Here is a 50,642-nt window from a genome sequence, read left to right as displayed (position 1 = left end):
CCCAGTTCCCTTCTCCCACCCGTCCTCCCCTACCACCACCACCCCAACTAAAACCCTATCTATCACATATCCTTTCTGCTTCCCCTGGATGGTAAGGCCTTCCATAGGGTATCATCAGAGTCTTTTGTATCTTTTGGGATAGGGCCTAGGCCCACCCCCATGTGTCTTGGCTCAGAGAGTATTCCTCTATATGGAATGGGCTCCCAAAGTCCACACATATGCCTAGCCTAGTTTTGAATGCTCAGCAATCCTTTGCCTCAGCCTCCAGAGTGCTAAGAGTAGGGTAGCTGTGATTTGTATTTTCTTAATGACATGAGGTGTTAAGAATCCTTTTTTCTTTCTTTCTTTCTTTTTTGCCAAGAAATCACTCTCTATTAACTGATCAGATACAAAAATACCATAGGCTACACCTTAAGTTGGTCTCTCTTATCAGCCTGTTTGTCTGGTCTTCCCTGTTGCCAGCATCTCTACTTCCACAAAAATGAGTGGTCTTTTTCTTCATTCTACTGTGTGGAGGAGAGAAGAATTTCCTGGATAACTTCAGGAAGTTATTCACCTCCTTGAAGCATTTTCCAACTGCATAGGTCTCATTAATCAGATCCTCCATGCTGATGATGCCATATTTACCAAGAGTTTGAGCAATCACAGCAATCTGTGCAATTTGCTTCTTACTGATTTTACCATAGCTGCACTTGTAAATGAGCCTATTTGCTGACTTCAGATTGGGGTACCCCTATGCAGTGTTGTGTGACAAGATTTCTCCTGGGGAAGATTCAACACACACACATATCTACTCAGCCTGGAGAGGGAGCCCATGACGGACCAAAGTACAGATGCCAACCACCAAAGTCCAGTTTTGTGAACCAATGAGTTTTGTTAGGGTTACTTACAGGAATATGGGTGTCTTGGGGTTTCTGTGGCTGTGAAGATACACCATGAGCGTGACAAATCTTACAAAGGAAGGCATTCAATTGGCCCCTACTTATATTCAGAGTTTTAGTCCTGTATCATTATCATGGGAAGCATGGTGGCATGTAGGCAAGCATGATGATAGAGAGGTAGCTGGGAGTTCTACATCCAGATTGGCAGGCAGCAAGAAGAGACTGAGACACTGAGCCTGGCTTGAGCACTTGAAACCTCAAAGCCCATGCCCAGTGACACACGTCTTCCAACACGGCCACACTTCCTCCAAGGCCACATCTTAATAGTGCCACTCCCTGGTGACCAAGCATTGAAACCTATGAACCTATGTGGGCCATTCTTTTTCAAATCACTAAAGTGTGGTTTCTTGCAGGAGTAGAACTTACTCAAAAATAGCTGTATCACCAAAGCCCACCCACACCTGTGAGCATGAGTGACAGCTCACAGAAGCTGGGAACATGGGGAATACTGCAGGTAACTCAACAGGCTGGAAAGTGTCCTTTCCAAGTGACTCCAGTCTAAACTCTTCCAGGCAGCTTTCAGGTTTCTTCTTCATCCAGGCCTAGTCTCAGAGTCTTCTTTGCAGTTTGGCTTGCCTGATAGGAACTCTCAGTTTTTATTGCTTACTCTGGCAGGAAAGGGCCTAGTGAATCTGGCCAGTTTCAGGAACTTCCTGAAACTATTTTGAATTGTTTACACTTCTGTTTGAAGGTGCTTCCCTGAGGGATGGAATGTTTCAGTATGGAGGAAACTGTAACATAGCAAATGTAACAATATTTGGCCTGTTAACTGAAGCCTTGCTGAGCTTAACAGAGGTGCAATTGAAACTCTAGCACAAGCAGAGAAGCTGCAGTACTTTGTGTCTTACACCAGTGTTACCTCAGATTCTGATCCAATGTCAGAATGAATCAGACATGAAATGTATGCAACACACTAACCCACTGAGCTGGCTGACTTAGTTCACTGCCCAATGGAGTGCCCCACTGTTGCCTGGAAGTCTTGGGGTGACTACCACCCAGTGTTGCTAGCCCAGAAAACACCAATGTCAGTTCTGCGGGTACATAGAAGTTTCCAGCTTTTCTTGCCATCCCAGCCATTCAGAGCTCAGTCCTGCACATCTGCCTATAGATTCCTTGTGACAGTGCTTTGCTTTTTCATAGATAAGTTTCCTCCTGGCCTTTTGAAACATCTTTAGGCCAAACTTTTTCCAAAGATGCTTCGCCTTCAACTCTACAAAGTGTCTTCACTTTTTCTTAAGAAACCTTCTGTCCCTTCTCTGGTGCAGCCTGCAGCCAGGTTCCAGGCAGAAAAAGAGCTGTTAGGGATCTTTTCATGTGGACTTGCACAGCTGTGCTGCTTGCTGTGCCTTCTCTTTGACTACCCCACTGTGCAGTAGGGCAGGTGTGCCTTGACTTAGACTTACAATAGAGCATCACTCCCATAAACCCATTGTAAGATGAGAATCTCGTCAACTGAAAATGCATGCAACGCACTAACCCACTGAGCTGGCTGACTTAGTTCACTGCCCACTGGAGTGCCCCATTGTTTCCTAGAAGTCTTGGGGTGACTATTACCCAGTGTTGCTGGCCCAGGAAAAGACAAAAGTTCAGAAAGTGAAGTGTGATTGCCTGTCACTTTCACATGATTAGAAAGTCAAAATGTCACACCAAGCCATCAGAAGTCCTGACCGTCTGCATTTGTAAGGGAGTGGAAGAAGTCAAGTTAAAAATTCAAGCATTTGGTGGACAGAGGGTGTGGCTCAGTGATAGTGTACTTGCTTAGCATGCAGAAGATTTTGGGTTCACACCTCAGAACTGCAAGAAAAAATCTAAAAAATTTAATTGTCCATTTTTTATTTATTTGTATTTTAGGTACATTTGGTCTTTTGCTTGCATCCATGACTGTGTGAGGGTGTCAGATACCCTGGAACAGGAGTTATAGACAGTTGTGACCTGCCATGTGGGTGTTGGGAATTGAACCAGAGTCCTCTGGAAGAGCAATCAGTGCTCTTAACTGCTGAGCCATCTCTCCAGCCCCCTAATTGGTCATTTTTGCAGATAGTAGATTTAGTGCATTCTTTAGTAGAGATGTTAGTGTTTAAATAGTGCTTCATTTGTTTGTGTGTGCTCATGTGTGGGGGGGTGCACATGTATACACACACACACACACACACACACACACACACACACACACACACATATATATATATATATATATATATATATATATATATATATATGCCTTATCTCTAGGTGAAAGCCAGAGGACAACCTCAGGTGTGGTTCATCAGGAGCTTTCACCTGGCTTTTGTTGTTGTTTTTCGAGACAGGGTTTCTCTGTGTACCTTTGGAGCTTATCCTGGCACTGATTCTGTAGACCAGTCTGACCTTGAACTCACAGAGATCCGACTGCCTCTGCCTCCCAAGTACTGGGATTAAAGGCATGAGCTACCAACACCCAGCGCTTTCACCTGTTTTGAGGAAGGCTTTTTCACTGGAACTGGAGCCCACTGATTAGACCAGGCTAGCTGACCAGTGAGCTCCAGGGATCTTCCCCTTTCTGCCAGTCTAGCACTGCAATTACAAATGCAGTCCACCATGCCCAGCTTTTTACACATGTTCTGGAGACCAAGCTCAGATCCTTGTTCTCCCCATACCCTTCATATATATAGGAATATATATCCTGGCACATTAAGGCAGGGTCTCAGGGTCAGTATGGTCTAAGTGACAATGCTTGAAACTTGTCATTCTCCAGTGTTGGGATCACAGGCATGCACCTCCTCCAGGCTCTAAATACTACTTCACTAAAATTGTCTTCTCTGAGCCGGGAGTTGGTGGCGCACGCCTTTAATCCCAGCACTCGGGAGGCAGAGGCAGGTGGATCTCTGTGTGTTCGAGGCCAGCCTGGTCTACAAGAGCTAGTTCCAGGACAGCCTCCAAAGCCACAGAGAAACCCTGTCTCGAAAACAAACAAACAAACAAAAAAATGTCTTTTCTACACTTCTCCTTAGAAAAGGTTTTCAGAATTGACTCAATTTTCTGTTCATTGGTGATCCGAATGATGAAAAAACATAAAATTCCAGCAGATGGCGCCAAGGTCCACCTTTTTGCCACCCTCCTGCAATCCCAGAACCACCTTCGAGAAACAAAGATTTCTTCACCCTTATAGCCCCAACTACAGGCTGTGCCACAGAAGACAATTTTAGTAAAATGGTCTAAGAAAAAAGCCACAAAAGTTGCAGTCCTCCTAAGAAATATAACAAGTTGGGTAGCCCTGTAGAGGGGCCTCCCATCCACCACCTGCTTTGCTCCCACAGTGAAAACAGGCCAAACCTTTTGGAGCTAGGACCCTAGGACAGGACACTTAAGCTGGCTTTACCAGACTGTGGCAACTGAAGTGTGTGTCCCCAAACCACCCCCATCCCCCCACCCCCGCCCCAATGCTCCCTTGTTCCATTAGGTAGGTCCATAGCTCTGCTCCAAACTTCCACCAGGATCCAGATGAAGAGATAGGAAAGGCCCTGCAACAGGCCAGGTTTAAAGTGCTCCCCAAGTCGAGGAGCAGAGGGCTGATAATCAAGGGAACCAGAAACTGAGACAGCTAGATGTCATCTTCCAATGTCTCCTGAATATATTGCTACCTCCGTGTAAAAACTGAAAACTTAGGTGGATCCTGGCTTTCAGGAAAATTAATGTCCAGAGGAAACCTGTGAGCCAAATGTACTCACTTTGGCCTTCAGTAATAGTGTCCGTAGTTCCCAGTCAGCCTTGAAATACTCAGTGGAGAAACGGGCAACCTCTGTAAGCAGGATTGCTTACCCCCTGTGCAGAGCTGAAGACCAAACATTTACAGCCCCCTGTGACATCCCTCCTCAGTACACACCATGGAAGTCAGGATGGGCAGCACATTTTTCCCGTGTTTGGGCTCAAGGTCAAGCTCTTTGATATTCTCTGAATTTACCTAGCAGCAGCAGACCACTGAAGTGGGTCTTTGAAGGTACTGCTCAGAATCTGGTTCCAGCTGGAGATATGTTTGTCTGGCCTGCTGTTGTAGAATGCTATTCTCTGGCCATAACATAGCCATTGCATTCTTGAAACCACAGCAGGTGTGATTACCCACAGGCCCCCCAAACAAAATTGACCCACCATTAACATTCCATCCTGGAGTGAAGGTGAGAGGATGTGCTCACATGGCCCCACACCTCCCACACGGTGAGTAGTTACCTTGCTGGGAGGGAGAGACATTCTTCAGTGGTCTAGTCTCTTGTAAGTTGCTCACACTACTGTCAGTAACCTTTCACCCATCCTCCTCCAAGTAGCCCTAATGAAACTCATTGGTTCACCAAGCTAGACTTTCATGGAAGAATTTCTTCCATCTGTTGCTGATGGCCTATTGGGATAATAGGCATTTGTTTGTCTTCAAGGCTAAGTTCAGAAAACACCAGCCAAGATGTGAGCAAGTTGCAAGCTCCTGCCCTGACATAAAGGGCTTTTCAGGTCGCTGTGCTTCCCAACCCCCATGGACTGCTCCCTTTGAACCCTGAAGCACAGTGAGCTTCTGTTGGGTACTTTTTGTCAGTCACAAGAAGAAAAACTAACACTACCCCAAGGTAACAGGGTGTCTGAAACCTGTTGCATGATAAGGAGGCCTCCTCCTGAATCCATGTTTGATGGGAAATACACAAATACACAGCATGGTTCCTTTTTTTTTTTTTTTTAAAGACAGGACCAGTATAACATTTACACAATGGAGTACTACTCAGAAGAAAAAAAAACAATGGAATCTTGAAATTTGCAGGAAAATGGATGGAACTAGAAGAAACCATTCTGAGCGAGGTAACCCAATCACAGAAAGACAAACATGATATGTACTCACTCATATGTGGATTTTAGACATAGAGTAAAGGATTGCCAGCCTACAATCCACACTGCCAGAGAAACTAGTAAACAAGGAGGACCCTAAGAGAGACATACATGGTCCCCTGGAGAAGGGAAAAGGGTCAAGATCCCCTAAGAAAATTGAGAGCATGGGAAGAGGGGGGAAGGAGCCAGGAGAATGAGAAGGGAAGAAGAGGAGGGATGCAGAGGTCATGAGGGAGCAGAAAGGTTGAGTCATGTGAAGAATAGAAGAAAGGATATGTGATTTTAGTTTTAGTGGGGGGGGGAGGACGGGAGGGAGAAGGGAACTAGGATTGTCATGTAAAACAATCTTGTTTCTAATTCAAATTTAAAAATGATTAAAAAAAAAAAAAAAAAAGACAGGACCAGTATAGCTCTGACTGTCCTGGAATTCACTATGTAGATCAGGCCGGTCTTGAACTCATAGAGGTCTGCCTGTCTCTGCCTCCCAAGGGCTGGGATTATGGGTGTGAGCCACTATGCCTGGCAATACATAATTCTTATTTGTTTATTTGTCCATTAATTTGCTAATGTTTAGCAGTATTTCCCATATGTTAGACCCTGTGTTAGTGGGGGGCCCAGGGCAATTTGGTACACAACTGCTGCTTGGCTACACTGATGTCATGCCAACGCTTAGTGGAGACCATCCAGAAAGTAGGCCTGAAGTTTCAGTTTACTCTGGGGGAACACCTGACTCCAGGAGAGACCACAAGCTGGGACCATCTGGGCACCACCCAGGAACAGACCATCCAAGGGGAAAGTACCTGTCATTCCAAAGGAAATTCCTAGCGTTCCAACTATTGTAGATAGGATCACCTGATGTCCCTTAGCCTAACACACACCCATCCCCTTTCACCAAGACACCCCTGGACAATGTCAGCCAATCAAGGGTCCTGAACCTTAAAAATCTCTCATCCCAACCTCTGCTATAATAAAACCCTACCCCACTCATGCTGGGATCTCCCTGTTCTCTAACACTGCATCAGGCAGATGGAGAGTCTAAGCTCAAGCTTGAAAAAAAGCTCTTTGCTTTTGCATATGAGTTCAGACTCCATGGTGGTTTTTTGGTGACCCCAAGATCTGAGCATAACAGTTATCTGGTCAATCCTAAAGGCGAGAGGAGAAAGAGCCTTCAGAGCTGCACAGGCACAGACAGACGTATGTGAGAAGCCAAGATGCCGAGCACTGAATGTAAGCCCAGGCCCCTGGCCCCTCTCCCTAGTACCCTAGATTGTCTCTTGGGAGACTCAGAAGATGTAAATCAAGTGATCCAGCATAAAGGCTCCCACTTAAATGGGAGTATCTACTTCAGTACGACCACCCCAAACACCCAGAGCACATCAAAGATCCTGCTTTGATTTGTTGGACCTATGCAAATCAGTTAAGGTTTATCCTAATCTCAGACCCACTCCTGAGAACTCGCCTTTAGAAGCTGTGCTGGGAATTGGGTCCCTGTACGCCGGTACTATATTATGTTTTTAGAGCATACAGAGGGAAGGAAAGACTTCTCTGGGAAGGAAAACTGACCAAACATTTCACCTTCTCCTATCAAGTTTGGCAAGAATGACTATATTCCTTTCCTGTTGTTCAGCAGGCATTTTACACCTCATGCAGCTCTAACTGCAGCCCTTCACATTTCAGGTGCTCATAAGCACATATAGCTGTGGTCTCCAGTTGGACACAGCCCAGGACCAGAGAGGTATCTGATGACTTGCCAAGGTCCCTAAGAGAAAGAGGAGGATCAAGTTATACCTGGAGTTTCCAAGGGGATTTAATCTCTGGGGTTGATGATGTCTCATAGGTAGAAGTGGACACAAGAATGAAAAGTCCCCATGTCCTGGCCTATTCATGTGTGCCGTCACCTCAAAGATAGCATAGCTATCCCCACTGTGTAGTGAGCGCTGGGTTACAGATGAGCACCAGCACCCATGGAACCAGGTGCATGTGGTGCCAGGCTTGAGGTTTCCTAATCCCACACCCTCAGCATCTGCCATCTGCCTGCACAGGGATGGGAGACAGCAAGAGACTGCAAGTTTGTCATGTTACTCCAGTTCATGTGAAGACTGGAGAAGGGTGACCACCCTGGGCCAGAGGTTGCTTTCCCTAACAGGTGACTCCTGAGCCAACCAAGAGGGTGAGACCAAGGATATAATGGCAGATTAGGAGAGCTGACTGAAGAGGTGCTGGGGACAGTCTTTGGAGGCCTTCCGGCAGCACTAAGTGGCTTCAACAACATTCAGGGCATTCACACAGTACTGAGAAGGCTGGGTCTCAGGGTGCTGGGAGTCAAAGCAACTCATTGGTGGGAGGGTATTCCCCTATAGATGGGCTGTATGTGCTAACGACAAGCAAGGGACCCAGCCCAGGAGTTGAAAGCAATTGTACATTTCTTTTGCAAATATATTTGAATTGCAAATATAACCAAATTTAATGACTCTGGAGCTCAGGGCCTGGCTTTGGCCAGAAAGAGCTCAAGACTTGATGTTGACATAAAGAGGGAAGGAGGTGCCAGGCTGTGACGGCATATACCTTTAATCTAAACACTGGGAAGGCAGGCGTGAGTGGAGCTCTGTGAGTTTGAGGCCAGCCAAGTCTACATAGTGAATGGCAGGCTTGCCAGGGCAACATAGTGAGACCCTGTCTTTAAAAAGTCAGGGGGAGAGAAGGAGAGACAGGAAAGGGGGGAGGGAAAGGGAAGAAGAGAAAGGAAAACAGAGGGAAGAGGAGTGATTGAAGAATAGTAAAGAATAGGGAAGGGGTAGGAGAGGAAGAGGGAAGAGAGGAGAGAAGGAGGGAGAGAGCAGGCAAATGTGTGTGTGTGAGAGAGAGGGACAGAGAGAAGACAGATGTGTGTGTGAGAGAAGATAGATGATAGATTAGACAGACAGACAGACAGACAGGTGATATAGATAAATCGAGATGAGGAGAGAGTGAGGAAAGGGGCCTCCTTCACAGATGACTATGGTTCCATCTAATCCACTGATTAGATTTATTTAGCCAAGATAGTTAATTCAAGTTGGCTGTGACTTCCAGGGTAGCCTACCCTGGAGACCCCAGGGAGGCCCACAGGATGCCATCCCACTGAGCTATGGGTCAAGGCCACCATCCTACACCCTAAGTATAATATTGTAGGATCTGCCTACATCCCCTTCATGCAACATTGGAGTCATAACAGGAAGAAAGAACAAGATTTACAAACTAGGAAACTGAGGTCAAGCATCACTAAACTGGCCCTAGGGAGACGGCCAGACACCACAGGGCACTTTAGGCAGTGTTTTTCAGTGACTCATTGTTAGACGCAGTGCATTTGGGGCCACCCTTGCTCTCCATGGCTGTGTGTCTTTGGGGGTCACTTCTAACCTCTCGGAGTCTCCTCTAACCACTCATGTCAGGGAGAACAGAATGATGAATACAGGACATAATAAGAGATTGATTTATTTGCTTATTTGTTTAATATTCATTGAGGCTGTTTAACTCCAGCTCCCTACCCCCTATATTGCTCACCTTGACTTTGCAACCTTTGACCTCAGAGTAATTCTGGTTTGTGTTACTCTTGGGGAGAATAGACGTAGAAGACAGTCAGAGACCTTGGCTCCAAGACCTTCCAGTGCCCTTGGTTCAACATGCTGTAGGCTATTGTTTTCTGAGCCCCAACAAAGGCACATGGTTATAATCCTTTGTCTTCTGATACCATCTGCTCTGACTTATCATACTCACAACTAACCATTGAGCCAATGCCCGCCCACCTTCTCTCCTTCCTTTCTTCCTCTTCTTCCTCCTTCTCCCCCCACCCTCTTGGTCCTCAAAGTGAAACCCAGGGCTTTACACATGCTAGGCAAGTGCCCTACCACTAAGCTATATCCTTAAGGTCTTAACCATTCAACACAGACTGGCCCAGAACTCATCCTGTAATCCAGGCTGGCCTTGGATTGAAGCCACCCTCCTATCTTAGCCTTCTGTGTATTAGGATTGCTTGTGTGAGCCACCACATGGGTGTTGTGAATCAAACCCTAGTCCTCTACAAAAGCAACAAGTGTTCTTAACCACTGAGCCATCTCTCTAGGACTCTCATTAAAAATTTAAAAAGGCTTTTAAACATGTGTGTATTTTCTGCCTGCCTTGAGTTATAACCATCCCATAGTCTCAGAACTGGCCATGGTGCCCAGTGTCTCCCCGCCCCCAACCCACACCTGTAATGGCCACTGGTTCCGCTCACACAGGTCTCATGGTGCGCACAGAGATGGTTTTCCTGGTCTAACACCTGATCCCTTACAGCCTGCTGTTGTGGGGTCAAGAGCCATGGAGACAGAACCCAGACCAGAGCAGCTTCCCATAACTACAATGCCCTTGCTAAATGATCACCAGGAGCTGTCCTTATCCAAGCAGAACAGAGCTGGCTGCTGCTGGTTCCAGCCCCCCACCTCCCTATCCACCTCATGGGGAGGAACAGAGTCCAGCATCTAGTTGTACATTAAAGGACAGCAGGCCAGTCCCTAGGGAAGTGGGGACAGTGGGGGAACTACCACTTGGAAAACTGCCAGCTCTAGGGCCACAGGAACAGGCACAGTCTCATCCAGGCTTAGTAGAGCTTGTGATTACCAACAGGCCGCACTGCAGTAGCCAGGCTCAGACCTAGACACAGGGTGTGCTAGGCCAGTTCTGCCCTCTGGGAGCTGGATATCGTTGTGGGGAGGCCTCTGACCCCTCAGAGGCTCCTCTAACTACCTATGAGCCAGAAGAACAAGAGTTAAGTAAGGGGGTAAAGGAAACACTGTAACAAATTTCATTCTTAAGACCTGAAAAATAACTGGTTTTAACTGAGCGAGGTGGTGTAATCCTGGTACTTAGGAGGTAGAAGTGAGAGAATCAGGAGTTCAAGGTCATCTTTGGGGCTGCATAGTGAGGCCCTGCCTCAACAAAACAGAGAACCCTCACAAACAGCAGTTGGTATACCTGCCACCCCAGCACTTGGAAGCCGAGGCCCGAGGGTCATGAGTTCTAGGACAGCCTGGCCCACACACGGAGATTTTCTGAAAAAAGAAAATGGTTTTAGTTCGCTTGCTTGCTTGTTCAGTTTTCCTGTCATTATTTCATTCTATGCCCGACCTTTCCCAGTTCTGACAGCCTGGGGCACTGCTGGCTCACCACCAGTCTGCCCTACCAGACATCTCTGCCACTGTTCTCTTCAAACCCTTCCTGTCTTCCTCCTGTGTGTGTGTGTGTGTGTGTGTGTGTGTGTGTGTGTGTGTGTGTGTGTGCACTCATGCGTGCACTCACACTCATGTGAAGGCCATGTGTATGTGCAGATCAGAAGCTGATGAAAGGTATTGTCCCCAATTGCCCTAAACCTTTCTTGAGACAGTCTCTCACTAAAGCTAAAGATCGTCTATTAGGCTAGACTGGCTGGTCTGTAAACGCCTAAGATCCACCTGTCTTAAGATCCACAGATCTGTAATTACTACCATGTTGGGCTTGTTACATGGGCACCTGGGATCAAACTCAGGTCCTCAAGCTTGTATGGCAAGTTGTTTATGGACTGAGCTATCTCTCCGGTCCCCACATTCTTCATCCATTAACACTGCTTCCTGCTTATCCTTGAAGCCTCCCTGCCTCTCACTCCATCCCTGGGACACCCAGCCCTGAAGCTGGGACTTAGAGTGCCAGCCCTCAAGTGACTGCCCATGTCACAGCAATTGTGTCCTAACTAAGGTATCTTAGTTAGGGTTTCATCGCTGCGAAAGGATACCATATACCACGGCAATCTTAAGAAGGAAAACATTTAATTGGGGTGGCTGGTTTACAGCTCAGAGGTTTAGTCCACCCACTATCATCATGGTGGGAACACCATGCTCATGCAGGCAGACATGATGCTTGAGAAGGAGCTCAGAGTTCTACATTTTGACGCACAGGCAACAGGAAATGGTCTGAGACACCAGGCAGTATCTTGAGCATATAGGAGACCTCAAAGCCTGCTTCCTCGGTGACACATTTCCTCCAATAAGGCTATACCTACTCCAACAAGCCACACCTCTCTTTGGGGGCCATGTTCTTTCAAACCACCACAAGCAGCTTTGCCACAATAGAGAGCCAGATAGGAGGAACACAGACCTGGATCCACTCATAACCACTAATGCAACAAAAGCTTGAAGCTCTCAATCTCCCCACTGAAGTGTATGCATCCCACTGTGACTCTCCTAATAACTGGTAGTGTCAGGAGGTAAATTGTTTTCCATTTTTTCCTTTATAGCTCTTAGTTTGGGTGGATCCCATAACATAAAAGAGATCAACAAGAGGAAAATGAAGAAGTGCCCTATTGGTTAGCCATCCCAGACCCATGGAAGCTACCCAGAGAACTGAATAAACTTCATTGCCTCTAAAATCAAGAAGGAGTATATGGGAACCTCTGGGTTGGGGACCACTCAGTGTGGGGAGTTACCCAGAAAAAGTATACAAGCAGGGCTGAGATTTGCTGGCAGAATTAAGTGGGACCCTCCTCTGACGAGACTTCTCCTAGTGACTTAATCACCTCTCCTGTCAATTGATGTTCTCAAGAATGGGACTTTGTTTCTAGACCCAAATGCTCCTTCCAGAAGTGACTTGCACGGGCTAACCCCATGTTTGAAGTTTGCTTGATATTCCTTATTCCATGAGATGTATCTAGGTGATGTAATCTGTGTACCTGGGATCCTGTACCGTGGGCACACATATCCAGGATCCATCATTTTCATAGATGCTGAGGTTCACTGGAGTGGAGAGTTGGGGTTCTCACAGGCTTGCAACAAGCCAGAGTCATCTACTTCTTGTTACTCCCTTGTGCATCCCACTGCTTCCAGAAGTTTTTCTGACTCAGCATGTACTCCATTCACCCACAGGGGCATACAGTAAGCTGCCTCTTGCTCCCTACATAGTGAGGGACTCTTGCTTGACCCTTAGAGCTAATGTCCCAGCAGCCGAGCCATGGTGAGGTGGCATCCTGTATTAAAGGTCACCACTGAAGCCACAGGGTGATTTTTGTATTCCTTTTTTCCTGGTTCATGAGACAGACCCTCAAATAGTCCAGGCTGGCCTCAAACTTGCTGTGCAGTTGAGGCTGTCACCTCCTGAGTACTGAGATCACAGGCCTTCATTGTTATAGCTAGATTGGCTTTGAATCCTTATTTGGGCAGATGGGGATGCTGGTCACTCATCCCTTGACCCCCAAATTGCCTCCTAACTCCTAAACATCCACTTCTCTTGGACAAAGCCCAGTGGCTTCCTAGGTGCCTTCTTCCCCAGTCTGACAACTTCTTTGATTGAATTCCTTATGGACAATAACCATGCTATTCTTTTTGGAATGGGATCCCTCATCATGTACCTGTCTTGAGGGTACAACCAGCAAGCCCTTCCTTCAGGATGGAGCACTGTATTCTTGAGAATACCTGAGAGTTTGTTGGAGGTTCTAGCAGGGAACACAGCTACTCATGCACCCTTGGCCAATGACTAGTCCTCCTTGTGGTGAAGGTCATCCACTTTGACTGAGTGTGTCACTCTGGAGTGGATACATTTGGAGTAGTTGGGAAGAAAGAGACACGGTCATCCAGATTGTTAGCATTGATCCTGGCAATCTATGTGGGTGCCAGGTGCTGCAGCCAGATGGACTTTATATCTTGAGTTTTTGCTGTAGTCTGGAAGGGTCAGTTCATTCTGAGGGCATCTGTCCCGTCCAGGGCCTGTGTTGGTCAAATTCCACCCTTGGAGCTCTGGGATGGAGTATGTTCCCCTCACAGGGCCACAGGCTTGCCTTGTTCTCCTCCTCTTCCTTCCCTGTCCTGCAGATGAAGGATGCTGGGCACTCCCTGGCCTGTGGGCTGGGAGGTCACTCTCCTTCAAAAGCACAAAGCCTTCACTGTGCTTTGTACCAGATTAAAATGCAAATGGTGTCCTGGGTGTGACCAGTCCCTAGGCCCCAGAGCTGGCCTGCACTTGTTTTTTCCTTGAGGTGGCCTTGTTTTCTCTTTCAGAGGGCCAAACCATGAGGGGCTCTTACATATGTGAGTATGTGAGCATGGCTATAGGCTGGTTTATGAATATCAACTGTAATATGTGAGCATGGCTATAAGCCGGCTTTTGAGTATCATCAGCCCAAAGGCTGTGACACTCATCTCTGCCCAAGGTAACCAGGGATGCCCTGAAAGCTTAGGGATTAGAATTGAAGACAAAGTAAAGTAAAGCTCACTGAAGTTCCCCATACTTAACTGAGTGTGATGGTGCATACCTGTGAATCCAGCACTTCAGAGGCTGAGGCAGGAGGGTTGTGCTTTTTTAGGCCAAACTAGGCTCAGGAAGTTAAGGCAGGAGGATTACCCTGAGCTTAAGGCAGCCTGGGCTGTTTAATAGTGAGTTTCAGACCACCTCATAGGAATTCTTTTGCCTTAGCCTCCAGAGAACTGAAATTGTAGGCATGAGCCTGCAGGCCGTATGTCCCCTGCAGTCTCTCTCCCAGAAGGCACATAGGCTGGGCCAGACCAGGCCATGTGCCACGGAGCTTGCCTATTTACCCTTGAAAACCTCTAAGGATGATGGCACTCACTTTGTCTTATGGATTTAAAGCCTCTCCCACCATGTTGTCTATGATGTGCTAACTCTCCTGGTATTCTGGGAACTAAAGGGCCCATCTCTCTTCCTTTAGGACCCTGTTATGCTATTCATGGAAGCTATCTCTCCTACTCTGTCCACCTGAGGGTCACATTGTGACTCCCTATGGCCATGTTCTTATAACTCCCCTGTAAAGGGTAATGTCTCACGTTCCTTTTCTAAAATGCCTTTCATATTTTATCTAACAGGGTCTACCTGGAGGAACTAGGTCAGTGGTGGGGGCACTTTGGAGGTGATAACTTCGTCTCTAGTTCCTTCCTGTTCCTCTCTCTGCTTCACACCTGTCATGAGGTAAAGAATCCTCCCTACCACTGCACACTCTCACTCAAGTGCTTAGGACAAGAAACAATGAGCTAGAGCCTCTGTAAGTTGCTCTTGAAGGTATTTCAGTCACAGCTGCACCAAAAGGAACTAATATGGCTGTGTTCAGCAGCACAAAAGTCTATACACATGGCTACAAGATAAAGAGAATGGCACTTCTCAATCTACCTGTCAACTTCCCATTTCTGTTCTTTCATCTCTGGCTCTCCTAGCGTGAGAATATTGGGAGCTGTGGCAAACACCATGACCAAAGGCAACTTGGGGAAGAAAGGGCTTATTTCATCATACACTTCCAGGTCACAGTCTATTATTGAGGGAATTCAGGGCAAGAATTCAAGGAAGGAGCTTGAATCAAAAAGGACAGAGGAACGTTGCTTGCTGGCTGCTGGCTTGCTTTCTGGATTGCTTCCAGGCTCATGTTCAACTAGCTTTCTTATACAGCCTAGGCCCTTCTATTTTGGGATAGAACCACCTAAAATGACTGGGCCCTTTTACTCAATTATCATTGAAGACAATCGCTCACAGACAATGCCACAGGCCATTCTGATCTGAGAGTTCCCTCCTCCCAGGTAACTCTAGTTTGTGTCAAGTTGACAGTAGAAACTAACTCATACAGGGCTCAAAATGTATTTCTCTATTTGGAGGATTCTGGCACAGTTCTCTGGAAATAGATACTGGCTCTCTCAGACTCCTCATGAAAGTGGGTTGAAGAAACACTAGCTATGATGACATGGATGGCTCTGATTACTGTGGTGTGGTGATGACTGTGATGGCTATGATGATACTGGTGACTTTGATGCCTGTAGTGGCTGACTATGATGGCTATGATGTTGGTAATTACTATGATGACTGTGATGGCTGTTATGGCTATGATGGCTGTGATGAATATGATGATGGGTCATTATGATGACTGTAGTGGCTATGATGGCTGTGGTGGCTATGATTGCTGTTATGGCTATGATGGTCATGATAGCTATGATGACTGTTATGACTGTGAAGGTTGTAATGGCTATGATGGTTGTGATGGCTATGATGGTTGTGATGGCTATGATGACTGTGATGACTGTGACAGTTGTGATGGCTATGATGACTGTGATGGTTATGTTGATTGTGATGGCTATGATGACTGTGATGGCTATGATAACTGGTGGTTATTGTTAGATCTCCCCGAAAGGGAAGATCCTCACTCAAGTCTTGGGATGACGAGACCCCCCAAGAACTCACGAGAGACTGTCCTTGCTGCAATCACACGAGGTTTATTGACAGGAGCCAGCGCGCTGGGGCCAAGACTCACATCCCATGCAGGGGTAGAGGAGTTTCGACCCCGAATGGCTGGGGATAGGGGTTTTGTAAAGGAAGAAACCACAACCCAAAATACCAAGAATACCAGTGAAGGGTCCCGAGGGAAATCACAAGGGGAAACTCCCTATTCCTTAAGATTATTTGTAAGATTCTAATCTAACTTTTTATGGCTCGCCTTTTCCTGGAACAGAGTTGCTGAACCAGCTAGCCACCCTATATCCTAGGCCTTATTTTGTCTGCTGAGGTGGTCTTCTTTATCCTGGCCTTTCAGTTATGATGACTGTGGTGGTTATGATGACTGTGATGTCTGTTATGGTTGTGATGGCTATGATGATTGTGATGGCTATGATGGTTGTGGTGGCTATGATGACTGTGATGGCTATGATGTTTGTGGTGTCTATCATGACTGTGATGGCTATGATAACTGGTGGTTATGATGACTGGTGGTTATGATGACTGTGATGGCTGTTATGGTTGTGATGGCTATGATGATTGTTATGGCTATGAAGATTGTTATGGTTATGATGGCTGTGATAGCTATGATGATTATGAGGCTATGATGGTTGTGATGGCTAGGATTATGATGATGGGATATGTTGGTGATGATTTTGGTGATTTAGAAGGCTATGATGATGGTATTGGCTGTGAAGAACATAACATGATAAAAGACTCAGAGACTGATATTGGAATTCAAGCTTCAAGCTGAAGAGCAGAGAAACAAAGCAGCCTGCCACTAGCTCTTACTTCTAGCTCAGGTTGAAAGGGCTGGTCCACAAACTCTTCACTAAGCCTCAGACTGCTGCCTCTTTTCAGCATGGCTGGAGAGAATCCTGAGACTGAGCCCACTGAAGACCCTGCTCTCTCTTTAGTGCTAGGATTAAAGGTGCGTGATACCAAGTGCTGAGGTCATCTTTGTATGAGCTATTTCTCTTAACACTGGACCAGTTTCATGTAGTCAGTGCAGCCTTGAACTAACAGAGATCCGTCTTACCTCTTAGTCCTGAGTCCTGGGATTAAAGGTGTGTACCTAGCTTCTATGGCTTGTGGATAACTTTGCTTTCTGAATCCTCAGGCAAGCTTTAATAAATCATAAATAATATATCACCACAGATGAGATATTGACTATGATGTTGGCAGTGATGATTATGATTATGATGCCAGTGATGACTGTGAAGACTGTGATGACTACAATGATGGTGATGGCTCTGATGACTGATGACTTAGATGACAGTGAGGGCTATGATGATGGTAATGGTTATCATGACAGTATTGACTATGGTGAAGACTATGATGACCATCGATTCTATGATGACAGTGTTTGCTCTGATGATAGTGATGATCAAGGGTTGTGCTTATGTGCTAAGTGAAGGTGGTGAGTAGATGGCATCCAACCATGAAAATATGCCTTCCTACTAATGGCACATCCAAGGGCAAACACTCACAGGCTAAGACTCTCATGAAGATTCCCCTTGCTAAGGGACCTGATAGCGAGAAAGGGAGGACTGGGGTTGTGGCTCAAAGTTAGAGCACTTTCCTAGTACTCACCAGACTTTGGGTTTTATCCAAAACACATAAAATAAAAAGGAAATGGAGATTACACAATGTGCCTTAAAGTGAGGAGTCACTAACACCATCTCTAGTTTTAGGATCATCTACATAACAAGGACTCTAACTTCTGCTTTATTTTTTCCCTGCCACATCGTAGGCATGTTTCTATCTGTTTGAAGTAATCATACTTTTCCATTTGTTTTCTTTTACTGTTTTTTACAGGACCAACTAGTGATAGGCATCTTAATAAAAGCAACCATCTGTGTTAGTTACTTTTCTAGCTGCTGTGGAAAAATACCTAATGAAAACAATTTAAGGAGGGGTTTGCTTTGACACACAGTTTGAGCATCTAGACTATCACAGTGGAGAAGGCATGGCAGAAGGTGTGTGAAACATTCAGCCACATTGCATCCATAGTCAAGAAGAAGAAGAAGTAGACAAATGATGGTGTTCAGCTTGCTTTCTCCCTTTTATACAGCCTATGCCTCCAGATCATAGAATGGTGCCATCCACATTTAGGATGAGTCTTCCCAACTCAGTTAACTCAATTTAGTACCTTTTTCACATACACACCTGGAAGTGTGTTGTTTAAGTAACTGTAGATCCTGTCAAGTCGACAATTAATATTAAGCATCACCCCATGCCTAGCTGTTGTTGGCATTCTTTTGAATATGTGGTGTAGACGGATTGTTCCTCTCTCAGTTAATTTGTCCTTCATCTGTAATAGCAGAAGTATGACTTTCAGAACTGTACAATGTGGTGATATACTATTTATGATTTATTAAAGCTTGCCTGATGGTACAGAAAGCAAAGTCAGCCACAAGCTATAGAGGTCAGGCAGTGGTGGCACACACCTTTAATCCCAGGTCTCAGGATTAATAGGTAAATGGGTCTCTGTTAGTTCAAGGCCACACTGACTACACAAAATTGATCCAGTCCTAAAGAAACAGCTCATACAAGGGTGATCTCAGCACCTGGGATCACACACCTTTAATCCCAGCACCAGGGAGAAGGAGACAGGAGCAACACGGCTAGGCAGAGAAAGAAATAAAAGGAGGAGGAGACAGGAACTGAGAGCCTTTTGCTTCTGAGGATTTGTGGAGACAGGATTGCCATTTCAGCTAGGAAGAGGTAAGAGCTAGTGGGTTGGCTGCTTTGCTTCTCTGATCTTCAGCTTGAAGCTTGAACCCCAATATCTGTCTCTGGATCTTTTATTTTTCATGTTACAGTACAGCACCATACAGAATGAACAATATCTCTCAGCCTCTTCTGTAGCTAGCTTACTAAGGCAATCAAATTCTAATGAGTAGAAATCAGATGCACGTACACATACTTTCTGGGATGGCTCCGTAAACAAGACAGGTCAAATGCTCTTCAGTCTTCATTCTTTCTGATGCTTGCATTGGCTGTGGACGTAATAGTTGGAGAGCAAACATCCACCTTGGATCAAGATGTCATCTTGCAGAGTATGGGACAAATTTTAAAGGTTGGTTTCTAAGGACAAATTATATTCCTTCTGTATAATAAAAAAGGGAGGCTTGTTTTTACAGTGTGCCAAGAGAATCAATGGTAAACAAGACAATGTTTCTATCCCAAGGAAATTTACACAGATGTCAAGATGATTGACAATTAGAAAGGGATGTCCTGGAAAGATGCAGAGCATTCAGCCTAAGTGGCTAACACACAATAAATGTGGTTTATTAAGTACATTGGTGCTCCAGTAGTTAGAGGCAGGGTGGTCTTGAGCTCAAAGCCCAGTGAGTTCCAGGATAGCCTGAGCTACAAATTGAGACCCTGTCTTGAAAAACAGTTTCTGGAGGAAATGACCCCATACAGAGGGTGAAAGGATTGGGCCAGAGATGGAGGAAGGCATGAAAGAGTTGTCTTGCTCAGGGTGTGGGCAGGTGTTGGTACTGTTCACCCTTCCTCGGTCAGTAAGTGAGGGGATATCCATCCTAAGAAGGCACAGGTGCAGTTCAGGGGACTCAAGCTTGAGAACAGGATCATTAGAAAGCTAGATGCAGCTGTTCTGTGTTGAACCCACTGAAGGGGATCAAGTCAGAAGCAGGCAGACCAGCTGTGCACCTGCAGGGAAAGATTAGAATCAGATAAGGAACTCTACTCCGAAGGCATGTTGACCTTGTTTAGTAGAAAGAGTGTGTAAATAGGAATTTTGAGGAAAAGCCAGCTTCACCTGGCTACTTAGCTAAAAGAGCATGCAATTAGGAACAAATTTGAATATTAATCAAAAATCAGAAAGGGAATCAGGAGAAATGATTGGAAAATCTGCTCTTTCTGCTTATCCTCACTGCTCCCCTCGCTATGCCTGCACACAGGCAACTTGGTTTCTTGAGAGCTCAGAATTCACCACCCCCGACATTACCACTATAAAGGTAGTGTGGCACAGGGTTGGGTATAAACCGAGTCAACTTCATCAGAGATGAGAGAATCTCTGAGCATCAGCGAGCAAGGACAGGGTATCTGGGTGGATCAGATTGCACTTGTCTCTCCTAACCCTTGGTGCTCCTCTGCTCTGAGGACAAGAGCGCTGCCACACTATTGCGTGCAGTTGTTAGGTGTTCCGGGAGAACACTGCAGCTAGGTCTAAAGTAGTAGCTACCAGCACAGGCCGGAAAGAAATTCCAGCCATTTGGCCATTTGCATTTAAAGTTCAGCAGCGCCGCAGAAACTGGCCAGCTTGTGGTCACAATTTTATTTTTAAAGGCGGGTGACTGCGTGGGTGTATGGGGGAAAGGAACTTGCAAAGTGGCTTGGTTTTTAAATAAAAGAGTGAACTGCAAAACCAGGCATCAGCAGAAAACGAGAGGTCAAGAGCGCAAACACACCCCCAACGAAACACCAGCATCAGACTCCCACATCTGGAGTCTGGTGGTGGAGTCAGGGGCGTGTAGTTTGCGAGTGAGAGAGGGGATGCCCAGGTCGGGCGCACAGATCTCATGTTACCAGACGGCGAGAGAATTTAAAGAGATGCACTCATTAGGGGTGCGTGGAATAAGGGGCGCACAGTGTGGGGGCACACGGATCGCGGATACTCCCCAGCGCCATCGATGGCATCTTGGGGAGAACGCAACGACCCCACACACGGATGTTACCCCGTCTCATCTCCAGCCGCGGAATAATGGGGAGAGCAAGGGTCGGGGGCACACATGTTTCTCCAACCTCAGCCCTGGGGTCCTGAAAGGCGTGTGGACGCAGGTTAGGAGGCGCAGTGCACCGGCATGCGGATCACCCCTAGTCTTGGCTGTGGATAAGCACAGTCACAAGGGTACTTGGCACGCGGGCGCCAATCCGGCTTCAGCTCTAAGGCCGCTGTCCCCGGGGCGCGCGCGTCAGGGACGCGCAGGGCCGGGATGGGCGGGCCGGGTGCGGGCGCGCGCTCCTGGGGGCGCGGCGCTGCCAATCTCAGACAAAGGCCGCCCAGCGGATCATGTGGTGCGGCGGGAGGAAGTGCGGCTTGTTTTCCCGACTGGGCTCTGGAGCGGCGGGTGCGGCGCGATGCGCGGATACCCGGGAGTGGACGGCTGCGAGCCCCGATGAAGCCGGAGCGGCCCCAGCCCGATGGAGGCGCCTCCGTGGGAGCCGGTGCGCAATGACTCGCTGCCGCCCACGCTGAGCCCGGCTGTACCGCCCTATGTGAAGCTCGGCCTCACCGCGGTCTACACCGCCTTCTACGCGCTCCTCTTCGTGTTCATCTACGCGCAGCTCTGGCTGGTGCTGCGCTACCGCCACAAGCGGCTCAGCTACCAGAGTGTCTTCCTCTTCCTCTGCCTCTTCTGGGCCTCGCTGCGTACTGTGCTCTTCTCCTTTTACTTCCGAGACTTCGTGGCGGCCAACTCGTTTAGCCCCTTCGTCTTCTGGCTACTCTACTGCTTCCCCGTGTGTCTGCAATTCTTCACCCTCACGCTCATGAACTTATACTTCACGCAGGTGAGTCCCGAGAGACGCTCACCTGCCTGCTGGAGTCACCCTCCATCCGCTGGGTGGGGACAGGTCTCGGCCGCAGGTGGAGAGGGTGGAAGTGAGGCGCGGGTCCTGGGACTATCCTATCCTTGGGCCCTATTTGCAGGTGACCCCACTCTGTTCCCAAAAGTAAGGAGGACCCACCGAGTACCCGGAGTGCTCTGTGCACATCGTATTCAGTGGTGATGCAAGGGGTTCCTGAACTACCTGGCTCCCTTACTCATCTTAAGACATCTACCCTTAGCTTGGAAGGCCATCTGTGTGTTGGCCCCATTTCCGGACCAGACACTGCCTGTTAGGAGTAATGGTGGGGCGGGCTTGGTTTTGATGAGATATTTTGAACCTTTGGGATTAGGATCCATACTGTACTGTGAATTAGTAACTCATTCCACAGGATTGCTTCACCAGGGCAGTCTGGTGGCACACCCAGCTCCCCAGCTGCAGGAGGTTTTTTGGCTTGCTGTCTGAGCTCATCGGAGAAGCCCCAAGAAAAAAGCCATAAAATTGAACCTGTGCTCTTTTTACAGGCTCACCAGCTTCATTTTATGAGGCCTGTAGTTAATAAGCTAAAGGATTGCACGAGGGCGCCTGTGGTTGTGTCTTTAATGAAAGGACAGTGATTGCAGGAGGCTTCACAAATACCAAGTCAAGCAGTTCACAAAGGTGTACTGACACTGCGACGTTATCCTTGCCTTCTCCAGTTTCCACTAGCTTTCCAGACACTAAAATGTCCATTTTCACTAGTACTCTGCCCGGGGTGGGGTGGGGTGGGGTGGGGGGAGCTCTAACTGTGTCACCTGATGGGGGCGATTGAAGTGTCTTCTCCTTGGCAGAAGCCGGTGCAAGCAGGCATCTGTGCCTTTGAACAGTATTTGTTTTTCAAAAGAAAATGTTTTGATGAAAAGAAAAGTGTCACTGGTGCCTTGAATAATGGGTCTGGCTACCTAGGGGCAGAATTGTCCTTGTATAATAGAAACCCCTGACTGAAAATTTGGAAGGAATATTTTTGACTAACAAATACCAGATATGTTTGTGCAACAAGTACTGAAATCCTAGTACTTGTTGAGTGGAGGCAGGAGGATCAGGAGTTCTAAGCCAGCCTCAGCTACGTAGCAAGTTTGGGGCCACCCTGAGGTATATGAGACACTGTAGGAAGTCTAAAGGAAACTAAAAGAGGAAAGATACCAGACATATTAGGTGTGGTGGTTCAGACCTGTAATCTTAGAACTTGGGTAGTTAAGCCAGGAAGATTGCTATGAGTTCCAGCCTGAGCTACAGGATGGGACCCTGTAAGCCCCCCATCAGATGTAATATTTAGTGGAGTATTATGAACATATATTGATATTTAATAATATATATGTTGGGTCTCTGCTTGGAGCCTTCTTAGTGGTCCTGTGGGTCAGCATATTTTCAAGTACAGGGGTATTGGGCGTGGCTTTAAACTCTGAAAACCAGTCCAGGCCATCAGTTTCATGACACACAGGTTTTGTAATTGGATAAAAATGGGGGTGGTTCCTGCAAGATGCAAATGTAAGGTAAAGTGGTGTCACCTGGAAAACCGTGTCTCAGATGGCGATCTTATCTCTGGTCCCTTTTGAGTATTCCCTGGCTCTCTGGCAGTCACATGCCAAGCCGGATTAGGGGCTGGCCAGCGCATTTTCTGCACCATCTGCTGGTTGTTGAGTAAATGCTGAGCAAGGGAAAAAGTGAACAGGCACACAGAGCCACTGGGCAGGCGGCCCCAAGCCACTCTCCTTGTTTCCTTTATGTCTGTCCCCCAGGTGGGAGGACACATACAATAGCAAGGGACATTTTGTCTGAGGACTCAAAGTAGCTGGCAGGAGAAGGTGGCACCACAGTGAAGACATTCCTAACTTCCTGAAAAGAATTTTGGTCTTTCTGGAGAGTTAGGAAGTTGGCTCTTGGACTCCAGACTGCTGTGCCATCACTTGTTGGAAATGTCTCTCCAATGATCACTCTGCCTGAGCTCACTCATCACAGACCATGTAAATCCAAGTGTTGGGGAGGGCGGTGACTACCAAGTAAAAAGTATATGCTGGCTGGGCCCAGTGCTGCATTTGAGACTAGCCTAGACTGCATAGTGAGACTTCTCATTGCCTCCTAAAAATACTCAAATCCATTTGAGGTGATAAGATGTAAACACACACACACACACACACACACACACACGTCAGTCATAACTTAAGGGACTGAAAAGAGCGAGGGCTAGGAGACTTGCACAGTGCAATGCCTACATCCCCAGGGATAGGAGTTCTGAGGCAGAAGACTGGGTAGAAGAGAGCTAGAAGGCCTAGGGGTTGGAAATGATCAAGAAGGGAGTCTGGAGGTAGAAGAAGCTGCCTTCTGTTGTCACATCCTTAGGCCTGGCATCCTCATGTTACTTAGCCTTTCTTGTAACCCATCAACTGTTCCTTTTCCCCAGAAAGAGGAGGCATTACCATAAAGTCATCGTCCTCTGTGGAACGACCCCGCCCCTGGAATGCCCCACGGTATTTTTGTTGAACACAAAGCGGTTTGGAGAAGGGTGTGTCCTTCTCTCTCAGCCTGTTGCTCTCCTTGAGGGCCTGGCAGGGGAGCAGCACCTTGCCTGGTAACTCAACCTGTCTGCCCTGGTTTTGCTCTGGTTCTGCCTCTGTAGGTGACTGCCTTGTCTGCAGGTGGGCTTCAGCTTCCTTCTGACCCACTTTCTGATTCTTTTGCATGAAGCCTTAGAGGTAGAAGGATCACCTATACTGCTTTGCCACACACACGTTGGACTGGACATCTACTAGTGTCTTCTGGATCCCCCATTTGGGCTCTTTTCCCTTACCAGACAGGAGTAGCCCCCCCCCACCCCACCACTCGCATGTGCATGTGCAGAAAATTGAGACAGGAGCAGGATCCTGGTAGGGTAAGCTGTTCCAGAACTCTCTTAGCAAGCCACTTGACTCTGACATTTGTCCCCATTAAGCCACACATTCTCAGATCAGCGGGTGCCTGTTGAGGCTCTTCAGCGACCTGGAAGAAGGACCTCTCATGCCAGTAGGCTCATGAGACTCTCCATCTCAGCCTCACCTGATGAAGCTGGCTTGGTCTCCTAACTGGAAGAAAGCTATATGTAGTGTGAATCCCTGAATATCTGAGCTCTGTTTGATAGACCTGTTCCTCTACTGACCCCTCAACACTGTTTTCATTTTGTTTTTTTATTTTTGTTGTTTTGAGAAAGGATCATACCAGGTTGCACAGCAGTAGCCACTCTTAGGCACTCCCGATGCTGGTGCCTTCCGTCTCAGTCCCTGCCTTTCATGGTCACACAAATAGACTTCATGATAGGGACAGAGCCCTATCATGAGTTGGTGTCATTGTGTGGATGAGTTCAGTGACCCATACCAGGGTGTATGTGACAGCATTCACTGTCCTCAGGCTCACCTCCCAGGCTCCATCCCTGTCCCATGTCTGTTAGATGTTCCTCCTGCTAGCTGCTCATCTCTGAGCCCAGCATGGGAGTGAGCTGAAGCAGGGCAGGCACATGAGGCACTGAGCAGGTGAGCACTGTCCCATGCAGCACTCTGTAGCACCGCCCTGCCAGGATCTGGGGTTTGGCAAAAATCCAATCTTGTGTCCATTTCCTTCAGCCCTTCCTGGTCACCTTGAATTTCCTTGTGAAAAGGAAGCCACTTCTAGATTGGAAGTCCAAGTGGCCAGGGCTCTTAAAACAGAAAAATATCTGCACCAGCAGCTCAAGTAGTGCCTATGGGCACTAGAAGTTCAGGATCCTAGTTCATTCTTCACCTGAGGTTGAAGTCTTTACCTGGGACGGATGAGTAAAGCCTAGTAGTTTCTTCACCAAGGTGCCTATTCCTCAGGCTTCATGGGGAAGATAGTAAGAAATGAGGGGGCGCGGGTGCTGGCCAGGACTTTCAGGCCTGTGAGCCACATGTGGTCTCTGTTACATATCCCTTTCCCCCTTTCTTCTGTTTTTAAATGATCCTTTATAAAGGCAAAAAAAAAAAATCCTTAGCACATAGATTTTAACAATAGCCTTCAGGATGGACTTGGTCTGGGGACTGTAGTTGGCTAACCCTGGGGTTAGGCCAAACCTGTTGGTTTTCCTAGCTCTCACTCCATCTTTAGTCTGTGGTGTTTGCTGAAGCAAGCCCTACAGGCAAATCACAAGCAGGCCTTGGCTTTGCTCATCAGAGTATCACTCATTCAGTGCCAACATGTTTACTACCTCTTAGTACAGCTCCAGGAGGGACCACACTTCCAACATACAGATAGGTTCTTGAGAGCAGATCACACCCAACCTGTAGCTTCCATTAAGCAGTCACCCCTTCCTTGTCCCAGCAGCCTCGGGCAGCCACCACCATTCTTTCTATCTAGACATTACATTCCAAAGGCATCACACAGCATGTGACCATCTGTCTAGCTTCTCTCAGTCTATTTTGTATTTGTTGTTCATTTCACAGTGCTGGGGATTGAACTTAGGGCCTCCTGTATGGCATATAAATGCTCTCTTTAAGCTATAGTCTCAGTCCTGTTTACTTTTTATTTTGAGGCAGGGTCTCACTAGGTTGCCTGGGCTGTCTTGAACTTACTCTGTTGTTCAGGCCGGTCAGCATGGCTCTCATCTTCCCAAGTAGCTAGAATGACAGGCCTGTACTACTAGGTAAAGCTGCCTTTCTACTTGGAATGAGCCATCCTTTATGCCTTTCCTTGTTTCTTAAATGATGTGGGCTTGTCCCTTCCCTCCTTTAAAATCCTACTGAGTAGCTGGGCCTGTTGGCACAGGCCTGTCAACCCTGCTACACAAAAGCCTGTGGTGGGAGGGTCAACATTCTAAGGCCTACTTGGGCTGCACAATGATCTCAGGGCTAGCCTGGGCAGCCTGGTAAGTCATTGTCTTCAAATAAAAATGTCAAGAGGAGGTTGGGTTATGGCTCAATGGAAGAGCACTTGCTTAGTATACTCAAGGCCCCAAGTTCCATCCCCAGAGTGAGAAAAGCCTCAGCCTGGTCGCTTCCCCTTCAGAAGTTCCCATAGCTATTCATTCATTGTACAACACGAGGAACGCCATCCAACAGCACATGACCCACAAGGTCATGGGTTCCTGGGAAAGTCTATAAACCTTCACATTTGCCTTATTTCTGAAGTAGAAAATTACTCTTTAGGGGGAAACCTGGTGTTTTTGCTACCAACTTGTTTTGTAGCTTTAGCATAATTTGCTTTCCAGGAAGGAATCCTGTGGTAAGATATGGTGTGTCGCTGGTGCGGGCTGGCCAAGTAACACTCCTTTGTGGAACCCTTGGACTTGACTAACTAGTTCCTTCTGTGGGAGAAACACATCCTCCCTATTGCCTGGTTTTCTCTGTTGAGCATCACTACTATTGAACTGAAGCTGTGATCAGGGCTCACAGTGAGAATATGATCATAGTGCCCTGTCAGCTATGGCCCTGTCACTCCTGGGACTGAGAAGAGATCCTGTGAGAGGGGCTGTCCTCAGTTGTCAGTCTGTATGCCAAGGCAGGTGGACAGTGCCTCCCCAGTCAGCTTGGGATGGGCAGTAACAGGAGGACAGGGCGGTGGGTACCTCAGACTGAAGCTGTCCTTGAGGCTGCTAGGTCACCCCTGCCTCTTCATTGGACAGGAAGAAGGAGGGCCAGTGAAGCATGGGTCCTTAAAGGAGGCTGCAGTGATGCTTGTGGGCACCCAAGGGCAGAGCGTCCAAACACCCTAGGATAGTACCAGATGAATGTCTGTGCCATCACAGTTATATGATGGATGCGGAGCCTGAGCAGTTCAGCTGCCTGTTCCTGGGACGGACCAGACTCTCTGGATCTGGTCCTCAGCAGACAAGAACAGAGAGAAGCAAGGGTATCATTGAGCAGCATTTGGTGTGTCCTTGGGTTCAACTTGAAGAACTTCCCACAGGAGGATGGCCCTGAACTCACTGTGTAGCTCATGCTGGCCGCAAACTCATAATCTTCCCATCTCAGACCTCCTAAGACTGGAATTACAGACATGTACCACCACATCTAGCTTCTAATTGCCCTTGACTACACTTAAGAGTGATAGGGGATGATTTCGTCTTGTGGGACCATGTGTAGAGTATAGCCTCTGTAGGCCAGTCAGCTCCACTACATGGACACAGGGATAGGTGAGGGGATAAAGACTCTCTGTGCATGAATATGGAATATTTTGAAATAAAATGTTGAGGAGGATGGGGATATAGCTCAATGGTAGTGCTCTTTTGTAGCATATGTGAGAACCAAGATGGGGGGGTGTATGAGGGTTAGATGTGGTGGTATAGGCCTGTCATCCCAGCTACTCTGGAGCTGGGCAGAAAGATCTGGAGTTCATAGCCTGTCTGGTCTTGAGACTAAGCTCAAAGCCAGCCTAAGTACCTTACTGAGACCATCTCAAAATAAAAATGGAAAAGAGTATAAGGGATGTGGTAATTCACTGGTAAAAATGCAAGCCTCTCTATTCTTAACATGCCCAGCCCAGTTCGCATACATACATTTACAAATCTGTGTGTGCATAGCCCACATGGCCTGCAGAGGGTGAAGGGATTGTGCTCTGTTCCCTAAGCCTGTCTTTTTCTATGGGAAAACATTTCATGAGGTTGGGTACGGAACTGGGGACTCAATATTTTGGAAGGATTTTGAAAGGTTTCTGTAGAAGAATTCTTTTTGGTGGTAGTGGGTGATTTGCAAACAGAATCACAATATACAGCCCCAGGCAAGGCTCAAACTCGAAGTGATCCTCCTGCTTCAGCCTTCCAAATGCTGGGATTACAGGCAGGCCTGTACCCATATCCTGAAAACAATGGAGGAATTCCAAATCAAGTATAAGTTAGGAAGCATTGTGGATTCCATAGTTGTGCAGTTATGTCTCTGTGAATAGCAGGTTTGCAAAGGGCACTGTCACACATGAAAAGGTAGGCAGTGTGGGATATTTCTACCAAGACCAACTAGTGTGACATTAGTGAAAGTGAATGTCAATGCCAGCTTGAAGTAGTGGTTGAAAATATAGGTTATCGGGAGTTCAAAGGGTGTGAGCCAATCTGTGACATCAACAGCCTGTGATTTACTAGGGAAGAGAGGCAGAGGTCAGCCATTTCTCAAAAGAACTGCGTCACTCTCAGGGTCCTGTCATCTAGAAGAGTGTGGTGAAGGACCCTGGGGTTCCTGAGGGATTTTAAGGTTACCTGTAGTTGGAGGGTAGTGAAGAAACCAGTTCAGGAAACCATGCAGGTCCCACCATGTAGGACCAGCACATTCCCATCTGCAGCCTCTTAAGGCTGAAACTCAGATGTCCAGCCATCACTATAGAGAAGTCACCGAGTGCCATCCAAGCCCTGTGAAACCCTGCGCGGTTCTGCTAGGACAGACCAGACACTGATAAGACTTTATTACTGTCTTTTCTGCTCCTTCCCTTTCCTCTTATTGGAGATTGAACCCAAGTCCCTTTGGATGTGAGGCAAGCATCCTGTCATTTTTTCCTGTTCATTTTCAGTCAGGTCCTCACCCAGTTGATCAGGCTGGCCCTGGACTCTAACTCTGTAGCGTAGGCAGACCTTGAACTTGGATCTTCTCTCAGCTTCCTAAGTGGCCTGCATCAGTGCCCAGCTCCGGTAGAACTTAAAAAAGCTGAGGAACTGGATGTGGTAGTGTGGGCCCAAGAGAACCTTCAGGCCAGCCTGTGACACTGACACCTGCTCCCCACCAAATGATACCAAAAAGCTGATGAAGTGAAGCTAAAACTAAAAGGAATTTGCAGGCTCCTTTGCTCTTCTTTGAAAAGGGTGGAAGTGACAGGCCTATGTGACCCAAGGTGACAGGCCTATGGAGTCTCTAATGAGACTGGTATCCTCCCCCTCCTTCAGGTCACTCCTGCTGCCTCTCTCTCCCCACAGTGGGGGAATCCCCTGAAAACCCTGGCCCCAGGGTTGGGAGGGGAAGGAGGAAATGCCCAGTTCCTGATCCAGCTTCTCGGAGTATCTGGGAGCCTGTCTTAGTCAGTGTTCTACTGCTGTGAAGAGACACATGGCTAAGGCAACGCTTACTTAAAAAAGCATTTAATTGGGGGCTGGCTTACAGTTTCAGAAGTTAGCCCATTATCACCATGGCAGGAAGCATGACAGCATACTGGCAAGCATGTTGCTGGGGAAAATAGCTAAGAATTCCACATCCTGATTCTCAGGCAGCAGGATTTGAGAGAGAGAGAGAGAGAGAGAGAGAGAGAGAGAGAGAGAGAGAGAGAGAGAGAGAGTTAGTTCCACTTCCTGGTTAATTAACATTCAAATATACGAATCTTTGGGGCCACTTTTCTTTTTTTCAAAATCATTTTTATTACTTTTTTTACTATTTAAAACACATTTGTAATTTGCAATGTATTTTGATCATTCTTCCACTCCCCCAAGTCCTTCTCCTTCTAGATCCTTTCTCCATCTCTACCCAACCAACTTTTAAGTTCCTTCTCTCAAAAAACAAAAAACTTAAGAAACCAACACAATCAAGAAAGCAAAATAAAACACCACCTAAAAAGAAATAAAACAAAACACCAAACTGCAACCAAATAAAAGCATGCAAAAAACTGTGGAGTCCATTATATGTTGGTCAACTACTCCTGAACATGAGGCCTGGAGTGGTTAATATGCCCAGTGTTACTACATTGAGAGAACGAATTTTCCCTCTCATAGCAGGTATAAGTGACAGCTTAGTTGTTAACTTTACCCTAGTGGCTAGGTATTCACTCACTCACTCACTCACTCACTCACTCACTCACTCACTCACTCAAAGTATAACAAAGTAAAATATAATAAAACAAAAAAAACTATCAAAACCAAAAACTATTACATCAAAGCTGGACAACACAGACCAATAGAAAAAAACAAGCCCAAAAGAAGGCATAAGAATCAGGGAACCACTCGTTTACACACTCAGGAATCCCATAAAAACACTAAACTAGGCCCTGTGCTTGCTAATCAGACTGTGTGAGTTCATATGATCTTTAATCATGTTGATTTAGAGGGCCTTGTTTTCTTGGTGCCCTTCATTCCCTCTGGCTCTTATACTCTTTCTGGTCCTCTGCCATAGGGTTTCCTGAGCTCTGAAGGGAGGGACTTGATAGAGACATTTCATTTAGGGCTGAGTGTTCCAAGATCTCTCCCTCTTTTTATCATGTCTGGCTGTGAGTTTCTACATTTGTTCCCAGCTGCTGCAAGAGGAAGTTTCTCTGATGGCTGAACAAGGCACTAATCTATGAGTACAGCAGAATGTCATTAGGAGTCATTTTTATCACCACATTTTTTTAGACCAGTATTATTTATTTGGTTTTTACCCTAGGTTTCCTGAGCTATCTAGAAGTCCCAGCTTCTTGGTCACCCAAGCTGTGTTAGGGTATGGGTTCCATCTCATGGAGTTGGCTTTAAAGGTCAGATGAGTTATTGGCTGGTTACTCACACAAGCTTTGTGCCACCGTTCCCCTACATGTTGTGCAGGTAGTACAGTGTTGAAGATAAAGGGTTTGTGACTGACTTGGTGTTTACATTTATCTTTTGGTAGTGTGCAGAGGACTTGCCTATAACAAAGATGCTAGAATGCAGGGAATGAAGGCTCTATGTAGGCACCAGCTGGACATCTCCATGTTCAATTAATTGTCTGAGCGTTGTCTTCAGCAATGGGGCTTTGCTGTTAGTTTGTGGAGAGCAACCAATAACAAACTATAGTCTTGGTAACAGCCTGAGTTGTTTGGGGATTCCCATGGGGTCCCTTTGGCCAACAACTCAATTAGATGTAACCCAGTCTTGGTACTGGAAGCTTTTTTGGTGACTCTGTTTCCTTATGGGGGTCATTCTTATGCAAAGCACCCCAGGTGGTGGCCTGTCTACTCCATCCCTTTGCTAGGCACCTGCCTCTGTCCTGCTGAGGTCTTCCAGTCTTAAAATTTTAACAAGGGCCTCACAGCCTCGAATGACCTCTGCCTTACATGTCACATGCATCCATTTTTAAAGGGTGATTATGTCCAGATTTGACTCATGGCTCCCATTTCCCTCTGCCTGCGGTTCTGGGTGTGCACTTCCCCTCAGGCCCTCCCCAGCTGCCGGGCCCAGTGGCCACAGTCGGTTCATAATGTCTCACCTCCCAGCACACATGACAACCCTCCTTGTCCCCATAGTTTAGCAGACTGACCTTGACTGCTGAGTAGGCCGTTCCTGGACTCCTCTCTGTTCCTCTTTGCAATTAAAAAAAAAAAAAAAAACAACCAAAAAACTAAAGGATAATTTATACCCTACATGATCCCCCTTTTAAAGGGGCACTGTATTTAGAGTTGTACAACTCTCACCGCAATCACTTGTCACCCCAAAAGGAAACCTTGTGTTTATTAGTGGTCACTTTCTCCCCCCTTTCAGCCTAGACAGCCACCCATCTACAGCACCACAGTGATTTGCCCATCAACGTGTCTTTTCAGTGCCTGCACTGAAACCTTCCATGGCTGTAACCTGGGCATGTACACTCCCAATCCAGAGTCTCACGGGCTGTGCCAGGGCTCCAGGAGGCTCCCCATGCTCACAGCTCACACTTCCATACCCTCATACTTCACACCTTCTCAGATTTCCTACCATCTCCACTCCCCCCCCCCCCCCCCGTCTTCACACCTCACACCTCACCCCACATCTGTGTCTTCACACCTTTCCCCCAATGCTTTGTACCTTCTGCCTCCCTACACCCTGTCAGATCCCACAGACCCACAAATCCAAGCACCTGTCTTCTATATCTTCACAGCTTTTAGCTCTTCACACTTTCCCAGGTCTCCTTACACTCCCTACTTCTCAACCTCACACCCCCCCACACTTCTCTGTCACCTCCCTTTCTTTCTTCATCCCTCCTCACATTTTACACCTTTCTTTATCTCCTTATACTTTCTATACTCACGTCTTGACACTGTCCCATACTTTATACCAGTTCCTACAACCCCTCACACTTCCCTCATCTCCTCAGACCTTCCCTCATCTCCTCAGACCTTCCCTCATCTCCTCAGACCTTCCCTCATCTCCTCAGACCTTCCCTCATCTCCTCAGACCTTCCTGTACCTCACACCTCTCCACACTTTCCCTCATCTCCTAAGACCTTCCCTCACCTCAGAGCTTCTTGTACCTCACATCTCCTCATGTTCTCAGACCCTCCTATACTTTACATCTCTCCACACTCTCCTTTGATAACCCCTGGTCTTGCACCCTCCAACCTGTAACATCTCCCTACACCTCCCCTCATCTCCTAGAGCTCCCTGTACTTCACATCTTATACCAGTTCCTCACCTTACACATCACATCTCTCTACACCCATTCAATGCCTCCCTTTAGCTCACACCTACCACACCCTCAGATCTCCTCACACTTACCCACTTCTCCTCAGACTTTCCTGCACCCCACACTTCCCTGTTTCTCCTCAGACCTTTGCACACTTCACACTTCCCTACTTCTCAGACCTTTGCACCGCCTATGTCCTCACTTCCTCTCAGACTTTCCTGCCCCTCACGTCTCTCTACACCTCATTACCTGCCCTCATGCCTGGCTAATCTCGTGTCTCCTTCATCTCACACTTTCTTATACTTCTTCTCTTCCCTCTTCTCTTTCTTCACTGGTGCTTGTTTAGGGACACGCCTGTCTGTCCCCAGGTCAGGAACCAGCTTTTCCTTTCCATGAGGCCAACCCGACCGCCTGATGCCCACCCCCTGTGAGTCCTTTGACTGGCCCATTAGAATTATTTCCTTAATCTCCTGTTGAATTCGCCCTTAACCTTAGATGGTGGGGGCGTCTTCTTCCTTTACCTCCTATGATCTGACTTTGTATCCATCAGCATATCTGTGCTGTCAGAAGCTCTGTAAACTGCAACAGAGTGATTAATCTTTGTTTGCCTCCCCTACAGGAGTTTCCTCTGCTTCCAGCTGAGTTCCGTCCAGTCAGTAGGAGTCAGTGCAGGCTCATGGAGATGGGTAGTGGGATAAGAGGTCCCAAAGACCAAGAGGTCATGTGAGGCTGAGTTTTCCTCAATCTTTAATGAAGCCCCTGCAGACAGAGTGGGTGCACAAGACAGCCTGGACTTACCATTACTATTTTACAACTCAGGTCAGATGCATATGTCTTTCAATTCACAAGGACAAAATTATGTTCAAAATATATTGATGTATGTATTGATATATAAAATATCAAATATCCATTCTCACGTCACTTATATTATTTCAGTTTCAGTTGTCAGGAATTTCTGTAAACTTTAGGGAACTGAAGTTTAAAGATGAAGGAAGAGTTCTGAGCGAGCAGAGCTTAAGGAGCCTGGCTGAATTCAGACAAGACGTGGGTGGAGCTTTTTGTTTTGACCTTGATTTGTTGGCTTGGGAGGATCATGGTGGTGTCCTATCATCTGGAATGACTCCTTCCCTTCAGGCAGGAATAAGACCTTAATGGTGAGGTGAGTTAGGGTTGGTAGGTTAGTGCCATCTTTGGTGTGGCAGGTGAGGGGTGGGGCTAGGGTTGGTAGGTTAGTGCCATCTTTGGTGTGGCAGGTGAGGGGTGGGGCTAGGGTTGGTAGGTTAGTGCCGTCTTTGGTAGTGGCAGGTGAGGGGGAGGGCTTTCCTACTTAATGCATTACTTCAATTCACATCCGGGGCTAAAACTTGGATGTCATTTTAATCTTGCTCTTCCTAATTATTGTTGGCATCATTGTTGGTATTGTTACTCCTTCTCAGGCTGCTGTGAACATCCCGTCTGTACTGCAGGGCAGTGGTCCCCTGTGTCTGTTCCCTGAGCAGCCATTAGGAAGACTGAGTGATTAAATAAGTATGGAAAAGTGCTGTGCAGCGTGTTTCTTTTGGAGACTGGTGTTATAGCAGTCTTTTAAAGGCTCTGGGAATTCCTGTAGGGGAGTGTTTCCTGGGCCCCCAGGATAGATCAGTAGGTAAAGATATTGCTGTCAAGACTGATGGCCTGAGTTTGATACCTGGGACCCACATGGCGGACTCAAAGTTGTCCTTTGACCCCCACCTGCATGCATGGCACATCCTTGCCCATATACATGCACACGCAAATAATATAAAATAAGCATTTTTCTAATGTTTCTAAATGTATTTGCTCATATGTATTTGCCCATTTCCAATACTGTTATTGATTACCGGTTCTGCTGGAACAGCATAAAGGCTCCATCTCAGAGCCAATTCTCACAGGTGTGGTTGCTGTGCTGAAGCAAGTGAATCTGTCCAAGGCTTGTGTGCTGGACATGGGAACCCTGTCCTTTATGTGGGACTGAGAAAGGATTTTCCTGGGCCTTGGCTAAGGTCATTGGGTCCCACCTGACTCCATTCAGTGTGCCCTTCGTGGAAAGAGGGCAGGAGAGCTGTGGGGCCAGGGACTTCCTGAAGGAAAAAAAAATGTTTCCTTATTTATAAGGTGCATAGTTGGTAGGGCTCAACTACCCGTGGGACTTTGGGGCTGTTTTGTCTCTCTTAAGTGAAGACATCATTCTGCAGGTTCTAGAGAAAACATTTGCAACATTGGCCAAGGCTGGAAGTGAGCTGGGATCCCACAGGAGCCCTGGGTTCATCCGCTTAGAGTCTCTCTCATGTCTTCCTGTGCTAGGCCACACCTGCAACACTGCTGAGAGCAGAGATGATTTGGTGACCCAGTCTGAGGCTGAGTCCACAGCCTATAAGTCAGTGTCCCCACTAGCTGCAGTTACAGGCTTTTTTATAGTTCTTTATATCCGGACCCTTTTTCTTCAGTGGGACTGTAAGCCATTGAAGGGAGGGCTGGTCTTTGCCTTCTCTTTGCTGATAGCATTGTGCACGGAGCTGAGCTAATTGGATAGGGCTACTCAGTTGTGCCCTAGCTGGCAATGGACCTCCGGAGGCACCATGGGCAGGGATGGGTAGTCTCCCAGTAAAGCCTTTAGAGCGTTAGGAACTTGTAGATGGTGAGTTAAAGAAAGTTACATGCACATCATCAAATGGAATGATATATTTCTATTATAAGACCATATGCCCTTTTTTGTATGTGACAGTCTTGCCTTGGCTGGCCTTGAACTTTTGAATCTCCTGAGTGGGGATGGTGGGCATATACCATCATACCTGCCTCAAAAAAACTCCTTAAAAAATAATGTAGTTTCTGTCTTTTCTTCATTGGCTACTTTAACAAAGTCTCTTGTTTTTTTGTTTGTTTGTTTGTTTTGTTTTCCCCCAGTACTGGGAACCTAGCCCAGGACCTTGCACAAACTTGATTAAGGCACGTAATTGAGGGCACTTAGTTTACATTTTGAGACAAGGTTCCACTGAGTTTCTGAGCTGACCTTAAACTCACTTTGTAGGCTAGGCAGTCTTTGAACCTGGTACACTCTGTACCTCAGCCTCCTGAGGACTGCTTCTCAGTGTCAGGAAAAGTACCTGGTGCCTGCTAAACACTTTGTGCCCCAACCTTCCATGTTTTTCTGTCATTGCAGGTGATTTTCAAAGCCAAGTCAAAATATTCTCCAGAATTACTCAAGTATCGGTAAGTACCCTGGAATGTTGCTTCTCAGACGAAGGTGAAAGTGTATATGCACCCTGTTTTATCAGCTGGAGTGTGCACATTTACACCTCTTAACACAAAACAACCTTGCAGTGGTCCTGTTTGCCTAATAGAATGCTCTCCTTGTTCATGAAAGCCTGCACATTGATAGGATTTACTGGAGTCCTGTGGAACAGTGTACACACACACACACACACACACACACACACACAACCAGGTTTGCCTTGCACTCTCTGTCCTCTTTCCTCAGCTTCCTTCTGGCTGGCTTTGCAGGTATGCACTGTCATGCTTGCTTCAAACACTATTTAAAATGTAGCTTTTGTTCGAGTGCTAGCCAACGTGAAGGAAGCCTTGAGTTTAACCCCCCAGTACCATAAAAACCAGATGTGGTGCACATCTATGATCTTTGCACTCTGAAGGAGGAAGCAGAAAGATCCGAAGTCCAGAGTCATCTCAGCTAGATACCAAGTTTGAGGCTTTTCTGGTTTATTCTAGGAGCCCAGAAGAGGGACATGGTCTGGAGGGACTCCTTGAGTGACATGTCCAGTTTATGGGAAATGGTGACAGTTGCAGGTTCCTCCTCCATGGTCTGTGGCCTTCCCTGCATCGTCAGAGAAGTCAGTCATATTTGTGTCAGGTGTGATGGTACACGCTTGTAATCAAAGTGCTTGGGATACTGAGGGAGAAGCCTGTGTTTGAGGCTTTCCTCCCTGTGCTGTGTAGTGGATTTTGAGCTAATCTGGGCTAATGGGACCCTATTTCATCAAAGGCCAGAAATAATGATCAAGTTTGGCTATGGGGACATAGTAATAAAGGGCCTCAGGGAGGGCTGGGTCACACTGCATTGTTTGTGGGCTTGTCCCAAAGCACTCCTCCACTCCTCACAAAACACTGGACAAGTGAATTATCGTGTCACCACAAAAATGTTCACAGATTTCACTTAAATACAGTTGGCCTTCCACATCCATGGATTCAACCATCAATGGCTCAAAAATACTCAGAGATAGGCTGATTCAATGGCTAGGTGGGGGAAACGTGTTTGTTGTCAAGCCCGATGACCTGAGTACTGTCTCCAGAACCCACATGTAGCAAGTGTAAAGAGAACTGGCTACCATAAGTTGTCCAATTTCCATATGTACTGTGGCATTTGTACCCACATACATAAATACTATACACCACACACACACACACACACACACACACACTACTCCCACCCCCTGCAAACAAAACAAAACCCTCAAAAAGTTCAGTACTGAACATATACAGATATTTTCTTGTCAGTTATTTACACAGCCTTTATATTATATTGGGCATCCTGCATGACACAGACTTGATTTAGGTTATACAGGAGAATATGTATAGTCTCAATGCAAATAATCCATTTCATGTAAAATTTGTCCAGGCATCCTTGGATTTTGGTATCTTTGGTGTCCTAGAACCAATCCCCTACAGAAACTGAGAGATGACTGTGTGTATATGTAATGAGGATTTTACAGACAATATTTATTCAACACTCAATTTATTTAAATGCTTTTGATTAAGTGCATGGGTGCATACGTGCGTGTGTGTGTGTGTGTGTGTGTGTGTGTGTGTGTGTGTGTGTGTGTGTATGAGTGTGTGCATGTGTGCACATGAGTGCATGAGAGAGAGCGAGAGAGAGAGAATGTGTGTGAGTGTTCACATTTATGAGGATGAGAGAGAGAGAGAGAGAGAGAGAGAGAGAGAGAGAGAGAGAGAGAGAGAGAATGTGTGTGAGTGTTCACGTTTATGAGGATGCCCAAGGAGACTGGAGGTGTTGGATCCTCCGGAGCTGCAGTTCTATGGATTTGTGAGCTGCTTCCTGTGGGTGTGGGGATTGAACTCAGGTCTTCTGGATGATGTACACTGTCATAACCACAGAGCCATCTCTTTGGCCCCCAGAAGAGTTACTTTTTTATTCCGAGTTTTTATCCAAGAAACAAGTTCAGAAAATTGTGCATGGCTTGAGAGTCCTTGCCTAACACTGACTGTCCTATAGTTTGTCTGTTCTGACTTCTGTCACTGCTGTTGCATAGTTCTCTGTGTGTTTCCATCACACTGTTGAAATGGAACTTTGATCCACTGAGATGCTGGGATGTTGGAGCCAGGAGATGTGGTAGCTGCTCTTCTTCTGCAAAAGTTTAAAAATTAGAAAAGAAAGAAACCATGAGATGGAACATGAACTAGGAGATACATTAACTATAGAGTTATTACAGGGGGGAGGGGGAGAGCAGGAGAGACGAGAGAGAGAGAGAGAGAGAGAGAGAGAGAGAGAGAGAGAGAGAGAGAGAGAGAGAGAGACAGAGACAGAGACAGAGACAGAGAGAGACAGACACACAGAGAGACAGAGAGAGAGAGAGAGAGAGAGAGAGAGAGAGAGAGAGAGAGAGAGAGGGAAAGTAAGAGAGACAGGGAGAGTGAGAGAGCAAAGAGAGAGGAAGCCAAGAGCAGAGCAGAGAGTAAGAAGAATTAGTGGTCGACCACCAGAAACAGAGGTGTTGTGTGGCCATGTCATGGTTATGTCACTCATTACTGGACTGGAGTTGCATAAGGACTCTATGCATGTGCAAGCTTCCCCTTTTAAACGTGTACCTCCACGTTCTCTCTCACCTTGCCCCTTCCTTCTTCCTCTTTGCTCTCCCCCCTTTCTCTCCCTTTGTCTCTTCCCCCACCCCTGTGATAAACTCTATGGTTAATGTACTCTCTATGGTTCATGTTCCATCTCCATCTCCCACCTTTCTAATTTTTAAATTTAAACAAAAGAACAACATTGCTTTTGCAGAACAACAACAGTATCCTTAATCTCAAAATTGCGAATACCCTCAACACCAAAACACCTGAACGTGCATATGAAACGAGTGATTGTTTTCTTGTTATTTACATTTGGGATCGAACTGTTCCTAAGACACCTCATTCTAATGTTACAGTCCCAGTTTTTTTATAACACCTTAATTTTTATAGTGAGTTAATTGTGTTTGGGATTAAACCAGGGCTTTGCATAGTCACAAGCCTCTTGGATGAGGGACACTTGGTTTGTAGTGAGTAGAAAGCTGTCTTACGGTAACAAACCAGCTCGTCTGTGCTTTGCACTGTAATCTCCCAGGCAAGTACTAACCAGGTTGATCCTGCTTAGTGTTTGTGGTTTCTGAATTAGTGGTGCTTAATCCATGTTGACACATGGAAAGAAATGAAAACTACTGACGCTGCCGCCTCTTGCAGCCCCTGCTACCTCCCAGGACCTGCAGTGATGAATGCCGTTGACGTTCTGTGTCTGCCACACAGAGCATCTGAATGTTTGCATTCTGACCTCTTCTTTAATATTTTGGTGGGGTAGAGGTGGGGATCTGAGATGGTGGTTCAGCCCCCCAGTGCCAGGGTTGAGCCCCAATCACATACTTCCGGTATGTTGGGATCTCATTTCCCTGGGCCACATGCCTTGTCCCTCCTTCCAGGGTGTTCACACACACTCTGAGCTCCTAGTCATTAGAACTGGTGACCATATGACTTTCCATTGTCATCAAATGGGCCAGAGTTGCGTATGGCTCTGGGTACAGGGCTGTGAGGGAGGCATCTACAGTCTGCTTGGAAAGGTGTCCTTTGTGCATGGCAAATTGTCTTCAAGAGGATGTTGTATTTTGGGAGGCAGAGGGAGCCAGGTTCAGGTATCTCATGCAGGGCTTTGGGCCGGAGTCCTTCCTCCTGAGGCAGGGTTTTATGTATTCCAGGCTGGCCTCCAACCTATTATAGTATCACGGAAGATGACTGGGAACTTCTGATCCTCTCCTGCTTCCACATCTCAAGTGCCGGGTTGACAGGCATGCAACACCTCTCTCAGCTAACACAGCACTGGGAATCAAACCCAGGGCCTCATACATGCCAGGCAAGCATGCCAGCAGCTGAACTACATCCCCAGCCCCCTTAGTCCTTCTCAAAACATACACAGCAGTGGCAGGAACCCCACTTGCTTGGTGTGAGCACAGCCAGGCCTCAGGCTCTGGACCTTGTATAGCAGGAGGCAGGCAATGAGTTGATTCTTCATCTCTTTGGCTGTAAGCTGTGAGAAGCCTGTGGAATTGAAGGAAAACAGAGAAAAGGGAGTGTGCATGTCTGTAGGTATGGGCACATCAGAGTCAGCAAAGGTCTCTGTAGTAGCTACTGAGCTGAGTGAGCTACAGGCTGTACTGGAAGCTAAAGAGAAAAAGGCCTTGTGGGATCGTGGCTTCTAACAGATACTGAGATTACAAACATAGGCATCGTGCACCAGTTTAGTGTATGTGTGTGTTGTGGGGGCGGGGGTACGTACATGTATGCACTTATGCACTCAGAGGCCAGAGGATGACACTGACATTTTATGTCCAGCTCTATCCTTATCCTTGTTCAGTGAGGTAGTCTCTCACTGAATCTGAAACTAGGCTGCCAGCCGACAATTCCCATCTGTCATCCTACCCAGTCACTGGGGTTACAGGTGTGTATAGCCATGCCCATTTTGTGTATGTTCTGGGGATTTGAACTAATGATTACCTGCTGAGCCAAGCCCTCACACGGGTACATTTTTGAGTCACACGATTTCACTCCTCTTTGCACGTCCACCACATAGGCCTGCCAGAAAGAGACCATAACGTGGGGCGGACTGTGAGGGGAACCTGAGGTTGAGGAGTCTGCATTACCTGTGTGCTGGTCTGGCACATGTGCGGCTCTGAACAACTGTAAGATGAAACTGCTAGTGAAACAAACGGTTTAGGGCTTGGGCTCTGTAGTTTGATAAGACTTAGCAAGGGTGTGCGGTGCCCTGGGTTCAATCCCTACTACCACGAAAGAAAAATAAGAAAAAAGAGGGCAATTTTTTTTTTTTTACCCATTTAGCATTTATTAGTTGCTGTGGTAGATTTGTATTGTGGTTTTCTTGCAGCATTCGAGCTCAAATCCAGGTCTCTGTGCTAGGCAAGTACTCTGCACTTAGCTATGTTCCCAACCCTAGCAGTGGCAGAGTTTTTTGTTTTGTTGTGTTTAGCCTTTCTTCATTTTATGTATGAGTGTTTTGACTGAATATATGTGTGTGTACACCTCATGTGTGCCTGGTTCCAGTAGAAGCCAGAAGGTTGCTCTTAGGGCTGGAGTTACAAACGGTTGTGAGCCATCACATGAGTTTTGGGAATTGAGCCCAGGACCTCTGGCAGAGCATCCAGTGCTTTTAATTGCTGAGCCATGTCTCTAGCCCCTGTGGCAGGTTTTTACTCATAGAGAGCACTCTCTGTGGCTGCTGAACTTGGCCCAGGAAGGGGGATACAACACATATGCAAATGAATATACAGCTGACCTGTAGCATTTGTGAGGGAGAGATTCTATGACCTAGAATGTGTAGTTATTAGGAAGTAATAGACCCTGGTGTGTCTCGTCTTCCCCAGGCTACCTCTCTATCTGGCCTCACTTTTCATTAGCCTTGTTTTCCTGCTGGTGAATCTGACCTGCGCTGTGCTGGTGAAGACGGGAACCTGGGAAAGGAAGGTGATCGTCTCTGTGAGAGTGGCCATCAATGACACACTCTTCGTGCTGTGTGCCATCTCTCTCTCCATCTGCCTCTACAAAATCTCCAAGATGTCCCTGGCCAACATCTACCTGGAGTCAAAGGTAAGGTGGGAACATGGTCAAGTTCTTTATTCTGAAAATGGCTTCATAGTTTGCACCTAAGTCAGGATCCTGCTCAGCCTGTGGTTCACTGAACTTCATGTGAACTTTTATTTCTGGGTGGCTTTAGTGTATGTTAGGTATGTAGTCTCTGGAAAAGTTAAGTCTGGTTTAGGACTACATCTATTTAAGTGTTAACTTATTTTTGTGGTGCTGGAGACCAAACCCAGAGCCTGTGTGTGCCAGGCAAGCATCCACCACTGAGTTGCAGCCCTGCACATTTGAAAAATTTTTATATGGAGATGAGGTCTTTGTAAATTGTCCAGGCTAGCCTCAAACTTGTGATCCTCCCACCTTAGGCTTCCAAGGAATGTGCCATTAGGCCTGGCTGAACCCACATCTTAACTGTCTAGTAGGATAGCTGGACCAACAACACTGATAGCAAGCATGAGTCTAGTGTTGACTGTGTCCTTGGCCCCTTGATAAACACCTTTTTGGGGATGGGTAATGGGATCAAACTCAAGGCCTCCTCGTGTATATTAGGCAAAATCTGTACCACTCAGCTCTATCCCAGCCTTTAAAATAACCGACAATAGCAACTATTTTAAGACAGGATCTCACTAAGTTGCCTAGGCTAGCTTTGAACTCACTGCTACCCTGGCTGGACTTGTGATCCTCCTGGCTTCAGCCACCACTGCTAAAGCTGGGATTATGGGCTTACACCTCCAGGCCTGACCTGACGAGCATTTTTAGTGGCTGAGCTAATAATGTCAGCCTCCCATTTCAATGGGAGTAGGTAATGTTAAATCCCTACTTATTGGTAAGGAAACTGAGACATTCACAGAGAGGTCAGGAAGCATGTCCTAGGTCAGTGAATGAGGGCCAGGGTTCACAGCCTTCCAATACCTGTTGTGCCTCTGTGGTGACTCATCCACCCTCTCCTTGGTGGTAGGAATGTTCCCAGCTCTTGCTCCTGGATAGCCAGGGGGACTGGCCCCTCACCTCCATCCTTACCCTCATCACTCCTCTGGCTGTCAATTGTCAGGAGACTGTGATTTCCCCAGTGTCTGCACTTCTGAATGCAGAGCCTGTTACAACGTGACAGACCTGCTATTGCCTTCCTCTGGGACTCTTCTGGCCTGAGTATGCATTTAGCCTGAAAACTGCAAGGCAGCTGGGCTTCCACTGTGTGGTCTTTAAAAGTTGTCAGTAGATGAAAATCTCTGCCGCTAGCCCTCACAGGGCACCGAATGATTCAGTTGGACTCATGAAAATCCTACACATTAGCTGGCCCAATTCTTTCATTTGTAAATTTTGATGACTTTTACACTTAATTTTTGCCATAAAGTTCATCATCTTACCTTTAATACATGAGCTGTACATAAAAGTTTGAAAAGTAAAAGCCATTTTTAGAAGGAAGGATTAAGCTGTCAGATATTAGCTGACCCCAGTGACAAAATGAATGACCCTTTGATGGAATTCTGACTCCTCAGTGCAGGATGTAAGTCAGCGCTGCTTTCCTGTGTCCTGGTAACTAGCTGGGGGTCCTTTAACTGATGCAGAAACTGATAAAGCATCATAAAGACTTATCCCAAGTCACAGATACTTGAGTGACCCCATCCGGAGGCCAAGCAGGAAGACTGTGCTCCCAGCCTAGAAGGTTCTAGACTTTGAACAAGGCCATATGCATCCTGGCTGGGGCTTGTAGGCTGTGCAAGGCACTCAGCCAGGATCTTGTTACTGAACAACAGGACTTAAAAGATCTGATGAGCCTTTTGACATTCTGGCTCTTAAGATCAAGGCCTTGTGGGCTGGGGTGATGCCTCAGCCAGTAAAGTGCAAACATAAGGACCTGGCTCTGATTCCTCCAGAAACCACATTAAGAGTTCAACATCACTTGTTCATAATCCCAGTGCTCAGCAGAGGAGACAGGGGATGAGCAAACCCCAGGTAGTGAGACCCTTTCTCAAAGACAGGGTGGAGTGTAACCAAGGAAGACACACACACCCAAAGGCCTTGGGAAAAAGGCCCATTCCCAGATGAAGGAAACAGAAATCTGAGAAGAAGGGGTACAGATGTAGCAAGGCCTGGGTGGAATGCTCTGGTAGAAATGGCTACCTGCCAAGGCTCTCGATTATCAAGGTTTCCTGGGTGACACCAGGGGAAGGAACAGGCTGGTGCATCTGCAATGCCCATTCCTGTTGGCTTTGTCTTCCAGGGCTCATCAGTATGTCAGGTAACTGCTATCGGTGTCACCGTCATCTTGCTCTACACCTCTCGGGCCTGCTACAACCTGTTCATCTTGTCATTTTCTCAGATGAAGAATGTCCACTCCTTTGATTATGACTGGTACAATGTATCAGATCAGGTCAGTGGGGACATGACAAGGTGTTGCCTGCACAGGGACCAGATCAGTGGGATGTGGTAAGATGCTGCATCGGTGGGCAACAGGTTGGTGGGCAAGGTATTGCTTCAGTGGGGACCAGGTTAGTAGGATGCAGTGAGTGCTCCCTGTTTCTGCTCTTGCACAGTGAATGCTGCTGGGTGTACAGAAGGAAACAGGTATCTTCCCCGCCCCGTGGGAGTTGATGCCCACTGATGTGCAGACACAGATAAACCTGTGTGGTGGAGAAATGAACCCCTCTAATAGGACTCTATTGGATTGCTTTCCAATACTCCATAGTGTTATCAGGAAAAACAGCAAATGCCCAAAAGCATGCAAGTCTAGGTATAAAATCCCACCAGTGCACACAGATGGAGCTGACCTAAGACAGTGAGATAAAAATAAAATGACCTCACTGAGCTAAATCCACAGTGGTTAGTTACATGCATAGTGTCCCTGGAAAAGATGAAACAATGGCTGTAACCTAGCAACCTTGGCCAAGCCTGTCCCACAGGTGCAGCAGGGAGAAAGCTGGGCAAGGATGCTCAAGTCCATGTGCCATTTGAGGAAAACCAGACATAAGATTCCTAGATCTTAAGCAGTGGCCAGTGATAGAGATGTTCGTCATACAGTACACATAAGGTTTTCAAGAGCAGACCAGCAGCACTGGTACAGACATGTTAAAACCATCACCACTGCCCACTTGACCTTTTCATCTTTCCAAACTGAACCTTCGTCAAGCAACAGATTTGGTTTTAACAAGTTACTTCCATTTTTTCTTTCAATCAAGAGCCTAATACCGCCATGTCTGGGGTGTGATGGTTTTGCAATGCTTGTTTTTGGTGGTTTCAATCTTCTGTGCCTTCTTGGGGAAGGGAGACAGCACTGAGCTGAGCCATGGCAGTCTAAGAGAAGTAGGAGACATGAGTGCCATCACCCTGGGGAGGAACGAGGCAGCTTTTGGCTTGACTTACTAGAGGAGCTTGAGGACCAGGTTGTTGCTTAGTGTTTTCCTCCTGGTAATGAGCTGAGAAGCTGCCACATCTGGGTCCTCTCTACTCTGGGACTTTCCCTCCATGAAGCCTCCGTAGCCCTCCCCTTGAGCACTGCCTTGCTCAGGGGACTTTTCCTGGACAAGCTGCCTGTGGTCAGCTCCCATGGAGAACAGGGTGTGGCTATTGTTATGATCACTCTGGACAGACAAGCTGCTCTCCTTTAGGAGTCTGGGCTGTGTAGGGGCTCTGGGTTCATCCCCTGAACTGCAAAAGTAAATGAGTAGCCAGTTGTGACTAACCATCCTAAATGGTTTCCATGTGCCTCCAGCTGAGCCCTGACCCATCACTGTGACTATGTTCCAAAGTGCAGGCTTTAGAGGTTGTTTCACTATTCCTAGAAGCGTTCTCTACCGTGTCCTCTATCACTGGTTGCCTGAGGCCTCATGACTTCATTTTCCCCGCTCTGGAACAGGCAGATCTGAAGAGCCAGCTGGGTGATGCCGGCTATGTAGTGTTCGGCGTGGTGCTCTTCGTGTGGGAGCTCCTACCCACCACCTTGGTGGTTTACTTCTTCCGAGTCAGAAACCCCACGAAGGACCTTGTAAGTACCCACTCTATCCATTTGCTGGCACCCTTAATCCTCCCGAAACCTGAAAGTAGGCTTTTCCCTCCCAGCTTTTCAGTGAAGCTTCTTGCATCCCATTGTGAGGTAGGTCATCCATGACTCTTTCTTAATCCTCTTAAAGAAACTGTGTTTGGGGATTTAGCTTTATTTCACAAAGGAAATGGAAGTTAAGGTACATCTCACGGCCTGGGGACTAGGGATTCCCAATGCCACACAGTATTCGCGTCCTCCACACACACATGCTGCTCTTTTGGCAGAAGATGGAGGGCTGGAGACATGGCAGTTGGTAGAGTGTTTGCCTAACATGCATGAAAGCCCTGGGTTTGGTCCTCAGTACCACATAAACTAGACATGTGATCCTAGCACTGGGGAGACAGAAGCAAGAGGATCAGCGGTTTAGTCATCCTTGGCCACATAGTGAGTTCAAGGCCAGCCTGAGCTACATGATACCTTATCTGAAAGACTATTTTTAAAAAGGGGAAATGGAGACTCACTTTATCCCAGAGTGACAACAGCTCATCAGGGAGTGGGAGAGCAGGGCAGTGGCATAGTAGTGACCATGCTAAAACTACCCACTTGTGTTTGGTCACATCTGCTGAACCAGCCCTATAGTGGAGAAAACCATGTCAAGTTCAGAATCCCCTGGAAGCCTGGCTGCACCACACATGCTAGGGCACAGCTTTGCCTTCCTGAGCTGGAGGGGAGGCAGTGTGAGCAGAAGGGGGCATAGAATGATGCGTGTAGCCACAGCACAGCTCCTGATCCATACCTGGGTAACAACAGCTTGCTGCTCTTCTTCCCTACTCATTTCTGGGTGGTCACTGCTGAGCCAGGCACAGGAAACAGATCAGAGTGAGGTGAGAGGTGAAGCCCAGCATGGCTATGCCTTCCCTGCCCGGATGGACTCCAGCAATGTCCATGTGCATTTTTTGAGAATTCAGTTTGGGGCAAATGGACGAAAGGATCGAGGAAGGATCCTGAAGACCCCCCCCCCCAGACCATGTGATTAAAGACAGGCGTGTCTCCACATGGACTGTCTGCTTTAGTTTAGTTTGGGGAACTTTTCGTTGTGTTGAGACAATCCTGCTGTAGAACACAGGCAGGCCTCGAGATAAAGCCTCTTGCCTCAGCCTTCCAAGTGCTGGGATTATGAGCATGAATGAGACCATGCCTGGCCATTTGTGTGCATCTGTGAGGAATAAAAATCACTCAGTAACTTCCATTATAAGTGACAAATCACTCAGTAATTCATCATTGGAATTAAGAACTATGGATTTCATTACCCTCTCTCCCTCCTACTGATCCCCTTTGTCTCACCAACTAGTCAGTTCTTTTTTACAAACTGCCTATAAAGCAGCCCCTCTCTCCTCTGTTATGTATTTTGGGGACTGGGGAAGGTAGTTCAGTTGGTAGAATGCTTCCCTAGCATGCAGGGAACCTTAGGTTCAGCCCCTAACACCTGAGAGGCAGAGGGAGGAAAATCTAAAATTGAAGGTCATCTTTGGCTATTAAGGTTGAGGCTAGCCTGGGATACATGAGATCCTGTCTTTTTTTTTTTTTTAAAGTATGCACAGGCTCATTAAATACTCTAGCTAATGACACTACTTCCTCATGCTAGCAGGCAGTTGTGTGCATGGATGCTAAATGATAAAATCTTCTCCTAGAGCAACCCTGGGATGGTCCCCAGCCATGGATTCAGTCCCAGATCTTACTTCTTTGACAACCCCCGAAGATACGACAGTGATGATGATCTTGCCTGGAACATTGCTCCTCAGGGACTTCAGGGAAGGTAAGAGCTGCTCTGTTGGAGAGTGGGCCACTGGAACAGATCAAACTGGAAGACTTTCTCTGCACAGTGCTGTCCTGCAGGGTCAGGTTCACCGAGGGAAGTAGCCAGGTGTGAGAGAAAAGTCTATGAAAGATTCCTGCCCCCAGCAGTTTTCCTACTCAGTAGTCCATGGAATGCTTAATAGCTGTGCTGATTTTAAAGAGATCAACCTTTACTTATAGGACTTCTCCGAGCCCACCCAGAGAGGGCCAGGGCATTTGCTGTTCGAATCACTCAGTGGAACGTGATCTGGGACATCCAGGCAGACACCTCGGATCCTCTTCTAAAGCCAGAGAATACACGAACAATAATCACTAGTGTGAATATACTATAAGAACCAAAATTTGAAATCTGTCATTCTTAAAGTTATTTACTAAGATACTCACAAATGTCACCTCATTCAGTGTTTGCTACAACCCTATGAGGTCAGTATAATGGAGTTCTCATGGTTTAAGACCTGTCTGTGGGAGTCCCTTTGCTGAGTAAGCAGCGTGGCTGGCCCTGGTGCACACTCAGTGCCAGAGCACATGGGAATTGCCTCCTTTCTTGAAAATTCACTAGTGGGGTGGGCACTTACACATGGCAGCATTTACAATGGTGTGTGTGCTCAAGACAGTAAAGAAGCTGTGCCTAGCTGCCTTCAACTAGTTCTAGAGTCTGGATAACAGCTAGGAAAAAGAAGATAGGAAGCGCCTGCCTGCAGGGCCAGGAGCAGCCCTTGTGGCTTTGGTTCCTCCTCTCCCTGTGCACGGATCTGCCCAGTGCTCAGAAAGCTGTGCTTGCTTTTCACTCTGTATAACTAACAGTCAAAGTCTTTGGAAATGGGGAAAGTGCTTTGAAAAGACCTTAGTTTTGGGATACAGAGCTGAGGCAGAACATATTACTGTCTCAGTGGGTAGGGACATCATATACTCCCTTCCCCCATTATATAAAAACCAAAAACAAGGTAGCAGTTAGGGAAAAACACAGAGCAGTCATGTGTAAAGTATAGACTCTGGAAGCAAGCCAGCACACAAAGATTTCTCAAGGTCAAAAGATACCCTCCCAGATTTTGAGCTCCACTTCTTCCTAAAATTGTTCTCTTATCTAGCTATCCTACCAGAGCATCACTAACCATCACTTGCCAGATGTTACCAAGAACAGAGGGGGGGGTACTCACCCTGTACCCAGAGGGAGAAAAGACCCTTTTCCATAGAGGAAAATGAAAACAGTGTATTGAGTTCTTATATCTTAAATACTGCTCTTGAAGACTTTTGTATTCACTCAACCCTGACAACAGCCCAACAAGGAAGTTACTAATGTCACTCCTGTCCCACAGATGAGGAACTTGAGACATACAAGTTATCTGTCCAAAACACATGGGTAGTGAACTATAATAGCACCTTAGAATTCAGATACAATTTTTTGCTAAAACTATGTTTTCCACAGTGGCTAGTTTAGGTCCTAGTAGTTCCAAACTTCTGAACTCTTCAGGGTTCGGTAGACTTTAAAACAGGCTGCCAGCACTGTGTTGGTGTAGCTGGTGGGGAAATGGGCTTCAAGACACAGCATGAAGATCTCAGGTCTATTGCTAAACTACACAAGCCACATGTACACAATACATTGTGTCAAGCTACTGAACTGGTTTTGTTTGTTTGTTTAAAGTTTTGCTCCAGACTACTATGATTGGGGACAACAAAGTAACAGCTCCCTGGCACAAGCAGGACTTTTGCAACAAGACTCCACTTTGGATCCAGACAAAGCAAGCCAAGGGTAGCACCAGCTGACTGTCCTAAGGAAGAGTCCTCTGTTGAAAACCTTCAGCCAGACAGACTGGATGACAGCTGAGTTTTTAGGCACTTTTCCTCATGAAACGGGACTTCAGTTTTTTGCTATAGCTTTCTCATGGCTAGATAGGACTGAGCGATAAACCCTCACTTTAGTACTAGCAAAGAGCCTGGCTATTTCAGTGGGTATAATTTAAAATTTTAAAAGAGATTCTGTACTTTTATAAAGATGTATTTTATATAACTTAAATACTAATACTAAAGTATGCTAGGTTTTTCCTTGATTGTTATTGCGATGTATGTTGTAGTTTGCACAGATTTTCATGCATAATTCACTTTAAAACGTATAGCATACGTGGTCTAATAGTTTAAAGCTTTTGGACAAAAAGTTTCTTCAATCCTTACCTCTGAAGGTCACTGAAGGTCACTGTGATTGTGAGCACCACATTGGTGGACTCCTATAGCTGCCACTCCAGTGTTGAAGGTTAACAGGAAGCAGCGAACTACGGTGTGTACATGACTGCCTCCACAGTAGCCATTTTGTATAGTTTTCTTCAGCCCAGTGTAACTGAATACTCACTACCTCAGAAGGATGGCAAGACTGCCTTCCCTGATTCAGCCAGTGCTCACTATAGTCAACCAACAGGTCCCTACTGAGTGTCAACAATAAATATTTCTGGCCCTTGAGCTAAAGGGCTGTGGATTCCTGACAGCTTTTCTCTAAAACATATCTGTGATTTGTATGAGACTGACATGGTGTTCACTACCTGCTATCTTTAAATAGTGTGTATGAAAAAGTGGGCTCTCCCTATGTGGTAGCAGGACCCCTGTCTCAGCCAGAGAACATTCCAGACAGTGATCCCCATGTGCACTGTCTCAGGGTTCCCCTGGGCATGCTCTGGAACCAAAATGGTCATCCTGGAGGCTGGATGCTCTGGCTTCTCACAAACTGCATCGTCTGGTCACCAGAGCCAAAAGACAAGTCTCTCACAGGCTATAGCCCACTTCACACATTACTCCTGATGTCCTGGAGTTTAGGAAAAACCCATCTTGGGGATTTAATAGGGACAAGCCCACTCCCTATTTTGATGTATTTAAGATTGGGATTCCAAGTTTCAAATGGGTCATGATTGGGTTTTCATTGTATAGAACACAAAATTGACCCTGCGTAACCCCTCACCATATCTTTGCTTTTGAGTACGAGAAAACATCTGGGTTACAAGCCATTTAAAATATT

At 46.7% G+C, this 50,642-nt stretch overlaps 1 protein-coding gene and 1 pseudogene across 2 annotated transcripts; one reads left to right on the top strand and one right to left on the bottom strand.

Moving 5' to 3' along the window:
• Positions 1 to 382: 382 nt before the first annotated feature.
• On the bottom strand, positions 383 to 2,146 carry LOC113834992 (annotated as a pseudogene).
• An 18,939-nt stretch (positions 2,147 to 21,085) lies between these two features.
• Gpr137b (G protein-coupled receptor 137B) lies at positions 21,086 to 50,117 on the top strand. 2 transcript variants are annotated; one of them, XR_004769357.1, is made up of 8 exons: positions 21,086 to 21,572; positions 36,098 to 36,147; positions 41,589 to 41,811; positions 44,027 to 44,176; positions 45,659 to 45,787; positions 47,476 to 47,600; positions 47,822 to 48,064; positions 49,284 to 50,117. XR_004769357.1 is itself a non-coding variant. In XM_027409443.2 (7 exons), the coding sequence occupies exons 1-7, from the start codon at positions 21,204 to 21,206 to the stop codon at positions 49,393 to 49,395; spliced, it is 1,158 nt and encodes a 385-aa protein (XP_027265244.1). In that variant the 5' UTR covers positions 21,091 to 21,203; the 3' UTR covers positions 49,396 to 50,117. The 2 variants fall into 2 exon arrangements, 1 of the variants encoding a protein (XP_027265244.1); XM_027409443.2 differs by lacking the exon at positions 47,822 to 48,064 and having other exon boundaries at positions 21,091 to 21,572.
• Positions 50,118 to 50,642: the final 525 nt, after the last annotated feature.

This window comes from Cricetulus griseus, chromosome 3 (genome assembly GCF_003668045.3).
Source record: "Cricetulus griseus strain 17A/GY chromosome 3, alternate assembly CriGri-PICRH-1.0, whole genome shotgun sequence".
In the NCBI taxonomy this organism is placed as follows: Eukaryota; Metazoa; Chordata; class Mammalia; order Rodentia; family Cricetidae; genus Cricetulus; species Cricetulus griseus.
Note: the sequence above shows the minus strand (reverse complement) of the source record. Positions and strands in the feature narration are given on the sequence as shown.

Bases quoted from the DNA above. Each gene is read 5' to 3' on its own strand.
- Gpr137b (XM_027409443.2), top strand. From the start codon at position 21,204: ATGGAGGCGCCTCCGTGGGAGCCGGTGCGCAATGACTCGCTGCCGCCC. The intron at 21,573-36,097 runs GTGAGTCCCGAG...CTGTCATTGCAG, and splicing joins TGAACTTATACTTCACGCAG to GTGATTTTCAAAGCCAAGTC. The intron at 47,601-49,283 runs GTAAGAGCTGCT...GTTTGTTTAAAG, and splicing joins CCTCAGGGACTTCAGGGAAG to TTTTGCTCCAGACTACTATG.